Source organism: Pinus tabuliformis, chromosome 2_2 (genome assembly GCF_031772625.1).
Source record: "Pinus tabuliformis cultivar Carrire ecotype Pingquan chromosome 2_2, CPIR1, whole genome shotgun sequence".
NCBI classification, from domain to species: Eukaryota; Viridiplantae; Streptophyta; class Pinopsida; order Pinales; family Pinaceae; genus Pinus; species Pinus tabuliformis.
In genome coordinates, this window is record NC_142300.1 from 1,180,857,081 (window position 1) to 1,180,929,169 (window position 72,089).

A 72,089-nucleotide genomic window follows, 5' to 3' on the forward strand; every position below is an offset into this window, starting at 1 on the left:
TACCATATTGTATATATGAGGTACGCATTTTCAAGTTTTGTATTCTATAACACAAAGATCTTATATGAAGTTTATATGTGGGATATATTAACTTCGTGTCTAGTGTTCCTATTTATGTTTACAGAACTTGGAAGATTTCTCCTTTGGAAGTTTATGGTTGGTCCGTTCTGAAAGGTATTGGTTCTCGAAACTGGCATATAGGTTAGGTTTTTCCGCCTGCATTGTGCACTTATCAGTTTCCTTTACCATTTTGCCTTAGGATCGACCCCACCAAGTTATGGTGCGGAACCTTCTCATTGCTTAGAAGTATCATGACTTGTGTGGTAGAGCCTACCTTATCATGGGTGCCCTAGTTAGTACCTTGTTGTCGCTTGGCACTCATGCTGACTTTTTCATCCCTAGGCTCGGGAGTCCTCTGTAGTCCCGCCATGACTTATGTGTGGAAGACTCATTCCTCTTTGCTTCTTCGCTTCGTTCTGGCCTTATACCCTAGAGGCTCCTTTGTGTTGAGTTGTACTACTGCATTGCATGTTGACCATTTGCACCTTTGGGCCTAGAGCCGGCTTCACTTGGACTCGTGTTTAAGCCAACTTTTGACCTTGACATCTACAAAAAATCAACCTTGCATACCTTTGACTTCTGCAACTTGACACACCTTGACCCATGGAAGGAACATACCTTTGAGTGTCATTGACCAGTTTTCACCTCCCTGCATTGAGCATAGGAACGTTCCTTTCCCAGGAACTAGATCATCTGTTTCACCGACACTCGTTCTTTCCACTGTACTATAGCATTCTTTTATTCTTTTTCTGGCTTATCAGAAAAAGACAAAAAAAATTAAAATATTCCAAAAAGAGCGGGAACAGGGACATTATTTCCATTTATTGTTGGCAGCTAGAGTCAGTCGTGTCGCCCTTGAACAAAGCACTCAAAACAAAGTCTCCTCCGCATGGGTGGGATTTGGTTTGACTTAGGTACGCCATAACCTTGTTATCGAGTCAGTTCTCCCCCGATTGGTTATCTCTTCCAATCATATGGAGGGTTCGTTCATGCCTCCTGCATGACGAACTTATACAGATTCATCATATGCTGCCACATAGTCACATTGAGTCGTGTTTTTGTTCAAGGGAAGTTAGCCTGAGTCGGCCTTTCTGCGGTGTCTCTTGACTCATTTTTCAGTCGGCCATCCCTGGTTGTCAGTGTCATGTCTATCATCACATCAGTTATATTGGTCCTTTACTCATGCCGGTTTGAGAAGGTCCCCATTGACTTCTTGCTGGCGGGTCTTGTCCTTATCGACGACGACACATTGCTCTGAGGACAGGCCTAGAGCCGCACCCTGGCCCTATTTTCATTATTGATAGGTTACCTTGTGCTCAGCATCGATCAGTATCATGGGTCTTTGACTGAGTGGTTTCCCTTGTGTTCGAGATCAGCATACATTATCACACATTGGGATTCGTGCAGTACCTTGGTTTCCATTTGACCCTATTGGTGGATACCTCGCCTCTGTGTCGGCTTTCATTATTGGTTGGTTCAGAGGGTTTCTGCCGTGCGCTAGCCACATCTTGTGTACGCCGGAAACGTACTTCAGTTGGGTTACTACATCTTTCTCGTCCGATTCCTTCCACATGATTGGCCTACGGGTTACACTCGTGCTAGATTGATGAAGGATGCCTTAATGCCTTCCTTCTAGCGGATCTTTCCCTATCGACTCCGACTCATTGCTCTGGGGCAAAGATCTAGAGTCCATTTGGCAGTACCTTGGGGTTTTCAGTCATTAGTGGCAGATTCCTCGCTATCGACAGTGGGAAACCATCATTGTCTCCTGATTGATAGATTCTTACAGGTGTTCGACTTCAGCTCATCTATTCACACTTGTTAGATTGTACTGGGTACCTTGACGCTCATTATCATTATCGGTGAGTAGTCTCGCGTTTGTTAACGGTATACATCAATGACCGGTAATCAAACGATTTCTCACATGGTCGACTTCAGATCATTTATTCCCATGATGTAGAAATGTACCACGGCGGTCGGTGAAGACCTCAGGTTGTATCAGCATTCATTGGTTCACTTGACAGTTGCTCCTGTTGCTGCTAGTTGATACCACTCCACCTTATATGTTGCAGTCAGTCATGGCGACATTCTATATGCTGGCACCTGAGTTTGCAGTGTAGTACCATCCTATTCCATCATGTTCAGTTGGTACTTATGGGATCAGTCTTTGATTTCAGTGATCCGTTGCATCTTTCAGCATCATTGACAGTCTTATATGTGATATTCAGACATGTACTTTCTCATTATGATTAGATGATCCATTATGTATTTTCCAGTCAGTTATACTTGTATACTTAGTGGATCCGCTTGTACTTGATATGCGGACATGCTTTACTTTTCCTGAGCATGGGTATGCCCGCCTCAGACAGTGTTTCTTTCTGATCTCCTTTCGGTGGCTTGGCAGGTTGAATTCTGGTGAAGTCCTCCTCGGTTTTTCGGCAGAGTTCCTTTCCTTGTACTTACTTAATATATTTCGGCCATAATGTTCCCCTTCTGACCTCATACATTAGGGGGCATCTGTTATAGCTCCAAATCTCACTCTTATGGTTTGTGATGCTGCACTCATGGCCTAGGGCAACCCCTCCTTCCAGACCTGGTTCAAAAATTTAAAAAACAGTGTTTTATTCCCTATATGCGACATTGCCCTGAGTTAAACGCGTGTACACGCGGGTCTGTTATACCCAACCCGCGTGTATCTATTAAAACACTTAAAAAATAATAAATTCCTCTTTTTCGGGCGGAGATCGTGGGTTTTACCTCCTGGATCACCTGTTATTGCACGTGGCCCAACTGTTCCCAACTAACTCCTAACTAAAAAACTACTTTGGAGAGGGTATAAAAAGACATCAAAGGGAAGGCCAAGGGGAGAGAGAAGAGAGCAAGATTATTATGCTGAGATTTTTCCCTTAGACCAGGTCTGAAGTCCTTGGTGCTTTCTGCACTTCCCCCATTTTGCATAGGAAACCCTTGTTTCCATGTGTCTTGGTGATCATTCATCCTTGATATCATCATTTGAGTAGGACTTGGAAGGAGCTCTTGTTGGAGGCTTGAGGCTGGAACGAATCCGGGAGGAAGCTTTGCTTGGAGCCTGCTGAAGGTGTTCAGGTGATATCTTTCCGATATATGTACTTTATTTGCCTTTATATATAAAGAAACACGTCTTTGTTCCCGAAACAATCTTTCTTTATGCTTATGAGATTCTTGTCTTGAATTCTTATGCAAGTGGTTACTTAAAGATTTTTATAACTAACTTTATAGCATAAAGATGGTTTATACATAAATATCTGTACATGTACTGTTGTGTTCCTTGATTTGTTTGACTTGCAGATCGAAGGAAGAAGAAGGGAACTCCAAGAAGGGTTTGGACCCTAAAGGCCTTCTCGAACGTAGGACCTTAGGTACGTACCCTAAACATTAGAATTTGCTTAAAAGTAAAAATGATGGCTGTGTGTGTGTTTCTTTGAATAAGGAATTTTCAGTCTGGTAGAGTCTTAGCCCAAAGGACCCTAGGGGTACTTTCCCTTCAACCACAGAGTCACTAGCTGAGTTAGAGCAGGATCTAGAGCGTCTGACGGTGGATATACCTGAGACTACCATAGATGATATTCCTATCAGACTTCAGCGCTATGTAGTCACAGTCCCTGGGCCGTTTAGGAGATTTTTGTGTAAGGTAGCCCATGCAGTGGTGTCGTATACGGAGCACCACCAGTGATTGGCTAGTCACTTTGTAGACACATGTGACATTTTTGACTTTTTGTACTTATCATTTTGCCGATCATAAGGTGTTTTTCAACCTATGATCGAAGACGATGTATATTTTTTGACACACTCCTATCTATATATATATCACTATTACCGGCTTATCTTGTTTAACATATGTGATGAAATGTTTTTAAATTTACTTGCATGATTATCGTAAATGTCTGTCAAACATTCAAGAAGCAATTGCATCTGCTAATGTATTTAAAGACCTTGGAATATGATGATATTCAATGTAATCAAATTCACGTTCCAAGAGACGCACCCTCAAAAATAACCTTAATAACACAGGATTTCTAATGGCATATACTCTATTAAGCTGTAATACAATAAGTTCAGAATCTAACCTCACTATCAAATGTCGAATTCCAAATGAAATAGATTCAGACAATAATTCAACCACTGCACTGTATTCTGCAATGTTGTTCGTTGTTTGACCGAGGCTTACCCCATGCATAGAAACTAACTCGTCAGAGGGCGAATAAATAACCCAAGCTGTGGAAGAGATATTCCATGTACTACGACAAGCACCATCAGCAAATCCAATGTATGTTTGGAGAGGCGTCGACATCTGCAATATCAAGAGTAAAACCAAGATAAGCCAGAATAATGATGAAAAACACACTCTCTAAGCTAAGCACACTAACTGAGCTAACAAACACACTAGCTAGAAAGAAAACCTAACCTGACTAAAAATTCTCCATACCCACCATTTAAGCATAATACCTCTTTAGGTAAAGTCCATTTCTGGGTTTACCCAAAGAGTCCCCATCAAAATATACCAGCTCATAAGCACCTTTTGCTAGCTTTCGCTTTACAATGTAGGGTCCATGCCACATAGGAACGAATTTTCCAGCACCTAGCTTATCGTTAGCTTGATCATATAATAGCACTAGGTCTCCCTCCGAAAAACTTCGAGGGGTCACATTTCTATCATACTGAGCTTTCATTCGTTTCGCGTGAGTCTCGATTGCCAATGTAGCGTCACGTCGAGTCTCATCTAATTTAGCTAAGTATAATAAACGTTTCTCCTCTTCGGAAGTAGCTGGAAGTAATTCGACAGCCATTTGAAGTGATGGGATTTCGCATTCAATGGGTAACACAACTTCCAAGCCATAAACTAGCTGGAAAGGAGTGAACCCTGTTGAAGTTTTTACTGAGGTTCGGTATGCCCATAGCACTGAAAATAACATGTTGTGCCAATTTGACCGATGAATACCAATGGTTCATCGGATTATGATAACCAGAACTTTGTTGATAGACTCAACCAAACCGTTGGCTTGCGGATAATAAGGAGTAGAGCTATCGTGGCACAAACCAAGCTGGCTTGTAAGCTCAGTCATCATGATGTTTCGAAAATGGCTCCCATGGTCAGTAATGATTGCTTGTGGGACACCAAACCTAGTTATAATATGATTGAATATGAAAACTGCAGCTGTTTTGCCGCTTGCGTCGAATGTAGGCATCGCCTCGGCCCATTTAGTAAAATAATCAACCGCGAGGATGATATACGCATGCCCCCCGGCCGAGTGAGGGTTACAAGTAATAAAATTGATACCCCATTTGGCGAATGGACCAACGACAACTATAGGGTGGAGAGGAGCAGGTGGTGCGTGCATCTTGCGATCAAACACTTGACAGTTGTGGCACTTCCAGACTGCAATGATGCAATCTTTAAACATAGACGGCCAGAAATAGCCAGCGCGCAACACCTTCTGAGCTGTGGCATACCCAGACATATGACCGCCACATGCTCCAGAGTGACAATCATTCAAAACCTTCTCAGCCTCTTCGTGAGTTAGACAACGTCGAAAAACTAAGTCTGCCCCCCGGCGATAAAGTGTATCTCTAATAATTTTGTATTGCTGGGATTGAAACCAAATTTTTCGACGTTCCGCCTTTGAAGCTTCAGGCCGAAAGGTTTGAGTTTGGAGATAGATGATTATATCCCCGTACCACGGATCTAAAGTACTGATAAGAAACAAAGATTCGTCCGCAATGGACTCCTCTTCCACAGTCTCTGTGTCAGCACGCGGGAAATCACACATCAATTCCGCAAAAACTAAAGATTTCTTAGACTTGGACTTCTCGAACTCCAAGTCGAACTCTTGCAGGATAACGATCCATTTAGAGTACTTGCCCCCTAGCAGTTGTTTTGTCAAAATATAAATCATAGGGTTGCAATCTGAAATAACTGTAGTTTTACGGAGAAGAATGTAGTGACGAAAACGCTGGACAGCTTGAACGGCTACCAGGGCCAATTTCTCCACATGCGAATATTTTAGCTCAGTGGGATTTAAGGTCCTACTAAGATAATAGATCACATGTTCCACTCCAAATTCATCTTCTTGAACTAACACCATTCCAATGGTGGAATGCGAAGCTGCGAGGTATAAGAAGTAGTCCTGGTTGTAGTTGGGAGGATGCAACAACGGTGCATGGGTCAACGCGTGTTTAAGTGCATCAAAAGATTGTTGGGCAATCTGGTCCCAAAAGAATTGAGCGTTCTGTTTCAACAACCGTGTAAAACCTTTAGTGACCTCGGCATAGTTTGGAATGAATCGGCATAAAAAGTTTGCTTTCCCTTGCAAACTTTGGAGTTGGCGCAAACTCGAAGGAGGAAGCAATTTGATGATAGCTTCGACCTTCGAGGGATCGACGTGAATTCCGGCTTTTGGAACAACAAATCCCAGCAATCGACCCGTCTCTATACATAAAACACACTTGTGGGGATTCAACCGAATTCGATAATGCCTACACCTCATAAAGATTGCTCGTAAGTGGATAAGGTGATCAGCTCAATGTAAAGAATGAGCAGGCAAATCATCGAGGTACGGTTGCACAATGTGCTTGATGTCATGAAATGCATAAGACATCGCCCGTTGAAAAGTGGCCCCGGCATTCTTAAGCCCAAAAGGTAATTTGAAATAAGCAAATGTCCCCCATGGACAAATGAATGTTGTTTTTGGTTGGTCGGCAGGTAGAATATTGATTTGATTATAGCCCGAAAAACCATCCATAAAGGAAAACATTTCACTTCCGGCACAATCATCAATAATTTGATCGATATAAGGCGTAGGATAGTTGTCTTTTGGACAAGCTCGATTTATATCCCTATAGTCGATACAGATTCTTATTGTGCCTTGTTTCTTGTTGACCGGAACAATATTCAATACCCAATCCATTAACGGGATCGGATAAATGAAACCTGCTTTCAACAGCTTTTCGACTTTTGCTTTAATCGCAGCCGCTTTCCGAGGGTGAATCTGACGCAACCGTTGCCGGACGGGTTTAGCATCCAGGTAGGTCTTTATTTCATGAACAACAATGGCAGGGTCGATTCCCGGCATTTCCTCGTAAGACCAGGCAAACACATCGCGAAATTCTTGGAATAGGGCCTTGTAAGTTTGGATTTCATCTTCTGTACATGCGGCACCTATATGAATGTTCTCCTCAATTCCGGGCTTCACTGAAATATCAATGGGAATAGTACGAGAAATATTCCCTAAATTCAACTCTGAATCAGAATGTTTCGTTGGATCCTGAGCGTCTTTGACATATTCAGCGGTAAAGATAGATGAAAAATCATTTTCAAAAGCATCATCCTTAGGTAAAAACGAAGATCTGTGGTGGAGATCTTCCCATGGTAGATCGTCTACACTGAGGATTTCGTGAAGTTGTTCGTCAGATGACACGACTTCAGGAAACGCTATCCGTTCTAAGGTTGAGGTGAAAAGTGATTCTTCACTGACCACATTCATTTGGTCGATTGGGGTTGAACGCAAGTCGGTAAAAGACATGACAGCTTCATAAGCAATTTCATATGGACTCAAAGGCATAGCATCACCGAATGAGTCTATCTCAGATTCAGATGGGACAATCCAAGGATCATCAAAAATAATGTTTTCTGATGTAATCATATGAATTGATGCAAATGAAGGATCTACGTTGATTGGAGGGAGAGGAAAAGTTCCCAGTAAACCGGAATCTTTAACTAAACCTACGCTAACGTCCCTATAAGGGATTGTCGTCTTACCGACATGCTGGATACTCTCTGAACAGGCTGGGTCGGATGAAAAGTATGTCAGTTGATCAATAGTCACGATCTTGTCGTTATATGGAAACTTAATTACTCTGAAGACCGATGACACGACCTCTGTCATAGCATATGACCAACTTCGACCCAAAAGAAGGTTGTAGTCTAGAGGGGCATCAACCACCTCCACATCTAGACTAACGGTTTTTCCTTCTACCCCTATAGGTAATTCCTGTAGAATACCAAACGGACGGAACCCACGGCCATCAAAGGCCTTAAGGATGGTCGGGGATTGGTTCAACGAAGGAGAACCAAGCGATCTCCAACATTGAATCGACATAATACACGTAGAAGCTCCCTCATCAATCACAGTCCGATGAATAGGCCTGTTTTTGACTATCACTGGAATTTGGAAAGCCATTTGATGGGGTAGACGCGGTGTACTATTTTCTAGATCGAAGATTATTAGATTCGGGTCCTGAACATCAACAGCTCCGATAGCCGACAAAAGTAATTTTCGCTGTGCTGGGCATGATTGCAGCACTTCTAACGCCGACATTGCTGAGGGTGAAACAGCTAAGTCCTCAACAATGTTGTAATTCTGGGCTGCTCTCGCATGTGGATTGAAAGCAGACTTCGAAGTACACCCTTGGCGGGCGGTTTAATTACTAAGTCCGGGTTAGGTTTTTCGATATGTAGTGGATCAGAACCAGGAGCTGAGGTTGATGGGTTAGCGTGAGAAGATTCTGCTTCCTTACCATCAACAGGATTCTTACTACCATAATCTTGCGATCGAGTCGCAATCCTCACATGAGACATCATCAAAATGGGTTCTTCACTGGCATTCGAGGAAGAACCTATCATCTTATTCTCCTGCTCTGGAAATGGATTTTTTAACACAGCAGGAGTGGGAGAACCTTTGACTATTTTCACAACCTCGGCCCGATGAGGGCAGTCTCTCGTAAAATGGTCCTCTTCACAAATAAGACAAGGATATCGAGGTTTGTGCTTTTCGTCATTGGTTTCTGACTTTTTCGTTTTCTCCTTCGGAGCCTTGTCTGCTTTAGCCTTCTTCTTTCCTTTCTTCTTTCCCCCGTTTTTTGATTTGGCCGTACATGACTCTACAGTGTGAATATCGGCGGTAAGTTCAGGAGAAGACTCTCCTGTCGCGGAATCAGGAAAAGTGATAATAGGAGTTGTTGAAGCCTTGGAAGACTTCTTCTTGCTCTTTGTATTCACGATACCAATCATACCATCAGCGGCATGAGATCCCGAAGGAGCAGCAGCGATTTGATTTGACTTTGGAAGATCCAGAATCTTCTCGTGTAACGTACCCGACTGAGTGTAAACTAAGTCAAGGTATTGCGCCTGAGCAATGACTTGCTCCTCAGTAACTACTCCGGCCTTAGCTACATCTTCAGTAATCTTCGGTAATAATGATTTAACAAACCATTCAGCTAAGATTTGGTCCGGGATAAAAACTTTCACTAGCCTTCTTCGACGTCTCCATTCATGAATGTGATCAGAAATATACGTGGACGTCGATTGTTTTAGTGAAGTTAATAACTCCGTGCCGTTATCGTATCTGACCGGCAACTGAAAGTGAGTTAGGAACGAAGTAGCTAACTGGCTGAAATTGTAAAAAGAGGCTCGTGGTAACTCAATGTACCACTTGGCCGCGAGACCAACGAGTGTACGTTGGAAAAGACGTAAGCGGATCGAATCATCCGAGATAGAATTTGAAGCACACCAGAGGTGGTAAGTCATCACATCATTGGATGGATCCTCTCCAGACTTACCTTCGAACTTGGGTATATCACTGGGCAACTTATTTGGCATTGGCGGCCAGAACGGAAGATATTGAATTGGATCGTTCGTTAGGCGCGTCAAGTGTAGTAAATCCAAAGTTGCGATAAACGGTAACTGCCGGTTAGGATCTCTAAAACTCTGGGTCACCAGACCAGTCCCAGGAGGAGGATATCCAGGATAACTAGGAACAAGAGCCGCATTTGGGATATTATATCCTCCTGGAAAACCAGGATTAACCAGACCGTACTGGGGTTGTTGAGGTTGTTGATAAGTGTACCCAGGATACGGTTGATACAGGTAAACCGGTTGTTGGACAGCTTGCCCAGGTTGGTACTGTCCCTGGTACGGTTGGTAAACAAATTGAGGTTGAGTAGTGACAACCGTACTTATACCAGGCTGACCTGTAGGCATCTGGACCGTGGTTTGGATCGTAGATCCAGACAACGGTAAAGATGTCTAAGGAGTGGTTACAGAGACAGTAGAAACTAGAGCCATCGATACTCCAGAAGTAAGTATGGTAGATGTGGCGGTAGTTGCAGCAGCCGTTTGAGATGGAGTACTAGGTGCAATTGGCGGCTGAGTAACTACCGAAGTTACAGAAGTTTGAACATTTGATTGGACAGGCTGCGGTTGCTGGGGTGGACCAGAAACTACGGGTTGTCCAGTTGGAGGTGCCAACTGTAAACTTGGCTGCAACACCTGTTGACCTTGTGATGGATCCCACACTAACATTTCGGGGTATTAACCCATAACAGGTTGAGGATACTGAGATCCATAACCGGATTAAGGATAGGATTGATAATTGTAAGGTGCAGTTCCCATACTTGGAACATATGACTGACCTTGAGGTGGTTGATAACTTTGACCCGAGTATTGAGCTTGAGGTTGATAACCTTGAGGCAAATACGGATACTGGGGTTGACCTTCACCTTGAGGTTGATACCCTTGGGGTTGATACCCTTGGGGTTGCCATCCTTGAGGTTGATATTGATACTGAGGTTGACCCTGGGGTACATATTGAGGCTGGGGTTGACCTTGAGGCATGTATTGCACCATGGGTACATACTGACCTTGAGGTTGCCCCCAAGACACGAATGGTGTACCTTGAGGTTGCCCCCCAGGCGTTAACTGAGGCTGCCCCCCAGGCGATAATTGGCCACCTTGAGGTTGGGAAACGGGAACTGAACCTGACATCATGTAAATGTCACCTACACCCAATGGTATATTACCATTGTTTCCAGCTAATAACCCATGATCAATGGGTTGAGGAGATGCCCCCGCAAAGGTACCAGAAAGTGATTGATACCCAGTGGGAACAGAAGGACCGCCATGTAAAAAAGATTCAGGACTTTGAGTAAACACGGATGACTGACCAGACATATTTACAGGAGTATAAATACCTCCAGGTGGAAATGGAGTACGAGGTGTAGAAAAACATACCCCTGAGTTGTCTAACAAATTGGTTAACGAAAGGTACCAAGTAGTACTTCTAGGAGGACTGTAAAAGATAGATTCACGCTCCCTTAGATCAATGGTAAGTTGATATTCAAGGTTAGAGATGCCTATTTCTTCCTCTGGAGCAAGTTCTTCAATAGCAATCAAACCAGTAGGAAGGTTTTCGGTGATAACTAGTTCTACTCTAGGTGAATCTGGAACACTAGAAGTCGGGGTAACAGGTTCAGATATTTCAGGTTCTTCGCATGTATCACTAGCAGACGAAAAACTACCAACAAGCTCAGAAACTGTAACAGCTTCGGGATTATAACCTGTCTCTAAGCCTTGATAATCTGAATGGACTACCAAGGAAGATTCTCCTTCTTCAGCTGAACCTACTCTACTGCCACTAGGAGGGGTTACAAGGACCTTTAAACCTTCTAGATTACCGGGGTCGTCTCGAGGAGGTGATCCCCTAAGTTTACGGGATCGTCTCAACAATTCGGCCACAGAAACAACTTCAGGAGACTGGCCCCGAAGTCTACGGGACTGTCTCGGTAATTCTGCCACAGCTAAAAACTTTTAACTACTACACACGAAAACAAAGTAAAATCTCAAATCAAACCACCTAAAGTCTCTAAAGAACCAAACAAATTTGAATCACACGCCTAAAGAATCTAGGGCGTCAAACCAAGCACAAATAGTAGCCTTCCAGACCGAAAACGCTAGTTGGTGATGAAGCCTAACATCGCCGGATTCAGTACAGAAGTGGCGGGTGGAACAGTTACCCCGACAACCTGCTTGATGAATAGACCGGCACAAGTTCCTCCACTTTAACCGTCTCGAGTGAAGTGAACCCCCCGGAAAATCGAAGTGAGTCTAGCCGACGTCTGCTCCAGGTACAGTGGGATCTTCCCTCCACCGTCACCTCGGTAGAATCCTAAAAATAATGGTCACTAAGGTTACCAACCGCAACAAATGCACCTGGGGGAACAGTCTACACTCCGACAGCATGCAAGGGCAGAGTATCAAGCTCAATCCCCTTGCCGGCTCCTTGACAATAATCCAAGGTTTACCGACAAGTGACCCCTGGCTCCTCGACAATGGTTAATCCGAGGTTTACCGTTTGTAATGCGTGCGTGTCTGGCGTCATTCCCAACGAGGGGGGATTGATCCCCTCACTGGTTCGGACACGAGCTCGTGCTTCTCCTTTAAGAGGAGCTTTCCCAGAGTACAAATGAGACAATTGGATTTATTCTATCACAAGATAAGCTACTTGTTTCGTTTTGCTGTCTTGGAGAGTTAATTATTCTCCTACTCCAAGACACTAGCCTGATCTAAATTGGTGTTTCAGAGCCCTAGTAAATAAAAGTTACTACGTTGTTTTTACTTTAAGCGTTAATTTTATGGTTTTCTTAAAGACAAAAGGTAGCGGAAGTGAAACCAATGGTGTGTAGACTCGACTCAAACCACTACAAAGATGCACCTAAGATGATTTACGCTATTTTTCTCTTTTCAATGAAATTCTTAACTAAGAGAGTTGAGAGATGCAAATTTTATAGAAAACAACTTTCTTAGTAAAGACAATCAAAGAAACAATTCTCTTTTTCTTTTCAAGCATACAAACATGACCACTCCTTACGTGCACGAAAAACTCTTTTTCTTTCAAAGTCTTCAAAGCTACTTGAAACAAAACTTTTCAAAGGAGATGTTTTTGTATTTTCTCTTTTTTAATAAAGCATATAAATCTATCTTAACGAAAATCAATCTCAAAAACTATAAAATCTATGAAAATTTGACTCACAAGCAAATCAAAAAGGAAATTACTCTAAGCAAACCTAACGAGGCAAAAGCCTACAAAGATGATTCTAAGATGTTTTACTTGACCAAAATCAAATCAAGGACCAGCTAATGCAGAATCAAAAGACTAGTCAAAACAAAACTCAAATCTTTTTGTTCTTTTTGTAAAATGGAATTCAAGACTTAATCAACAAGCACTTCGAAATTTTCCCAAGAGACCAATCAAAGGTAAGTTGCTCTCACAGGTAGACTTTATGACAGGTCTGACTTCTAAGAATGCTGACAAAACCAGAGAGATCTAAGGCTTGACAACTTCTACCGCCAAAGTCACTACAAGACCTACTCAAAAATCAAACCCTAGGGGTTAAACTTATATGAAATCCACTAAAACACTCAATGCTATCAAAACAAGTTCAGGTGAAGATCTTTGACAAGAGACTAATGGATCTGGGCAGTAAAAACTGAGAAAAAGCAAAATCTAAGAGAAAAAATGCAAAAAATGGAATTTTCTTAAATTTTAGCAGGGGACGCAGGCAACCAGTTAAACCAGGCACGGGCCCGCTCTATGCACACAGTGACATTGCGTCCAGGGATGCACTGTGCAATACTCAGAGGGTGCGTCCTACTGGAAAATTCAAGAAAAACCAAAATGAAACTAACCCTAAGCTAGCCCACCCAAAAACAAAGTCACAGAGCCAAAAACAAGAGAAATAAACCAATTTTCTCAGAGCAAAGTTCACACAAAGGAAAATACTTTCACATCAATGGAGTCCCCAGTGGAGTCGCCAATTTGTCAGGCGGAAAGAGTCGATTGTGCGGACACAACCAACCTCCCTAGGATCCTAAGACTCTGTAGTGACAAACAAGACAAACGAGAGCAATCCTTCTCTAAACATGCATTTACTATATAAGAAATCAAGTGTTTAGATCCTACCTGCAATCCAACGCTGTTGTAGCAGTCCAGCTCCGCTGATCCGGATGAGATCCTCCTTCACTTTGAAACCTGCATCCACTAACAATCAAACGATTAAATAGCACTTGATAATCTCATAGAATAAAACATATTTAACACATAGACCCAGGAACACATGAAACAACTCATAAATAACAAGTTATTGAGAAGAATGGACTCATTTGCATTAATAGGTAACAAAAGGAACAAATACAACCTGAGCCTTGGTGTTGTGCAAGTCCCTCCCAGGGTCCATCAAGAGTTCTCCTTTACTTTGACAAATCTCACCCACTTCCAAATAAAACAAGCAAAGATGGTAATCTCTCCTCACAAGCTTCTAAATGGGAGTCCTAATTCCTGCAGCATCTACCCTTAGAAATGTATAGCTTCCAACCTCCTCTCCTTCTGGCCCAATGCCTGTATTTATAGTGCTCAAAAGGAAGTTAATCAGGTCCACCATCAATGGGATAATCCCCTCTTTGGATGGGATAGCTCCCTTATTGATGGGACAAGTTCCTCTTTGGTAGGGGTGCATGAACCATCTGGAGGCGCTCAATACACGTCGAACAACCTTCTAGAATGCTCTAGAAATGACCACAAGTAACTTTTTAAAGATGAAACTTACGCATTTTAACCTTTACAGGGGGACGCACCTGTCCCTTTACATACAGAGCGTCCAAAGACGCAGTTTTTGTGAACATTGGGTGCGTACCCGCAGGTAAGGTTGAGAGAACCTGCGTACCCAAAGATAAATACATTTATAAAGACTTTCTCTCTTTTTGGAGTTTGACATGGAGAGTAGAGGCATAAGACTTGCCTAAGAGGATAACATGACTGTTGATAGAGCCATACTAACTGTAAATAGCCATGGTGACATTTTTTAGTGTAACATATGTCTCTGAGTTTTTGAATGATAACGGTTCCTAGCTCTGGAAAACCCTACAAAGCTACCTATGGAAGTTTAGTTATCTAGCACTAAACATAGTCTCTGTAAGTTGGCTGATAGAACTGAGACTCTCTTGGAGTCGATCACGTGACTTGAACTTTGGATCAAACTGCATACAATAAGCATGCCGGTACGTTCTTGGACCAAAATCCATCACTAATTGCCAAGGCCCAAAACTGCACTCCTCTGCATAGGGCTCGTTGTAATTGCCTGTTCCGATGGTAGTTTGACTCGAATGGTAGTTTAGAAAAAAAGGTGAACTATGTTTACCTACAACCGTGATGTGGAGAAGAGAGATACGTGAGGCCAGTAGACAGATATCTTGCTGGGTAGGTCCAAATTCTAAGGTACAACATGAATAAATCTAGTCCTCAATATCCTCCACCAGAATCACTTCCTGTCCATGAAAATTCGATTTATTTGATATTTCATCTGCGATGATCAATGGACTAAATATTAGCATTCGATATTGGGTCTTCTGCCATCAATGGACTGAAGATTTTATATTGGCTTTCGATCTTGGGTCTGATGGTAGTAAAACCATATCATTTTCCTGCATTACAAAAAATTTGTTGGGATATCATTTTCCCGCACTGTGAAAATTTTGTGGTTGGGAGGGATGGACTAAAGATTCAAAATTGGTTTTCAATCTTGGGTTCAATGGTAGGAAAACCATATCATTTTCCCGCATTATGAAAAAATTGTTGGGATATCATTTTGCAGCACTGTGAAAAATTTGTGGTTGGGAAGGATATTGTTAAGAAAATAAAAGTTTAAATTTTTTAAAAGTGTTAAATTTTCCAATGTTCAAAAAATAGATACAATGTTTTATTTACACTTTTACATATTTTAATTGTATTTGAGGATTTTACATGTTTTTGGTTGAGATATTAGGTAGTATTTATTATAATAATACAAATAAAAATAATTTAATTTTAAAGTTATGTTTTTATGTAATGATTTTGTTATTAAAGTTTATAGAGGCAAAATGTGAGATGTTGGAAGGAAACAAGTGCTTTTAACCTAGTTGTATTGAAAACATTTAGGTGTTTTTATATATTAAGTGGGTAAAAATAAAATAGAGTATATAGTAAATGGATTTAATTAAAGTGTTAGTTTATTAACATTCATATGTCAAATTTGGAAGGAGTAGAATACACATATTTCTTTAGGTTAAATATATTCAACTTGTTGTGCTAATGAGGTTGTAAGATCCTATTTTTCATCTTGAAAAAATGGAGTTCTCTCCTAGTCATTCACATAGTTTAGGTTTTTATAAGAAAAGTAGGTGTTTTTCCTTAAGACGTGAATGTTTCATTTTAAGTAGTGTAATAATTTGGTTTCAATGAAGCATTAAAATAGGGAATGAGCATGTACATTCGAGATGCTAGTGACGTTAGATTCCGCTTCAAGTATGAGTGCACGTCTAAGAAGACTCTAACAAAGGTTGAAGAGTTTGAATAGTTAGATATGTTGGAGGGTTGTAGTCTCATTTAAAGGTTTAGAAAAGTAATTTAAGTGCCATGAGAAGTTGTGAAGTAAACTTAAGACATTTGACAAGTGTCACGAAGGAAAGTGGTAGTGGTACTAAGTGAACATTATTTGATAAAAGTTCATACCCTCTCCTTAGCACTACCACTTTGCAAGACAAAGAAGAAATGTGAAATAGATGTGCAACCAACTAAACAAGTTGGCAAGCTTGTTACAACATATATAGGTGGTCATGTCGTGTTGCAAAAGGAAGTGTTGGCCCACTCCCCTTTTCAATATTTTTTCAACTTTTGAATTTGATTCCTTGTGAATGTGATCAAATGATATGACCCTAAAGATTTTAATAAGCTCCATAATTTTAATCATCCTCTGATCCAATAAAGAAGTGTACAAGGAAGTATAACCATTCATCCAATCTAAAACAACCTTTGAATCCCCTATGACTTGTAAGTTTAGATTGTTGAAGTGACAAAAATAAAATGACTAACATAAACGACTAATTCATATTATTGTAGTTTTTGTTAGGTAGTAATATTTTTTTTCTTAGACTAAATTGGTCATTCATGTTAGTCATTTTTAGTACTATTACTTATTAGCTAGTCGTATATTTTAACTCATGATGAAATTAGTCATTTATGTTAGTCGTTTTAGTTGGGTCTCTTAATATTGCTAATTTATGGTAGTATTTCACTCGGAAAAGTTGTGGTGACTAACTTTCTTAGTCACCTAGTCACTAATTTCACCATTTTCTACTAGTAAATAGACTTGGGCTCTTAATTGTCTCAACTTTATTTTGTTGGCAAACCAAACATTCTACCACAAAATTCTAAATATCAGATTTAAGGCCATCCCAAAAAAATTCCTTCTTAACCTTGTGGTAAGATTTTAAAAATCCTGAGTTCCCTCCTAAGGGAGAGGCGTGCAATTCCAGAAAAATCTTTTGTTTGAGTTGAGAATTCTTACAGAGGTATAAGCAATCTTTGTACCATAACAAATCATTTTTCGAGCCAAATATATCAGATGTACTGGGATCTTGTTGCAACTTTTGAATGTATTCACACACTTCTTCGTCATTCTTCCATTCATCCCTTTCTTTTTCTATCCAATATGGTTGGGTAATAGAAATGACACAAAACAATGCTTCCACATCCTCATCCTTTCTTGAGCATGCATCTGCAACAACATTTTTCTTCCCTTCTTTGTAGATGATTTCAAAGTCATAACCCAACATATTTGTGACCCATTTTTGTTGCTCTTCTAAAGATAACCTTTTTTATAAAAAGCATTCAAGATTATCATGATCCGTTTTTACTTTGAAGTGTCTACCCATTAGGTAAGGTAGCCATTTCTTAAGTGCATGTAATATTGCCAACATTTCCTTCTCATAAATTAACTTGTGTAAATACTTTCCTTTGATTGGATGACCTTCAAAAGCAATGGGTCTTCCTTCTTGCATTAAATCAACACCAATTCCATTTCCTTAGCCATCACATTCCACAATAAAGGTTTTTGTGAAATTTGGCAAAGCTAGGACTAGTGCTTTGTACATTGCCTCTTTAATATTTTTAAAGGTCTTCGTTGCTTATGGAGTCCAAGAAAATGCATCCTTCTTCAGTAATGTTGTTAAAGGTGCTGCTATTCTCGCATAATTCTTAACAAACTTGGGATAATACCTTATAAACCTGACAAATCCTCACTTATGCTTTATGGATGTGGGGATTTTCCATTCCTTAATGCCTTTAATTTTGCTTGGGTCTACCTTAATACCTTCATGAGATACAATATGACCCGGATATTCCACCTCTTGTACTCCAAAGAAACATTTGGAGGCTTTTGCATATAATTGTTTCTCTTCCAATAGTTTGAGCACCCTATCAACATGTTGAACATGATCTTTCCAAGACTTACAACAGATTAGTAAATCATAAAAAATACTAACACAAAATTTCTAAGGAAGGGTTTGAGAATTCATCAAACCTTGAAATGTAGAAGGTGCATTGGTAAGGCCAAAAGGCATCACCAAAAATTCATAATGACCCTCGTGAGTTCTAAATGTTGTTTTCAGAATGTCTTCAGTCTTCATTCTGGTTTGATGATATCTTGAATGTACATCCAACTTGGTGAAGTAAATTTCTCCATGTAATTCATCCAATAATTCATCAATGACAGGAATAGGAAATTTATCTTTAATAGTGAGCTTGTTGAGCTCACTATAATCTAGACACATGCGCCATGATCCATCCTTCTTGTGCACCAATACTACTAGAGCATAGAAAGAACTTTGACTATGTTGAATTATACCAGCTTCTAGCATTTTTACAACCATACGTTCCATTTCACTCTTTTGGGCATATCGATATCTATAAGGCCTGATGTTTGGAGGAACACTTCCTGGAGTCAAATGAATAGCATGCTCATGATCACGAATAGGTGGGAAGCCTTTGGGAGTCTCAAATATCTTGGAATGATTTTCCAAAACTTTTTGGAGATCTAGATAAATAGATGATTTCGATGTGGGAACCTCTAGTGAACATAATTGTGCAATTACGCCCCATTGTTATTTCTTTAGAAGATTTGTCCTGATATTAGAGCCTATTATATTTCCTGGTTTTCTTTCAATACCCCTTAATTCAACTTCCTTTCCTTCCCAGAAAAAATTCAAGAAAAGTTCTTGAAAATTAAAATCTATCATACCCAAATTTTGTAGCCATTTGACTCCTATTACAACATCAACATCATCCATTGGAATGGAAAACATTGAACTATTCAATACCTATTCTCCCATAGATAACTTTATGTTAGGGCATTTTCCAAAGAAACTTATGGTTCCTCCATTTGCAACCATCACTTGACACTCTGGTGCTCGATATAGGAAGCAATTCAATTCCTTAGCTATCTTACAATGAATAAAATTATGGGTACTACCCGAATCAACCAATGATATTACCTTTCTCTTCTTGATATGCCCTTCTATCTTGTGGGTTTGAGAGTGGTAATTCCTACTAATGCATTACAAGATATGGCCAGATACACTTCTTCATTCTCTAGGTTCCATTCCTGGTGTATATCCTCTTCTTTTGACATTTCTTGTTCCTTTTCTTACTCCTCTTCAGAATCTATTTAAAATAATTTATTCTCAGCACACTTATGACCTTTAGTGTATTTTCTGTCAAAATTGTAACAAAGCCCTTTTGCTCTTTTTTCTTCCAATTTTTCTGGTCTCAACCTTGTAGGTTGTGAAGGCTAGGGGTAATAACACTTACGTCTTTATAGTTGTGAGTGGTAGGCTTCCTTGTTACCATAAATTTGCTTTTAATTTTTCTTGCCAACTTGAATGCCTTCTCCAATGAATCAGGTTCCCAAAGGCGAACCGCATGTTGGATTTTATCCTCTAATGTCCCTATGAACACATCAATCTTATGCTCCTCTGGAATATATTTTACCCTTATATTCAATTTTTGGAATTCCTCAATGTGTTCCACCATTGAACCCTTTTGTTTGAGATTTATCAATTGGCTAAAGAAGGTGTTTCTTTTTGTATCCTCATAATGTTCTATCATTTCCTCCATAAAAATTGACCAAATGACAATTTGTTTACAAGAGAAAATCCATTGATACCATACAAAATGATGGGTTCCAGATATAAAGTTGCAATGTGTACCTTTTGTGTGTTTTTCACATTATGGAGATCGAAATATTGCACGATCTGTATTATCCATGTTACAAGATGCTTGCCATCAAACTTCCTCATATCGATCTTTGGAACATGGTGAGTCTCCAATCCAAAGTTGATTCTATGAAATCATGATTAACATTACTTTTGATCTCATCATAAGTTTCCTCTACTATTTTTTCACCATTAGGAAGCATTTCATGTAGAAATTTTGTGAAACCTCCTTTCAAACCTTTCATGTCTTTCTTCAAATCTTCAATGTTTTCTTCCAGTTTTTATACAAAACCATCCATCTTAGCTTCCATCTTAGATTCCATATACCCTTCCATGTCATCCATCTTATCTTCCATGCCTTTCTTTAAACCATCCATCTTAGCTTCGGTTACTTTTTTTGAGAGAGAAATTTATTGCACTTGGTATCGTAATTTTGATATATCATGTTGCATTTCTTCCTCATCTTTGTGAGTCACGATAGAGATTTCAGGTTGCTTACTAGGTGTTTCCATTTTCTTTCTTTAGAGCATCAATTAATGATAATTATGCTTCACTATTCCCTTTGGATCACTTCAAACTAATTCTTCAAATCAAACTTACGCAAATTTTAAAAACAAACTACACATCGTTTTTCACTTTTTAGGAACTTGATATTGAATCTGTTGTATCTCTGCAATTTCAGATCTTTAAATTCTGAAATTGTGTCCTATGGTAACCCTCTGAGTCCTCTTCCTAACCTCACCAGTCTGATCAATATTGGATTCTTCAAGAAATCATTATGCCAAATCTCCCACCGTGACCTGACTATAGACTAGTTCCGTAGAGTGGATGTGTAGGACTTGCCACCTGTCATTGTTTCAATCTTCGGACCTGAAAATGATATACAAAAAACTACAATATGTCCTCTTTCTATAATGTCTTACAAAATTTCAATCTGATGCTCAGAGAGAATGTTACGACAATTTTCCCAAGGTCACCTATTTGGGATGTAATTAAAGAGCTTGTAAAACCCTAACTTCCTTGGATCATATCTCTGAAAATATAGCGAGACAAGATTTGAAATTAGGACCTCAGGTTCATCAAGATTTCATCTCAAATGAGTTTTAATTTAAGCTTCTGGAACTTCGTAGAAAAAATTTACAACGAAAATGCCACGATGACCTATTTGGAGCAGTGAAACCCTAGAATCCAAGGCTCTAATACCAAATGATATGCAACGAGCTCACAAAATAGAAGAAAATATAGATCAACAACTTCAAAACTAGCCTCTTCGAGGGGGGAACCTCCTTTACATTACACAAGTGATCAATTCTTGGATGATACAAATGACAATACCTCCTTTCTATATATAGGAGTCTAAGGGGTCACAATATAATTAGAGCTGACATAACAATAATATTCTAGGGGCACAACAATAACATTAGTGGGCTTCTATGGGGCACAATATTAATAATATGGGGACTACATGGGCACAACAATACAATAAGGAGGTTACACTAATAACAATAAGGGGCTACACTAGTAGTATAGGGACCTAACATCTCATAATTCTAGGTGGTTAATATATCAGTCGCCTTGTCACATATCAAGTTAGTTTTCATATCCTCAAATCATAATGCACAATGAAATCATCTCTCATCATCCTTGGTGGTTTTGAGGTGGTCTTATAGAAGTTTTGAAAAAGTCGAAGAGGGGGTAGAGTCTAATAGCCAATTGACATGTACAGTGGGTAGTATGCCACCCTTATCCATTTCAAAAATCCCACCATGTCCATCTTGTAGTGGACATGTTCAAGGGGGTGTCACGGTAAGAATGAATAAGAGTGGTCGATGGATGTGTGTTCCCTTTAACCAAATGTTTATTTAACCTTATTTTGCATAGTTTAAAGTTGATTCTTTACTTTTTTCAAACTTTATTAAAATCAAGGGGTAAAGCCAAATTTCCCAAGGCTATAAAACCCATTAATCACACAAAATTCAAAAAATTTCCTTGTTACATCACAATTAATGGTCATTTTAAGCATCTAAGCAAAAAGCAGAAAATGGAAAATAAATAAGAATGTAACTTGCATAGCATTTGTATGGCCCTACTCATCATTTTTCTTTGTATGTTATAAGGGTCCTTAGTCATAATGTAGTATCAAACTAGATGGTTCCATGAAAAAGGGTCAATTAGGTATCAAAATTGTAAGTTCCATATATAAGATAGTTGGTTTGGTATTAAACTAGTAGTTTTATGTTTTATGTTATTGATTACCTTATGCAAAAGTTTTCCTATGGGTAAAGGGAATATAAAAACAACTAGACAAGTTTAACTAGTTTTGGTCAAATTCTAATAACACTAAACATCATTTTTAATGTATTTAATATCAATAACATCATTATGAGCTCTATTAATATCTCATCAATATCATCATCATTAATTAGTTTTGGTCAAATTCTAATAACACTAAACATCATTTTTAATGTATTTAATATCAATAACATCATTATGAGCTATGTTAATATCTCATCCATATCATCATCATTGATCAAATTCTAATAGCATTAAACATCATTTTTAATGTATTTAACATCAATAACATCATTATGAGCTCTATTAATATCTCATCAATATCATCATCATTATTTATTAAAAATATATTAATATAAATATAAAAATTCATACTAATATAAAAATTATATATAAATATTTTATAAAACTGCAATTATGCTAATTTCATTTAATTTAATTGATTTGAATGGATGTGTATATAACATAATAATAATAATACCATAATAATAATATGACACAATTGCATTCCTGTCTATGCTTAATATGCAAGGTGTTGTCAGCAGCCCACGCCAGCAGCCCACGCCAGCAGCCCATGTGATATTTCTAGAAGTTTAAGTTGCAAGATAAATATTGGGTGAACTGTAAACATCAACGTGAATCCCTACACAGTACTCCAGTTCATTTTTTTACAAGAAGAATCTGTTAGACCTATTACGAGTCACGATTCTTGCGAAAGAATTGAGAAAATGCCACGAATATTCAATGCAGATCTATAAAACCCTTTAACTGAAAGTCAGACCAACTCTTCAAACTTATGCTTACTTGTTGTTGGTTACCCTCAGCTCTACCAAGAACCTTTCCTATATATATATTCCCAGTATTTCCTACTCTACACATGACATTTAGCCATGGATTCCGCTCACAAGTCCTCACCTTTGCATGCTCTGGTGCTTCCGTATCCAACACAGGGTCATATAACTCCCATGAAGCAGTTTGCTAAGAATCTTGCTTCCAGAGGTCTTACTGTTACCTTCGTCACTACTCATCACACCCACGCTCGAATCACTCAAGCTGATTCGGCTGTTAATTCTCCGATTGACCCTAATCAGCAGGAAGCACGTAATCCAAGTATTCATATTCGCTCTGCACAGATCTCCGATGGTTTGCCTCTCGATTTCGATCGGTCTGCCAACTTTCTCGAATTTTTATGCTCTGTGGACAACATGGGAGAAGAATTAGAACAGCTAATTCATAATCTCAACAAGACTGGGCATCCCATATCGTGTGTCATAGCTGATAGCTTACTTTTCTGGTCACTTGATGTAACGAAGAAATTCGGAATTCCATGGATTTCGTTTTGGACACAGCCCACTACTGTTTATTCAATCTACGGTCACGCACATCTGCTGGAGGATCACCATCAGTCCCTTCATGAAGGATCTGGTGAGCTTTGTGCCGTGTATTTTTTTTTGTAAGTTAAGGAGAGAGCTTCTTTTTCTATTATCTTGAATTGAAACCACTCCATAGTCGTGGTGGCCTCAACCAGCCCCGGAGAAACCGGGTTTATTGGCCACCTCAAGTTTTTAATAGCCATCCAAAAATAAAAGGTTCTCATTCTGTCTTTCCATGCTTTATAAGCTACACACTTATAGAAATTATAACGGTTTCTTGTCTGCATTCTAGATTACAAAAAGAGACTACAGTTAACTAGGTGTAATTCAAAAAGTTTTTTATAAAAACCTCTATTTATCATGTCTTCTTCTACTGATCCGCTGTGCCTGCCTGCTGCTCCAGCTGTAATTCAAAAGGTTTTTTATAAAAACCTCTATTTATCATGTCTTCTTCTACTGATCCGCTGTGCCTGCCTGCTGCTCCATCTCCTTCTTGATACCCGAACCACTGGCTTTTAACCTTCTGTATTTCGTCCATCTTCTTGTCCTCCATGAACAAGGTGATTTGAATGTTCCGAAGTTCCATCTTCAGGTTTGGAATACCCTGAGATAATTCTGCCATTTCCATGACTAATTGTTCCATAGTCTTAGCTAGTAGTCTCTTCATTACCCAATAGACATGAAGGATCTGTTTATGTAATGTCATGCCTCCGCGCGTGTGTTGCTCCGGAGGAGATATTCCCTGTCTTCCAATTCTAAGTCTGACTGTCCCTGAATTGCCTCCTCTTCTAACTGCTGAATAATCCTTCTTATGTTTTGATTAGTATTTTCTCAGTAAGCCCTTTCAGCATACTGAACTTTTTTACCTATGGATTTCCTTATCCTCCGAACAGACCCTATTGCGTGATCTTCCCTGTTTCCAGCCATTCCTCTGCCCCCTCTTCTGTCCTGTCAGCGTCTCCCTTCTGCACCTCCCCTTCTCCCGAGCTTTGTGCGTGTATCATTTGCATGTAGTCTCTTCATATAGTTGCTCACTACAGAAATCTAACCCATTTTGATCTAAATTGTAGATTTCATAGATTTGGAGGAAACTAAAACTATGACTTCGTTCTGTCTTGGATCTATTTACAAAACCTGCAATCTAGTTAGTAAGCTCCGGTAAAATAAAACCATTCTTATTTTTATGGTGGATTTTCGAATATTTAGGATGTGACCATTTAGATTTCACTTAACCTACATATGAAATTTATATTGTTTGACTTTTTTTTAATTGTTCATCACATTTTAGAATATTTTAAAAATCTATAATTTATAATACTCCGAGTATTAGATGTCAAACCCATTGTCTTTCCAATTTCAGATTATTCTAAAAATCCACAATCCATCCTAGAGATTATCAGATGTCAATTGTTTGACCTATTTTCAGAATGTTGTAGAAATCCACAATCCAGATAAGTTCAACATCATAATAGAGGTTTTTGATACAACAAAATCTCTATTTCAAAAAATATTGTGGAAATCCACAATCTGGATAAGATCAACATTATAACAGAGATTTTCTAATCTACATTAAAAAAAAATATCTTTTTTCTAATCTACAATGAAAAAATTTTATTTATACAAAAATAAACAATAATTTTTATTTATACATTAAAAGAAGATTTCTTTTTCTAGTAGTGATGAGTATAATGGAATTTACATGCAGGGAGCCAAGACAATATTTTGATTGATTATATTCCTGGCGTCCCAACTTTACATTCCAGAGATCTTCCATCCTTCTTTCGAGAGCGAGACGGGGAATCAGTGTATGCTCTTGATTTGTTGCTTAAGTCGGTTCAGGCATGCCGCGAAGCAGACTGGGTTCTCTGCAACTCTTTTGACGAACTGGAGAGGCCGGCCGTGAACGCCGTGAGTTTAGAGCATCCGATTTTGCTCGTCGGTCCGCAGCTTCCGTCGGGTTATTTCAAGGATAAAAGTACTGATGAGGACATGAGAGTTGGAACCAGCATTTGGACAGAATACGACACTTCGGCATGGCTGGATACAAAGCCAAATGGTTCAGTTATATACGTTTCCTTTGGCAGCATGACTCAGCTCTCTAATGCTCAGCTGGTGGAAATGGCGATGGCGCTTAAGGATAGCGGGCAGCCCTTCCTCTGGGTCCTTCGCCCCACCATAGCATCTTCAACAGTCTCAGACTCCCTGCCCGATGGTTTTCTTGATGAAATGGGAAGCCAGTGTCTGGTTGTTCCGTGGTGCAATCAGCTGCGAGTGTTATCCCATCCCTCTGTTGGCGGATTCATTACTCACTGCGGATGGAACTCAATGCTTGAAAGCATAGCTCTTGGAATTCCAATGATAGGATTACCTTCATGGTCGGAACAATACACTAACTGCAAACTTATGGCCGATGAATGGAAGCTTGGATACAGGTTGAAGGAACCCGGAAGTCACACGGGAGATAAGAAGGTAATAGCAAGAGAAGGCATATGTAGCGCTGTAAGAAAATTGTTTAGCGACCAAGGGAAAGAGATCAAGAAAAATGCGGAGTCGCTGAGAGACAGTGCGAAGACTGCAATGCTGGAAGGAGGATCTTCTCACAACAATATCGAGAGTTTCGTTGTAGGTTTGAAGGCAAGATGTGTTAAATTGTCTCATTGTAATGAATAGTATCCAAAGAGAGTTTTGTGGAATTAAGGAATTCCCTAAATTAAGTGGCCAGTTGAGTTTTGTGGAATTAAGGAATCAAATTCCCTAAATTAAGTGGCCAGTTATTTGGATTTAGCTAGACTAATTGGGAAGAATGATTGCTGGTAATCTTTCTCATCCCTATTCAATTTCTACCAATGATGGGTTGGACTTTTTTTATGGTTAGAAATCTTTTGGTGGGAAGATTTTATATTTTTCTACAAATAATGGATTGGATTTTTTATTAATATATTAATATACTTTTTTCTGGTAAGCTTGTTAGGAATTTCTTATTTTTCATTTTACATGTTCATTATTTACTTCTGAAAATAAGAGAGTAGTACACGATTCAAACTCAAATAAGAGAGTAGTACACGATTCAAACTCAAGATCTTTTGTTAAGTGAGACTTCATTCAAGTCATTCCCACTTGAGCTACCCCATGCTAATAATATAATAATTATTTTTATTCTGAGAAATCTTTTGCTTTTAAAATTTAAAATAAAGAACAATATATTAATGTAATAATTTCTAGTTAAATTATTAATCATATATGAAATAAGTATTATTAAAAAGAAGAAATATGTTATTAATAAATTATATGTTGATTTTTTTTTATAAATATATTATAGCAATGATTTTGAACTTTATTGTTAATGAATTTTGTGATTATAAACTTTAAAAATTAGTTAACCATATTAATGTAAGGGTTTTGATCTTGTTAATCATCTCCAGGAAAAAAATAGATGAAAATAGCATTATAAGAGAAAAATATATCATTATAATGACTTTGATCTTTGAACAATCACCTTGAAATGTTAAATCATCTTTTTTTGTTTGCACATGCATCATGTTTCTTGAAAATAATACTGCCCACGTACTCACCGTAATATGGACGATACTCGCACATGGCTTCCTTGATCACTGAAGCTACTGCCTTGATCACTGAAGCTACTGGTAGATAAATAAATGGCGAATCCTTATGAAGCCGGTATGGACATCCGTCTCTCCATAATCCATGAATTAATATGTTGCAAAAGTCTGTATATCATTTTAGTGATTTTTTTTATATACATAATATGTTTTTAAATATATAATCACGTCCCGATTTAAATTCTTGGAACTCTCAGAATTTAAACTTTTAAAGACCCAGTCGATGATCTCCAGTATTTTTGGGAATTTCTGCTTGTAAAGACCCAGTCCATGATCTCGAGTATTTTTGGTAATTTCATTCATTGATTTATAAGAAGAAAGAAATATAGTACACATTAAATATAGGAAATATTTTTGTTTAAAAATAGATAAATTAATTTAGACACATATTCATTTAGTTGAGAGAATATTTAAATCAAGAAACTAGTCTTAAACACCTGGTAATTATATGTTCTAACAATCTCTTAATGACTCCCTGTCTTAATCTCAATCTGAACAAAGTCTACATCTAGTGCAAAATGGTCTTTACAAATAAGATCATAATGTTGATGTCCATATAGGAAACAACCATCCATGTTCCCAAATGATGCAATTGGTTGTCTACTAAGATGTCCCTTCAAGTACATGGTTCATTCAATGAACAAGTATTTATACATGTACATCTCTCTTTGCCATTATCATCATCTAGATATTTGCAACCATGTCTTTATACATGTACCTTTCCCTTCATCATTATCATCATCTTTATATTTGCAACAATGACTAGGGTTTTCTTGACTAACCCTCAACCATGCTTAGGGTCTTCTCAACTAACCCTCAATCATGCTTAGGGTCTTCTGAGCTAACCCTCCCTCAAGTGGTTTATAGGTAACTACAAACCTACACTACAAATTCATTTATGGGTGTATGACAAGTACAATTACAAACTCCATCAATCCAAGCACTTCGTGAAGTGGTTTATGGGTAACTGCAAACCTACACTACAAAGTCATTTATGGGTGTATGACAAGTACAATTACGAACTCCATCAATTCAAGCATAACTCTGTAGACTTGATTACAAGCATAAATATGACACATGATCATAAGTCTGCTATTATTCAACACAACATTACCTACATTTGTCCACCATCCAATCTCAGCTACTACTCTAACCTATGTTGTTATAGTGCCTCCAACCTATGTTGTTATGGTGCCTCCAAAATAATTGTCATGAGTTGTTCTTATCTTCCCTTGGGATTTCTACACAATGAGCATTCTTCTTTTCTCTCTTGTACTTGCATACAATTGATTATTGATGTCCATATAAAAGCAAATCCATCTACCAAGGTAGGAACAAAGGGATAACATGTCATTAGCACTTTATCATTGAATAAATGGGTAAGGAAGAGTATTATTAAAAAGGAGAAATATGTCATTGATAAAGTGATAAACTGAACTCTTTATTAATATATCACTATAATGGTTTTGAATTTTATTGTAAAATGTGACCATTTAAAATTTGACAAAAATTGAAGTGAACAAATTGTGAGAGTAAGGAATTGTTTTTCTCAATATTATTTATAAGTTAAATAAAATTATATTAAAAACATTAATGATAAATAATTAAAGTGAAACTCTCCTTACACTAGATTAAATGAAACTGAACTAAAACGCTAAAAGGAATAACTTTGAAATGGTGATAATTAATTTTTCCATAATGGTTCTGAATTTTATCATTAACCATATATAAAATAAAAGAGTATTATTTTAACGGAAACATAGAAAACTATATCACTATAATGACTTTGATTTTTTAACGCTACGCTTAAAATATTAAATATCCTAAATATCATTTATATAAATATATATATCATGTTTATTGAAAATAATACTGTCCATGCACTCGCCGTAATATGGACGATGCCCTCACATGGCTTCCTTGATCACTGAAGCTACTGGTATAGAAATAAATAGTAACCATACTATGGACGATACCCGCACATGGCTTCCTTGATCACTGAAGCTACTAGTGGAAAAACTCTGCATATCATTTTATAGGATTGGGTTTATTTATATACAAAACATGTTTTGCTTAAATATATGAGCACGTCCTGATTTAAATCCTTGGATCTCTCAAAATTTTACTTCTAAAATGACCCAGTCCATGATCTCGGGTATTTTTCATTGATAGATTTGTAACAACCCATTGACTTTTTTATCAATTAGATTTATGGAATCCATTTATATTATGTTCAATCTTTTTTCATGAGCCAGAGATATTATAATGTCATCATGTCATGCAGTATTCTTAAACATTTTAACCATTTTAACCGTAAAATATATATTATACCGTAAAATATATATATATATATATATATATATATATATTATAGTGAAATTATTTTAATATATATATATATATATATATATATATATATATATATATTAATTATAGTGAAATTATTTTAATTTTAAATTTATAAAGTGTTAATTATAAAAAAATTAAAATAATAATTATAATTATAATTATAATTAAATTATTTTAAATTCATTTTAATTTTGGATTTATTAAGTATAGAAAGATTAAAGTTTTTTTTATGTATATTTTTTTTTTCAAAATAAAAAGATATTTCATGGTTTTCAATCCTCGTCAAATGAACTAGTAAAAAAATATGTTAATATAGAATGTGTTCTCTCATAATCTATTATCCTAATATAAAGAACAAGTAAAAAACATGTTAATATAGAATGCGTTCTCATAATCTATTATAATTATAGTTTTCAATGAATTATCTGCTTCACAATATTTAAAATTAAAAATTCAATGAAATTACCAGTATGAGTGGTTCACTTTGAAGGGTATTTGTTTGATTGGATTTTAATTAATATTTATATCTTAATAATTTTAAATTATGTACTTTTGATCTTTATTTAATTCTTAAGATCTTTAAATTTATAATTAAAATGAAAATGTATTTTCATTAATTTATATATGACCAAATTACCATAAGAATATGTAAAGTCTTTAAATTGGTAAGTAAATTAGTGTATTCATATAAATTAAATGGCTAGTAAGTCTCAATGGACATCAATCTATGATAAACATTAATGCGCTTACACATCGCTAAGATTACACTTCACTTTACTTACACTTCACACTGGTAAGATTTAAAAAATCACTAACTAACTTCTAACTTTATTTTAAATTGTTATTATTGTTATTGCCTCGTGTGGTGTTTATGGTGCAAAAGGAGGGGGAGCAGGTGGCGGAGACAAGGGTGGTTGTGATCGCCCCACTTGGCCAAGAAACTAGGGGACATGGCAACAAACCCCCATAAAGCATGTAATGATGCTTTGGTCCTCGAGGCCTCCCCACATTGTTATGCAACCAGCTCACAAATAGATAGATCAACGACTTAAAAATTACCCTCTTTGAGGGGGAAACCTCCTTTACATTACACAAATGAACAATTCTTGGATGATTCAAATGAAAAAACCTCATTTCTATATATAAGACTCTAAGAGGTCACAATATAATTAGAGCCTACATAACAATAATAATGTAAGGGCACAATAATGATGATAGTGGGCTTCTATGGGACACAATAATAACAATATGGTCACTACATGCGCACAACAATAACAATAAGGAGGCTACACTAAGAATAAAAATATGGGCTACACTAGCATTATAGGGACCTAACATGCCCCTCTCCTTCAAAAAAGTGTTGTCCTCAACGCTTGAGTAGTTATGAATGCTTCTCTATAAAATTCTCATTCTCCCATGTACAGTCTTCAGTGGGTAAGTTCTTGCACTTGATGAGATACTCTAAAATTGATCGATTTTGTAGTTGTCGAGTTCATGTTTCCATGTCTGCTTCAGGTTCCAATATGATTTTTACTTCCTCGCCAAGTTCTGGTAATATTGTTTGAACTGGGAGGTTCTCACCTATAAACTTATTTAAGCATTAAACATTGAAAACTCGATGCACTCAAGTGTTGAGAAATCTAGGGCATTTAATGTTAGGAGATTTCTCTTCTTGATAATTTCTTGTGATATACTTTTACTTCTTGAATTATGATCTTCTCTTCATTATGTTATTATTGTGTCTGTTTCATCAAGACAATTACCAAATAAATAATATTAGAAGGCAAGTGACACAATACACAGGCTAGTCAGTGAGGGCTAAAACCTCTCACTCTTTGAGAGGAAAACCCAATCATAAATTCTTCTTATATATCTTCAATTGACAAATAGCAAGACTATGACAAATACCCTTGACTCTAGTGTCCTCCAAAGACCAAGTCACTACTCTTTTTTTCAACGATACTTTTCTGCTTGTCATTCTCGGCTTCCTTTCTCTTCTTAATCTCAACTCCTTCCCTTGTTAATCACAACTTCCTTTTATTCTTAGTCTCTTCTTGTAGGATTTCCACCCTACCATAGAAACCCTATAATATCTTTGCTTCCTTTATATTCTCTACAAGAGTGAGACTTCTTGCACCTTGACTCACCTTCTCCTAGCGAGGCTCTATACCCAAAATAAAACACTTTAAAGTTATAGCTGCTCCAATGATTTCTTCTATCTACCTTTCGTTATGTTATCTTCGCATGTGGGAGGACAATCTAACCCAAAAACAATGCTTGACTATATTCATTATCCTTTCTCTTTACTGCACTAACATGGAGGCTCGTTTTGGCGTATACTTCGAAAATCTTTCTTGACTTGATTCATCGAATTTGTTCTACCCAAATGAGGTTGAGTAAGGGTATATATACAAGTTTGTTCACAACCTCTAGGCTAACATGATCTCTTGGAGAGAATCCGACTTCACCTTCTAGATATATCTCTTAGTTGTAGGCCGACATCATTAGGGATAGTGATAAGGTCTTGGAGGATGAATTTACATAGACAAGTGCGACTCTTTATAGCATGGCTTCATTACATGACAATGACTCTCTTATGACTAGATGAAAAAAATCCTAAAGGCTCTCAGTGGGAGCCTTGACTCAAAAATAAAATCTCTTGCTCATGAAACCCATGATGCAAGCATTACACTAATTTTTTTTTCTTCTTCTTTTCATCTCTTTACATAAAAATACAATTACATTTCATTATGATGATCGATCCTAGTTACACCTTTCAACACTCGCCCTTAACTAGGGAGGTATTCATAATAGTACTTGGTCATTCTCAATCTAAAGAATTTCTCATAAGAAGAATACGATTGGTAACCCATTTGTTTAGCATCATATCAACCAGCATTGTCACATAGAAAGGCCTTAACTAATAGTTCTATCTCTCCACAATATCTGAGCTCAATGCTGGCGAGACCAATTATTTATAGACAATCTCATCATTATTTATCTCAGAACATACCCCACCCAAGTTCATAGGGTGTGTTCCATTAGGACTATTCTTATCTTGGATTTCCAGTCCTCAAAGAATATCGGTCCTCCATGAATACTCTTATCTTGGATTCCCTGTCTCATCTTCATAGAGTATCATATGCCAAATGATTACCCAATCCTCTCATTATGTCTTCCTAACTGAATACTAGAATGATGTGTCTATCTCTCCCTCTCAACTAGGGAGGAAATGTCTATTCCAATAAAGGAATTTACTCATTCCTACATAAGGAATGTACCTGAGCTCTCTCTTGGCTTAGGAATTTCCAGGTTTTTTCCAAGTAAGAAACTTTCCAGGCTCTCTCTAAAAACAGGAACCTACAATAGCTTGTCAGGTGGAGATGATGGGACAACCAACTGCCTAAAGAAATCCTTCCTTCGATATCATGAATTTCTTTGTCACAGAGTCTTCAACTTTTTGGACTTCTTCACAGGGAACAGATCATCCATCACTTTCATCCACAAGTCAGTCATGCTATCATTCCTTTCATCAGAAAGTGATTCATCAGTCTACATCTAACCTTGCTTCATGTTATGCTTCCTTCGTCATGCTTTCTTCTTTGGAAGGATCTTACATCCTTCTACATGGTTCCTTTTGGAAGACATCCACAATTATTCCCTTTGAAGGCTCCATAAGCCCATCCAAATACTAGTTCATAAATAATAAATGAACACTTAGATCATAATTACCTTTGTGATGGTATCTCATCATGACATCTTCCTGTAGGCATCATCATCCAATGTACATGTTGACTCATATCCTAAAGATATGTTTTGTCAAGGGTCTCCATCTTTTTTTGAGACTTCCATCAAAGTCTCCATATCTTTTTGGGAGATATCATAGTCAAATATTCTTGGTCTTTGCTGACCATATTTACCATTTTTGCATGATCTTTTCCTTCCTTTCTTCACACATTTCATTGCCATGAGATTCAGAGTTCCTGAGTTGTAATCAACTACCTCATACTCCATATGAGGACATATTATGTTGATTCCATCTAATAAATATGTGACCCATGCATTCTTGCATCCCTTTGAGGGAGGAGATCCTTTTTTTGATCATGCTTGGATAGAGTAGTGATCCATGTTGTGTGCAACCATATGACATGAATTTACTGATATTGAATGTGAGCATACATAGCTCATATTTCCTTTCTTTTATTCATCCAGACTTCCTACAACAACTTTCTTTGAGTGAAGGAATTTCACCCCTTGACTTGCTTCACTGTTATGTTATCATATCATCATCCTATGAATTTGAAATGATTAGAATTCTTTAAAAAACACTTGTTATTCCTCTTGATCGGTGAATCTTACAATAAATATTCCATCAGAGAATCTTGAGGATCTTGTATATCATATCATGCAAATGTTACCTCTTGACAGATGTATGATAACCCTTTTCCTAGATGACTTCTTCCTCTTTCATAAGTATTACTTGAGCTTTTAATGAGGTTTTCCAAGAGCTATATCCTACATAGTTGACTTCCATAGGCTATTTTCCACACATTGATCAAGTGCTCAATATTTAGCTCAAAAATAAAATTTCTCAGATTGGATAAAAAAATGTACGACTGCGTCCGCCTCGTCAAGATGATCGCAACACAATTCATTTCACTGAAAATGGAGTTAGGATGAAGGAGAAAAGGTATGTTGTTCTTTTTCCTAAACAACTAAAAATAATTGCAGAATAGGACAGAATGATGACATGGTAGTCCAGTCAGCAAGGGGAATCTTCTTTAGTTTTCACCCAATGGGGCTATGAGAAATGTCACCTCTGGATTCGACGGTTTGGTTCTATGAAGGTGAAATTGCCTAATTTGCCTCTAAGGTAAAATTTGATTCTTTTATTTATTTAGATATTATTATAGATATTTTATATCTAATTATTATGTTATATTATATAATTTTTTAAGTTATATATTATAATATAATTAATATATATATATATATATATTATATATTTTAAATATATTAATTAAATATTAAATCAAATACTAAATCTAAATACATTTCGATTGACCCAGGGTTTAAACCATATGGTATTTCAAATGGCGCAGTGTTTAAATGATATGGTAAAATGTATATGGGATGAGTGGAGGGCGGGTTTGAACCCATGACCTCCCCATCCCAAATTCCATGGTTTTCGATTAAACCACGACAGGATACATTGAATACATTTCCTATGTTATTTTATTTAAAGTTGCAGTAATTGCCAACAGTGAGAGAAGGAGGGGAGCCATCCTTATGGGCTAGCCCCCTCCCCATGTGACCGCACACCAGAAAACGAAGGGTCGATGGATAGGATAAGTGCTTAACGTGCTAATCACACTTAATTTAATTAATTATTTTTAGCATTTATTTAAACCATTGTTCAAGTTGGTGGAATTTATGGCAGAGTCTCCAAATTCGGAACCGCCACCAAACTTGGCAGACTTGACTGGAGTCTCTCCAGATTTAGTAAGGCTTCCTAGGAAAGAATTGAATGTAGCGTATCTTGAGCAATTTTCAACCAAATTGAGCTCTGAAAGAAGTGTTCTTCGCTAATTTGGATATTCTGATCAACACATTGGTGCAGGTATCAGGAGCCATAGAGCTTTGTAAACAAAAAATTTTACACATTGAGCTAAAACACAAGCCCAAGCCATCGAAGTTGTACCAAGGAGATGTAGCCTAGGAGGGGTGAAATCCTTCATCAAAACATTGTGTTAAGGTGTCTCTTTGATGGCTTGCTGCATTGTACGTGTTTTCTGTTCATTATTAATTTTTGAAGCTATTTTTCTCATGAATGTCTTGTTTAACTTAAGGAAATTTACCTAATTGTAAGCACCAACAACTAAGGAAACCTCAACACGAAAGAAAGAAGAAAGAACATGTTTAAAAATATGTAATTGTTTTTAGCATAACAAAATTAATCATACAAAAACAAATCAAGTTGGTATCAAAGCTCAAGGTTGAATTGCTTAATTGCTGTAGTTTGTGAAATTAGGGTTTCAATGGTTGAAAAATTGTGATGCTTACAAGGTTAAAGTTGTAGAAAGGAGAAGGGAAGCTAATGGTTGCAACTCCTGAGGTAATGCCTAGAAGAAGGAGAGCCACAAGGCCACAATCGCCACCACCCAAAGTTCCAATTCCAACTGCACTTGAAACTCCTCAAGTTTTTCCTTCAATTGAGATTGAAGAGATACAATCAATACAAAATTTTGAGACTGAATCAATAACCATTATGTCCAGAGAAAGAGAGCCTGAAGGTCCCTCTTAAGAAGAGGAAGAATTCAAGAAAGCTTTCTATACTTTGACCGAGGTGGTTAAAGTCCTCTATGAAGAGAGCAACACTAGAATGGTGGGAGAGAGTACCGATGAGCCTCATAAATGGGTAATTATATGGGGTCATTTTACCTCTTAGCCAAGTAAAATCAATGATTCTCTTAGCTTATTGTATGATTTTCTGATTATATTTATGCTTATAGAGTGAGTTGAGTTAGTTATGATGCCATGTGGTCTAACATGTATTTAATGCAGATTATTGATGGATTTCGAGGTCAAAGCTAAGGATCCAGTGGACAAATGGCAGCAATAACTCAAAGTAGATAGAGGAGGGGACTTATAGGATGGAATACCCATCATTTATTACTCCTCACATTGAATTCCCCTTCATTCAACTGGGAGTACAAGCAGTCGAATCATGCACTAGAAGGCAGCTGAGCAAGTGGAAGATAATTGAGAGTTATCTCGAGTTTTGGGAGCCAAGCCTCGCTAATTTTAAGGAACCTGTTGGTAGCTTTAGATGTATAAGTAGGGAGGCCTAGGGCCTCACTAGGGTTGGATTTTTTCTTATGTAAACTCCGCTCAAATTTCGAGCTTATTATTTGGTGAGAGTTTCATGTAAACTTGCTATTTTTTGGTAATGAAGATGGAATCCTTTTCGAGCTAGCACTGAGTTACCTAATAGGGCTGAAGCTCTTGGGTTAGGGCCCAATCCAAGCAGCCAAGCTTCTCTTTACTTGTATTTGTATGCTTTACTTCATTTTGTAGATTAATTTGTTGTTATATGTATTCCTTCCATGGTTAAGAATAGGTTTCTTTTGATGATTTAGTAGTTTGCTTTCATTTGTGCTTTCTATAGCAGGTTAAGGAGTGATTAGAAAAGATTCAAAAGGCTTGCAATAGTTCCTTGGCCTCTCTTCCTCCCCTGGGACCATGATTTGAGGCAAATACCCTCTTGCTGCCCCAAAAACACATATTTTCCTCAGTCATAGGACTTCTAGTGTTTGCAGCTTTTTAATAGGTTAATAGTCCAGTTTTGCTTTGCTTCAGATCTTCCTTGTCATGTTCGTTCTTGATTTGCAATAGTTCTCTTTCATGCTTTCCTTGCTTGCGGAATTTCTTAGAATTTTCTTTCATAGATCATAGTTTAGATCATTTTAATGCAAAACTTCATTTTTCCTAAATGCACTCATTTGATTATTTGCTTGATCTTCTTGGTTAACTGTCAGTTCCTTTGCAGCAGATCTCTTCTAGCAATAGGCCAACTTATCAGCAATCACACCCTCCATCTGATCCATGTGTTATATGTCTCCCAAACCTCACCTCAATTCTGCCTTAGTTTCCTGCATTTTTCTTAGAACTTCTTCCTCTCTCCTTGATCAAACTCAATCATCTTTCTCTCTCCTAGTGGGACATGGCAGACCTTACGCACCCTAACACCTCACTCCAACCTTCTTCCACCTTTTCCACCCACGCTCACACCCTCAGAATAGCGGAAATTTCTCTACACAATGAGCATTCTTCTTTTCTCTCTTGTACTTGCATCCACCTACTCTTTTCCTCCTGTAGTTTCCCTGTGTCCTCCTATAGCTTTTCCTGTAGGCATTCTTTTAAAGGCTGAGTGTGGGAAAAGCTTGCAGAAGGACACCTAAAACCCCCTGGGACCCATCCACACCATATTCCATCCGTCCAAGCTCCAAAATTGCCATTTAACGCCACCTATTCGATGTTACGCTCACGCACAATAAATTAGATGAAAATTCACATAAAAATATACTAATATTAATATATTAATATACTAATTTTTTCTGGTTAAGCTTGTTAGGAATTTCTTATTTTCGATTTTACATGTTCATTATTTACTTCTGAAAATGAGAGAGTAGTACACGATTCAAACTCAAGATCTTTTGTTAAGTGAGACTTCATTCGAGTCATCCCCACTTGAGCTACCCCATACTGATAATATAATAATTATTTTTATTCTGAGAAATCTTTTGGTTTTAAAATTTAAAATAAAGAACAATATATTAATGTAATAGTTTCTAGTTAAATTGTTAATCATATATGAAATGAAATAAGTATTATTAAAAAGAAGAAATATGTTATTAATAAATTATATGTTGATTTTTTTAATAAATATATTATAGCAATGATTTTGAACTTTATTATTAATGAATTTTGTGATTATAAACTTTAAAAATTAGTTAACCATATTAATGTAAGGGTTTTGATCTTGTTAATCATCTACAGGAAAAATAGATGAAAATAGCATTATAAGAGAAAAATATATCATTATAATGACTTTGATCTTTGAACAATCACCTTGAAATGTTAAATCATCTTTTTTTGTTTGCACATGCATCATGTTTCAAATAATACTGGCCAAGTACTCACCGTAACCGTAATATGGACGATACTCGCACATGGCTTCCTTGATCACTGAAGCTACTGGTAGATAAATAAATGGCGAATCCTTATGAAGCCGTTATGGACATCCGTCTCTCCATAATCCATGAATTAATATGCTGCAAAAGTCTGTATATCATTTTATAGGATTAATTTTTTTTATATACATAATATGTTTTTAAATATATAATCACGTCCTGATTTAAATTCTTGGATCTCTCAGAATTTAAACTTTTAAAGACCCAGTCGATGATCTCCAATATTTTTGGGAATTTCTGCTTGTAAAGACCCAGTCCATGATCTCGAGTATTTTTGGGAATTTCATTCATAGATTTATAAGAAGAAAGAAATATAGTACAGAAGGAAATTTTTTGTTTAAAAATAGATAAATTAATTTAGACACATATTCACTTAATTGAGAGAATATTTCAATCAAGCAATTAGTCTTAAACACCTGGTAATTATATGTTTTAACACTCTCTTAATGACTCCCTGTCTTAATCTCAATCTGAACAAAGTCTACATCTAGTGCAAAATGGTCTTTACAAATAAGATCATAATGTTGACGTCCGTATAGGAAACAACCATCCACCAAAATGCATGGGTTCCCAAATGATGCAATTGGTTGTCTACTAAGATGTCCCTTCAAGTACATGGTTCATTCAATGAACATGTATTTATACATGTACATCTCTCTTCGCCATTATCATCACCTCGATATTTGCAACCATGTCTTTATACATGTACCTTTCCCTTCATCATTATCATCATCTTTATATTTGCAACAATGGCTAGGGTTTTCTTGACTAACCCTCAACCATGCTTAGGGTCTTCTCAACTAACCCTCAAGCATGCTTAGGGTCTTCTGAGCTAAACCTACACTACAAATTCATTTATGGGTGTATGACAAGTACAATTACAAACTCCATCAATCCAAGCACTTCGTGAAGTGGTTTATGGGTAACTGCAAACCTACACTACAACGTCATTTATGGGTGTATGACAAGTACAATTACGAACTCCGTCAATTCAAGCATAACTCTGTAGACTTGATTACAAGCATAAATGTGACACTTGATCATAAGTCTGCTATTATTCAGCACAACATTACCTACATTTGTCCACCATCCAATCTTAGCTACTACTCTAACCTATGTTGTTATAGTGCCTCCAACCTATGTTGTTATGGTGCCTCCAAAATAATTGTCATGAGTTGTTCTTATCTTCCCATGGGATTTCTACACAATGAACATTCTTCTTTTCTCTCTTGTACTTGCATACATTTGATTATTGATGTCCATATAAAAGCAAATCCATCTACCAAGGTAGGAACAAAGGGATAACATGTCATTAGCACTTTATCATTGAATAAATGGGTAAGGAAGAGTGTTATTAAAAAGGAGAAATATGTCATTGATAAAGTGATAAGCTGAACTCTATTAATATATCACTATAATGGTTTTGAATTTTATTGTAAAATGTGACCATTTAAAATTTGACGAAAATTGAAGTGAACAAATTGTGAGAGTAGAGAATTGTCTTTCTCAATATTATTTATAAGTTAAATAAGATTATATTGAAATCATTAATGATAAATAAGTGAAACTCTACTTGCACTAGATTAAATGAAACCGGACTAAAACACTAAAAGGAATAACTTTGAAATGGTGATAATTAATTTTTCCATAATGGTTCTGAATTTTATTATTAACCATATATAAAATAAAAGAGTATTATTTTAACGGAAACATAGAAAACTATATCGCTATAATGACTTTGATTTTTTAACGCTACGCTTAAAATATTAAATATTCTAAATATCATTTATATAAATATATATATCATGTTTATTGAAAATAATACTGTCCATGCACTAGCCGTAATATGGACGATGCCCTCACATGGCTTCCTTGATCACTGAAGCTACTGGTATAGATATAAATAGTAACCGTAATATGGACGATACCCGCACATGGCTTCCTTGATCACTAAAGCTACTGGTAGAAAAATAAATGGCCAATCGTTATGTAGCCGTCATTGACAATTAATATCCCACAAAACTCTGCATATCCTTTTATAGGATTGGATTTATTTATATACAAAACATGTTTTGCTTAAATATATGAGCACGTCCTGATTTAAATCCTTGGATCTCTCAAAATTTTAGTTCTAAAATGACCCAGTCCATGATCTAGGGTATTTTTCATTGATAGATTTGTAACAACCCATTGACTTTTTTATCAATTAGATTTATGGAATCCATTTATATTATGTTCAATCTTTTTTCATGAGCCAGAGATATTATAATGTCATCATGTCATGCAGTATTCTTAAACATTTTAACCGGAAAAAAAAAAATATTATAATTATAGTTAAATTATTTTAATTTTATATTTATAAAGTGTTAATTATATAGATTTGGAAGGCAATTAAGATAAGATTGCAAGGCTTCCGTCCGGCGATTTTTCTGAAACGAGGGTTTCGACAACCATGGCCGCCGTTCAAAATCTGTCTGTCGTCGGCGTTGTAAGAGATGGCCAGGCGTTGTCTAGTAACATTGGTTACATGAATTCCAAGTGTGACAGTCTTCTCTCAGACATGGACGCGATTTCTAACTGTGATTTTCTGGAAAGTGCGATGTCTCCTCCGTCGGCCTGCAAGTGGGAGGAGCTGCCATGGCTGAAGGCCAAGAGTTATTACAGCCTCGCTGCTTTTGTGGCCAACAAGCTGGAGCTCTCGTTGAGGCTCTCGGGGTTTCATTCTCACGGCAAGAAACGAAGTTCCAGGATGAACTCTATGGCGATTAGCCATGAAGTGCACAAAAATGGAAGAGATTTCGCAGGGATTGCTTCAATTGTGTTCTGGAGGAAGAAAGCCTGCGTCGATTGGTGGTCTAAGGTGAACGAGACGACCAGAGCTGAAGCATTTAAGCTTGCCGTTGCAAAGGTCGCCAAATCTGAGGAGGATGCGGGGCATATGTTTGACAAAACGCACCTTCGAGATTTTATCCCAATCAGGGGCCTGTGCTCTGTTTCAGCTCAAACGGAATGCGCTGGAAAGGTTTTAAGTCTCCGGCTTAACTCCCAAGACTCAGCAGAGGCATGGCCTAAGCAAAACCTTGCAAATCTATCAACCGTGAGTCTCAGGAGTGCCTCCCTCCCAGACAGATGCGTGCTTACCAGTCTTCCGGGCCATCAGGGTCACAGTAGCCCGCAGAGAACAGAAATTTCAGAACCATTCCAGATTATGATTGTACTCATATCCGGTAAGTCAATGCTGCTTTGGGTGAGATCTTCAGATCTGGTGCAGCACCTCAAGCTACTCCTGGAAAATAAGGCGGGGTTCCCCACAATCTTTCAGCGACTCCTTTATGAAGGTAAACAATTGGAGGATACCTGTCCCCTGTCCTGTTATAATATTCAAAGAAATGCCTCCATTACCCTGTCCATGCGTCTGAGAGGGGGTGTTGTTGGACAGTCCTCTTCAGCTGCAGCCTTTTCCTATAAAGATGCAGTCCATTCTCAGAAGCCCAAGGAAAGAGCTCCTCCTGCTCAAGCTCCCAAACCCTTCTTAGTGGACAAGCTGGACGAGTCCCCCACCATTGAAATATCACATCTCTTGTTGGATCAGCAACACCAGGTGTTTGCAGAGTTGGGCATCATTTGCAGGTTCAATGGTCTTTGGCCTAGTACAGCAGATCTGTACCAATGGATTCATGCAAATTGGACCAACAATTGCAAGGTTATCTTCTGTTCTAAAGGCTTCTTTATAACTCTGTTTGTTGATAGCGATGATTACCAAAAAGTCTTAACTGGAGGCCCTTGGTTTTGGAATTCTGCGGGTCTGTTCCTTACTCCGTGGTTCCCAGAGTTCGATCCCTCTACAGCAGTCATCACCAAACTCTCGATCTAGGTTAGACTCCCTAACCTTCCGGCGCATCTTTGGAACTTTGTTGTATTTGAAGCTATCGGCAATTCCTTAGGTCGCTACCTCGACACAGATCCCTCACGAGGGCTAAAAGGAATTTATACCTTCGCCAGAATCTGCGCAGAAATAGACATAAGTAGAGGACTTCCTGATCAGATCATTCTCAAAATAGGTGATTTCCATTGGACTCAACCTCTGGATTTCGAGAATACAGCATTTCGGTGCCGAAATTGTCATCTCACAGGGCACCTTCAAAGTTCGTGTCCTTCATTGCCTTTCCAAAAAAAGAAAGCTAAATCCAAGCCAAAATCCAAAAGCTGGAAACCTCATGATCCTCCCCCAATGGATGTTTTTTCCAGCTCAGATGAAGAGGACGAGGAGGAAGATGAGGAAGTCATGGACGAAATGCCAGAACAGGTTTCTCCTTCAGCGCGTCATGAGGAAGCAACTGTCCCTCCTGTCTCTCAGAAACGAACTCATGAGTCTTCTCCTTCAGATTCAGACAAGGAGCTTTCGCCTCCAGCCCAACACAGTTTACAAATCATTCTTGACCAACAAGATCCAACTGGTTGGGTCAAAGTCGGCAAAAAGAAAGGGAAAAAAGGTCGACCAAATGATTCCACCCTCGTTGTGTAGAATCTTTGGTTTGGACCGGACTTCCTTCTTCTTCTGGTTCTGTTTGTTCAGCTCTGCTCTAGTCTCTTCTTCTCTTGGGAGCCGAGGTGGATATTTTTCCTTTCCGGCTGCCCTGACAGTCTTGTGGTTCTAAGCCGCCCTGCGTGGTGGGCAGTCTATTCTTTTTAGTTTCCTGAAGCTAGGCCTGCTGTTATAGACATTTTTGTGCCTCGCGTCATGGAGCATGGAATGTCAATAATTACAGGGATCCTCAGTCCCTAAACATGTTGTTCTTACCCCTAAAAGAACAAGGTCATCAAACAACAGCACTTCCAATCAGTTCTCCACCTGAAAACACTTCAAAACAGGCTTATTTTGGATCATGTCAGCTGCTTAACTGAGCTTCTGCGCTGTAATGCAACTGTCCCACTCTGTACCTGCGCTGGAAGTCAAAAGTAATGAAGGCTACCTGCGCTGGGCGAGATTGGCCAAGTGGCACAGTCATCCTGCAAGGTGTCAACTGCCCAGGAAGCTTCCAAACTGACACTTGGTTCATAAGATTCGCCCTGTGATGAGTAAGAGGTACTTGATCACCATGTGTAAGCAAGGATCTCCAAGTGGACACAGGAACTGAAGATTAACTGAAGAGGGAGAGGACACTAGTCAGCTCCATGCCAGCCTCCAGCTGACTCATCCTTTCCTCTTCTCTCCTATATATAGAGCTCTTCTATGAGGTCTAAGGAGGCTGGAATTTTGTGTAAAGCAAGGAGGTGCTGTTGGTTTACAGTTAGAGCTATTGGGTGATTGTTTTACTAGAGGTGAAGAGGAGAGTTCTTGCTGCTGGGGAGGTGCTGCTGGATTGGAGCCATCATTGGTTGTAACCTTCTCAGAACCCTGTTACTTCTATCAATAAAGTTTTGCATGTTCTCCTATATACTTGTATTGCATTGATGTATTGTATTTACATGTATATTTGATTCATCCTAATCCATGCTTCAGTTATGAGTACATGTATCTTGTAGTTTGCTCTCTTGTTTTGTGCAGGATCTGTGTGTAGCTGGACCGGCAAAGAGAGCAAGGAGCTGGGAACAAGAGACAAAGAGAGAGGATCAAGATCGACTAAGCGAAGGACACCAGGTTGGTTAATCATTTCTTCTTTCTCTCTGTACTTTCATAAAGGAAAACATCAAAGCTTTACTTTCAGTTGTTGCTAAAGACTGTCACCTTTAGAGTAGGGATAGGGTCATCCGCATCGGATACTTTTCCCCACAACACCTGCTGTTTAGCGGCCCGTTTTTCTGCAGTTTTGCAGAAGTTTTGTACTATATTTTCCTTTAATACAAACGCTCACTTACACAAAAAAAAAAAAAAAGTGTTAATTATATAAAAATTAAAATAATAATAAAAATAATAATAATAATAATAATTATTATTATTATTATTATTATAATTAAATTATTTTAAATTCATTTTAATTTTGGATTTATTAAGTATAGAGATCAAAGTTTTTTATGTATAATTTTTTTTTAAAATAAAAAGATATTTCATGGTTTCCAATCCTCGCTAAATGAACAAGTAAAAAAACATGTTAATATAGAATGTGTTCTCTCATAATCTATTATCTTAATTTAAAGAACAAGTAAAAAAGCATGTTAATATAGAATGTGTTGTCATAATCTACTATAATTATAGTTTTCAATGAATTACTTGCTTCACAATATTTAAAATTAAAAATTCAATGAAATTACCAGTATAAGTGTTTCATTTTGAAGGATATTTGTTTGATTGGATTTTAATTAATATTTATATATTAATAATTTTAAATTATGTACTTTTGATCTTTATTTAACTCTTAAGATCTTTAAATTTATAATTAAAATGAAAATGTATTTGCATTAATTTATACATGAATAAATTGTTATTAGAATATCTAAAGTCTTTAAATTGGTATGTAAACTAGTATCCATATAAATTAAATGGCTAAATGGCTAGTAAGTCTCAATGGACATCAATCTATGATAAACATTAATGCACTTACACATCACTAAGATTACACTTCACTTTACTTACACTTCACATTGGTAAGATTTTAAAAAATAACTAACTAACTTCTAACTTTATTTTAAATTGTTATTATTGTTATTCACTCATGTGGTGTTTATGGTGCAAAAGGAGGGGGAGCGGGTGGCGGAGACAAGGGGGGTTGTGATCGCCCCACTTGGCCAAGAAACTAGGGGACATGGCAACAGACCGCCATAAAGCATGTTAATGATGCTTTGGTCCTTGAGGCCTCCCCACATTGTTATGCAACCAACTCACAAATAGATAGATCAACGACTTAAAAATTATCCTTTGAGGGGGAAACCTTCTTTACATTACAAATGAACAATTTTTGGATGATTCAAATGAAAAAACCTCATTTCTATATATAAGAGTCTAAAGGGTCACAATATAATTAGAGCCTACATAACAATAATAATGTAAGGGCACAATAATAATAATAGTGGGTTTCTATTGGACACAATAATACCAATATGGTCACTACATGTGCACAACAATAACAATAAGGAGGCTACACTAAGAATAAAAATACGGGCTACAGTAGCATTATAGGGACCTAACATGCCCCTCTCCTTCAAAAAAGTGTTGTCCTCAACGCTTGAGTAGTTATGAATGCTTCTCTATAAAATTCTCATTCTCCCATGTAGAGTCTTCAGTGGGTAAGTTCTTGCACTTGATGAGATACTCTAAAATTGATCGATTTCATAGTTGTTGAGTTCATGTTTCCGTGCCTGCTTCAGGTTCCAATATGATTTTTACTTCCTAGCCAAGTTCTGGCAATATTGTTTGAACTAGGAGCTTCTCACCTATAAACTTCTTTGAGCATTAAACATTGAAAACTCGATGCACTCAAGTGTTGAGAAATCTAGGGCATATAATGTTAGGAGATTTCTCTTCTTGATAATTGCTTGTGATATACTTTTACTTCTTGAATTATGATCTTCTCTTCATTATGTTATTATTGTGTCTGTTTCATCAAGACAATTGCCAAATAAATAATATTAGAGGGCAAGCAACACAATACATAGGCTATTCAGTCAGGGCTGAAACCTCTCACTCTTTGAGAGGAAAACCCAATCATAAATTCTTCTTATATATCTTCAATTGACAAATAGCAAGACTATGACAAATACCCTTGACTCTAGTGTCCTCCAAAGACCAAGTCACTACTCCTTTCTTCAACGATAGTTTTCCTCTTGTCATTCTCGGCTTCCTTTCTCTTCTCGATCTCAGCTCCTTCCCTTGTTAATCACAACTTCCTTTTATTCTTAGTCTCTTCTTGTAGGATTTCCACCCTACCATAGAAACCCTATATTATCTTTGCTTCCTTTATATTCTCTACAAGAGTGAGACTTCTTGCACCTTGACTCACCTTCTCCTAGCAAGGTTCTATACCCAAAATAAAACACCTTAAAGTTACAACTGCTCCAATGATTTCTTCTATCTACCTTTCGTTCTGCTATCTTCGCATGTGGGAGGACAAACTAACCCAAAAACAATGCTTGACTATATTCATTATCCTTTCTCTTTACTGCATTGATATGGATGCTCGTTTTGGTGTATACTTCGCAAATCTTTCTTGACTTTATTCATCCAATTTGTTCTACCTAAATGAGGCTAAGTAAGGGTATATATACAAGTTTATTCACAACCTCTAGGCTGACATGATCTCTTGGAGAGAATCCGACTTCACCTTCTAGATATAGCTCTTAGTTGTAGGCCAACATCATTAGGGATAGTGATAAGGTCTTGGAGGATGAATTTACATAGACAAGTGCGACTCTTTATAGCATGGCTTCATTACATGACAATGACTCTCTTATGACTAGATGAAAAAAATCCTAAAGGCTCTCAGTGGGAGCCTTGACTCAAAAATAAAATCTCTTGCTCATGAAACCCATGATGAAAGCATTACACTAATTTTTTTTCTTCTTCTTTTCATCTCTTTACATAAAAATACAATTACATTTCATTATGACGACCGATCCTAGTTACACCTTTCAACACTCCCCCCTAACTAGCGACGTATTCATAATAGTACTTGGTCATTCTCAATCTAAAGAATTTCTCATAAGAAGAATACGATTGATAACCCATTTGTTTAGCATCATATCAACCAGCATTGTCACATAGAAAGGCCTTAACTAATAATTCTATCTCTCCACAATATCTGAGCTCAATGCTGGCGAGACCAATTATTTATAGACAATCTCATCATTGTTTATCTCAGAACATAACCCACCCGAGTTCATAGGGTTTGTGCCATTAGGACTATTCTTATCTTGGATTTCCAGTCCTCAAAGAATATCAGTCCTCCATGAATACTCTTATCTTCGATTCCCTATCTCATCATCCTAGAGTATCATATTCCAAATGATTACCCAATCCTCTCATTATGTCTTCCTAAATGAATACTAGAATGATGTGTCTATCTCTCCCTCTCAACTAGGGAGGAAATGTCTATTCCAATAAAGCAATTTACTCATTCCTACATAAGGAATGTACCTGAGCTCTCTCTTGGCTTAGGAATTTCCAGGTTTTTTCCAAGTAAGAAACTTTCCAGGCTCTCTCTAAAAATAGGAACCTACAATAGCTTGTTAGGAGGAGATGATTGGACAACCAACTGCCTAAAGAAATCCTTCCTTCGATATCATGAATTTCTTTGTCACAGAGTCTTCAACTTTTCGGACTTCTTCACAGGGAACAGATCATCCATCACTTTCATCCATAAGTCAGTCATGCTATCATTCCTTTCATCAGAAAGTGATTCATCAGTATACATGTAACCTTGCTTCATGTTATGCTTCCTTCATCATGCTTTCTTCTTTGGAAGGATCTTACATCCTTCTACAAGGTTACTTTTGGAATACATCCACAATTCTTCCCTTTGAAGGCTCCATAAGCCCATCTAGATACTAGTTCATAAATAATAAATGAACACTTAAATCATAATTACCTTTGTGATGGTATCTCATCATGACGTCTTCCTGTAGGCATCATCATCCAATGTACATGTTGACTCTTATCCTAAAGATATGCTTTGTCAAGGGTCTCCATCTTTTTTTGAGACTTCCATCAAAGTCTCCATATCTTTTTGGGAGATATCATAGTCAAATATTCTTGGTCTTTGTTGACCATCTTTACCATTTTTGCATGATATTTTCGTTCCTTTCTTCACACATTTCATTGCCATGAGATTCAAAGTTCCTGAGTTGTAGTCAACTACCTCATACTCCATATGAGGACATATTATGTTGATTCCATCTAATAAATATGTGACCCATGCATTCTTGCATCCCTTTGAGGGAGGAGATCCTTTCTTTGATCATGCTTGGATATAGTAGTGATCCATGTTGTGTGCAACCATATGACTTGAATTTACTGATATTGAATGTGAGCATACATAGCTCATCTTTCCTCTTTTTTGTTCATCCAGACTTCTTACAACAACTTTCTTTGAGTGAAGGAATTTCACCCCTTGACCTACTTCACTGTTATGTTATCATATCATCATCCTATGAATTCGAAATGATTAAAATTCTTGAAAAAATACTTGTTATTCCTCTTGATCGCTGAATCTTACAGTAAATATTCCATCAGAGAATCTTGAGGATCTTGTATATCCTATCATGCAAATGTTACCTCTTGACCAATGTATGATAACCCTTTTCCTAGATGACTTCTTCCTCTTTCATAAGTATTACTTGAGCTTTTAATGAGGTTTTCCAAGAGCTATATCCTACATAGTTGACTTCCATAGGCTATTTTCCACACATTGATTAAGTGTTCAGTATTTAGCTCAAAAATAAAATTTCTCAAATTGGATAAAAAAATGTACGACTGCGTCCACCTCATCAAGATGATCGCAACGCAATTCATTTCACTAAAAATGGAGTGAGGATGAAGGAGAAAAGATATGTTGTTCTCTTTCCTAAACAGTTAAAAATAATTGCAGAATAGGACAAAATGATGACATGGTAGTCGAGTCAGCACGGGGAATCTTCTTTAGTTTTCACCCTATGGGGCTATGAGAAATGTCACCTTTGGATTCAACGGTTTGGTTCTATGAAGGTGAAATTACCTAATTTGACTGTAAGGTGGAATTTTATTCTTTTATTTATTTAGATATTATTATATATATTTTATATCTAATTACTATGTTATATTATATAATTTTTTAAATTATATATTATAATATAATTAATATATATATAAATATATATATATATATATATATATATATATATATATATATATATATATATATAATTTTAAATATATTAATTAAATATTAAATCAAATACTAAATATAAATAAATTTCGAATGACCCAGTGTTTAAACCATATGGTATTTCGAATGGCGCAATGTTTAAATGATATGGTAAAATGTATATGGGATGAGTGGAGGGCGGGTTTGAACCCATGACCTCCCCATCCCAAATTCCATGGTTTCCCATTAAACCACGACACGATACATTGAATACATTTCCCATGTTATTTTATTTAAAGTTGCAATAATTTCTGACAGTGGGAGAAGGAGGGGAGCCATCCTTATGGGCTAGCCCCGACCCCATGTGACCACACACCAAAAAACCAAGGGCCGATGGATAGGATAAGCACTTAACGTACTAATCACACTTAATTTAATTAATTATGTTTAGCATTTAATTAAACCATTGTTCAAGTTGGCGGCATTTACGGCAAAGTCACCAAATTCGGAACCGCCACCAAACTTGGTGGACTTGACTGGAGTCTCTCTAGATTTAGAAAGGTTTCCTAGAAAAAATTGAATGCATTGTATCTTAGCAATTTTCAACCAAATTGAGCTCTGAAAGAAGTGTTCTTGGCTAATTTTGATATTCTAATCAACACATTGTTACAGGTATCAGGAGCCATAGAGCTTTGTAAACAACATTTTTTACACATTGAGCTAATACACAGGCCCAAGCCATGGAAGTTGTACCAAGGAGATGTAGCCTAGGAGGGGTGAAATCCTTCATCAAAACACTGTGTTAATGTGTCTCTTTGATGTCTTGCTGCATTGTACGTGTTTTCTGTTCATTATTAATTTCTAAAGTTATTTTTCTCATGAATGTCTTGTTTAACTTAAGGAAACTTACCTGATTGTAAGCACCAACAACTAAGGAAACCTCAACACAAAAAGAAATAAGAAAGAACATGTTTATAAATATGTAATTGTTTTTAGCACAACAAAATTAATCATACAAAAACAAATCAAGTTGGTATCATAGCTCAAGGTTGAATTGTTTGATTACTTCAGTTTGTGCAATTAGGGTTTCAACGGTTGAAAAATTGTGATGCTTAGAAGGTTAAAGTTGTAGAAAGGAGAAGGGAAGCTATTGGTTGCAACTCCTGAGATAATGCCCAGAACAGGAATGCCCAGAAGAAGGAGAGCCATAAGGCCACAATCACCACCACCCAAAGTTCTAATTCCAACTGCACTTGAAACTCCTCAAGTTTTGCCTTCAATTGAGATTGAAGAGGTACAATCAATACAAAATTTTGAGCCTGAATCCATAACCATTATTCCCGGAGAAAGAGAGCCTGAAGGTCCCTCTTAAGAAGAGGAAGAATTCAAGATAGCTTTCTATACTTTGACTGAGATGGTTAAAGTCCTCTATGAAGAGAGCAACACTAGAATGGTGGGAGAGAGTACCGACGAGCCTCGTAAATGGGTAATTATATGGGGTCAGTTTACCTCTTAACCAAGTCAAATCAACCATTCTCTTAGCTTATTGTATGATTTTCTAATTATATTTATGCTTATAGAGTGAGTTGAGTTAGTTATGATGCCATGTGGTCTAACATGTATTTAATAAAGATTATTGATGGATTTCGAGGTCAAAGCTAAGGATCCAGTGGTCAAATGGCAGCAATAACTCGAAGTAGACAGAGGATGGGACTTATGGGAGGGAATACCCCTCATTTATTACTCCTCACATTGAATTCCCCTTCGTTCAACTCGGAGTGCAAGCAGCCGAATCATGCACTAGAATGCAGCTGAGCAAGTGGAGGATAATTGAGAGTTATCTCAAGTTTTGGGAGCCAAGCTTCCCGAATTTTAAGGAACCTATTGGTAGCTTCAGATGTATAAGTAGAGAGGCCTAGGGCATCGCTAGGGTCAGATTTTTTCTTATGTAAACTCCACTAAAATTTCAAGCTTATTATTTGGTGACAGTTTCATGTAAACTTGCTATTTTTTTGGTAATGAAGATGGAATCCTTTTCGAGCTAGCACTGAGTTACCTCACAGGGCTGAAGCTCTTAGGTTAGGGTCCAATCCAAGCAGCCAAGCTTCTCTTTAATTGTATTTGTATGCTTTACTTCATTTTGTATATTAATTTGTTATTAGATGTATTCCTTCCATGGTTAAGAATAGGTTGCTTTTGATGATTTAGTAGTTTTCTTTCATTTGTGCTTTCTATAGCAGGTTAAGCAGTGATCAGAAAAGATTCAAAAGGCTAGCAATAGTGCCTTGGCCTCTCTTCCTCCCCCTGGGACCATGATTTGAGGCAAATACCCTCTTGCTGCCCCAAAAACACAGGTTTTCCTCAGTCATAGGACTTCTAGTGTTTGCAGCTCTTTAATAGGTTAATAGTCCAGTTTTTCTTTGCTTCAGATCTTCCTTGTCATGTTCGCTTCTTGATTTGCAATAGTTCTCTTTCATGCTTTCCTTGCTTGCAACATTTCTTAGAATTTTCTTTCATAGATCATATTTTAGATCATTTTAATGCAAAACTCCATTTTTCCTAAATGCACTCATTTCATTGTGTGCTTGATCTTCTTGGTTAACTGTCAGTTCCTTTGCAGCATATCTCTTCCAGGAGTAGGCCAGCTTATTAGCAATCACACCCTCCATCTCATCCGTGCGATGTAGGTCTCCCAAACCTCACCTCAATTCTACCTTAGTTTCTTGCATTTTTCATAGAACTTCTTCCTCTCTCCTTGATCAAACTCAATCATCTTTCTCTCTCCTAGTGGGTCATGGTAGACCTTAGGCACCCTAACACCTCACTCCAACCTTCTTCCACCTTTTCCACCCACTCTCACACACTCAGAATAGTAGAAATTTCTCTCGGCCTCCTCTTGTAGGCCTCCTGTAGTTTCCATGTTTTCCTCCTGTAGTTTCACTGTGTCCTCCTATAGTTTTTCCTGTAGGCATTCTTTTAAAGGATAAGTGTGGGCAAAGCCTCCAGAAGATCACCTAAAACATCCTAGGACCCATCCAAACCATCTGCAATCCATCCAAGCTGCAAAATTGCCATTTAACGCCACCTGTTCGATGCTATGCTCACACGCAATAAATTAGATGAAAATTCACATAAAAATCCAAAAATATGTTTTTTTGCTCATTTACTTCAAGAAATAGCATGGTTAGATGTCTTCTGCTTTCTTGAGTACGTAATGGCTTTGCTTTCATGGTTTTCATAGTGTTTTTGGAAAAAGTAGAATTAGCTTGTTAATTAGGGTTTACTAGGTCTTTCCTTACATTCTAGTCTTTTTCCTTTCTGCAATTAGAATAGCCTCTGTGGAGTAATCTTTCTTTCTTTCATCACAATAGATCTTCTTCTGAGATCTATAGAAGTTGGTTTGAGCTCCTAGTGATCTTGCTCCGGCTGACCAAGTGACAACCTGCAGTAAGAACTAGTACTTATGCATACAACATTGATGCTTCCAAGTTTGTTACGAACTGCCGGATTGATAAAAGTAAAGTTGGCAACCTAGGAGTTGCAGCATTGTTGCTGCAATACTGGCGCTCAGCACTTTTTGGCGGCATTGCCGGGGATGCATCAGAGTATTCTGTGATTACTGCTTTCTTCGATTTCTTCTTGCAACCTTCTGCTAATAGATTATTTTAGCAAAAGTAGACTAGTCATTCCTTTTCTTTCAGTTTTGCATTTCTTTGATTTCCTTTTCAATTCTGCAAATTTCATTTCGGCAAAAGTAGACTAGTCATTTCTTTTCTTTCAGTTCTTCATTTCCTTTCTTTCCTTTCCAATTCTGCAAATTTCATTTCAACAAAAGTAGACTAGTCATTTCCTTTCTTTCTATTCTGCATTTCCTTGCTTTCTTTTCAATTCTGCAAATTTCCATTCAGCGAGTTCATTTCAGCTTGTTGCAATTTGTTTTGTTCAATTAATTTCAGTTTCTACAGGTACTATCATTGTGGAGAAAAAGAAACAAAAACCAACAAAAAATATTTCCTTTCATGCCTCGTAGGAATAGAGATAACTCAGGAAAATTTTTGCCCAACACCCCCACTGCTTCACACAGCCAACCTTCTCTCTTCTTCGGTGGCTATGATCAAGAAGAACCCTTAGGTGAATAGCTAGACATATTTGAAGAACCTATAGGGAAAGAAGAAGAAGAAAAAATTCCTCTGGAGCCAATGGCTGAAAACAGAAATGCTAGGGGAAATAAAGAAAGAATAGAGGGTACCTTTCCCATTTAGGAGACCAATGGGGACACCAAAATGAAAAATATATGTCCTTCAGCCCTACCTCACTTCAATGGCCTGACTACAAAAGATCCTGACACCTTCTTGTTTGAGTTTGCTGTGATTTGTCGAACTTATGACTATGTAGAAGATGAGCAAAAGTTGAAACTGTTCCCTTCTACTCTCAAGAACGCAACATTGCGCTGGTTCATGGGGTTACCTGGCAATATCATCACAACTTGGGCTCAGATGCAGCAGGCCTCTAACAACAAGTATCGAGACTATTATAGGTCAAAAGATACTAAAGAAGAAATATTCTGAATGACCATGGGAAGTGATGAGTCCCTAGAATACTACGAAGAGAGGTTCTAGCTCAATTACAAAAGTGTCGGGTGTACACTTGACCTTGAGTCTCTGAAGTTGGTCCTGCTTAGGGGAATCCAGGAAGACCTTTTAGACACCCTCCATTTACTGGTCGGGGGAGACATTTACCAATTATCCTATGAGGACATAAAGACTGTTTTTATAAACCATTCTAGAGCAGCCAGAAAGAAAGGTAGGGGGAGTCAACCCATAGCTAGTACCTCTTCTTCCAATTCATCCTAAAATGGGAAATTGGAAGCATGTTGGAATATTTCAAGAGTGAGATGCTGTAGACTCTTGCCATGCAAATGGATACCTTACATATCAAAACAAAGCAAGAGGAAGCAGAGAGGGCTTTAGCTATTTTTGTCCTAGATGCACCAAGAGGCATCCTAAGAATGAATGCCCATTGAACTCTATAGAGGTCTATTAAGTCTGTGAAGAGAATCATTCTAGAGATAAGTTCCCTTCCTTGCCAAGTCTTAAAGTTGTATATCAAAGCACTGAAGGAGCCATTGAACAGATCTATTACATAAACCAAAGGAGGCTGCATGCACCTAGACCATACTAGCAGGGGATGCAAGCGACATCTTAGACATACTACTGTTACAGGGAAAAGTGTCTATATAGAACTGCTCTATCCCACTAAGGTATGACAGCTACCTTAGAAACAAAGAGAGAAAAGCTACTTTCCTTTTTCCTTTATGAATTATAGATAGAGAGGAACAAAAAGACCAACCTTTGTCTTGTGCTAATCTCCTGATTTGATTCCTCTCTTCTTTGATAGCCTTTAGCTACCTGCTCCCTTGCCCGCCTAGCTTCATAAAGTACATGTAAGATCACAGTAGCATAGCACTATACAAAGACATGGATCTATAATCATAAACAATCTAGGATCAGATGTAAATTGACCATACAAATGTAGCAAGCATCAATGACACAAGAGCATGGAGGAAAACTTGAATAGCTTTTATTGATAAACAAGAAAGAGCCAAGAGGAGTTACAACTAGTTGTTCTGACCCAGCATCAACCTCCCAGCTAAAAATCCCCTCTTCACCTCAAACAAAGCTTAGACACCCAACAATTTGATGTTTGTCTCAAGAAACCAACAACAATTCCTTACAATATGCAAAATTCCAGCCTCTGGATCTCTGGGATGAGGGATCCATATATAGATATCTGTAATGGAGATGAGTCAGCTCATGATTTGATTAGTGTCTTCTCTCTGATAGTTCTTGCTTCCACTTGGAGATTGATGATCTCTTACTCATCCTTGGTCGAATTCAGTGAAGCAAGTGTCACAAGAGAAGTTTCTGGAAGCTTCCATTGCCTCTCCACCTCGCGGAATGACACTGCCATTTGTCATTTCTCGCCCATCACACCCCATAGAAGGGATTTTTGAAATGCAACGCACCCACGCAGTGTATTTAGGTGAGATGCAACGCACTTGGCCAGTGGAGTAGCTAAAATGATCCTGTTTTGACCATTTCTGAGCAGTTTTTCATGGAGAACTTCTGGGAGAAGCTGTATTCTATTGACCTTGTTCCTTTAGGGGTTAGAACAACACTTTTAGGGACTTAGGAGACCTTGGTTTATGGAAATTTCATGCTTGGGGTTGTAGGGCCCAAAAATGTCTATAACAGTTGCCCCCTAAAGCATGAGGTCGTTAATCTTTTGATGTCGGGTGAAATGCTTTATTATGAGGATCCGAAGTTCTTTCAAGCTGGGACGAGACCTGTAATAAGATACAATACAATACATTATCTTCATAATATTTTCATGATCTAGCTGAGGCGGGCATTCCCATGCTCAGCTTTGTAAATTCATTTTCATGTACATAGGATAGACAATCGTCTGGGTGTAGACTGATGATTCTGATAGAGCCATCATCCTTTTGATTGGATGATTATCTGTGCGGCAATGATGTACATTTGATGTCTTTATTTTCCTGAATATAGATCGTAGCCCGGATGGATGAAACTAGATCCAGGGTCTTCAATCTTGTTCGATCTTCACTCGAAGTACAAGTCGATCCATGTGAGAAATGTTCTAAAGTCGAACATGGAAAGAAATCGCTTGATTAACAGCCAATGATGTAAACTGTTAACAAGCGCGAGAGGAATCACCGATAATGATAATGACCCTCAAGGTACTGCAGTACAGTTCATGTGGTGTGAATAAAGGACTTGGCGTCGAACACCACGCAAAATCTTTCAGTCGAAGGCCATTGATGTAAACCTGTCACTGGAAGTGAGAAACTTTCCATTGAGGCATGCAAGCTTCAAAGTACTGAAAGGGGTGTTCCTAGATCAACTTCTTGGATAAAGAGTTGATGTCGACAAGAAGTGATCCATCACAGGAGGGCCTTAATGAATCCCACATCAATGACACGGAATGGAGCAAATGATTTTAATGGAGGTGAAAACGATCTGGTGATATAAGGTTCAAGTGGCGGTCATGAAAGAGTGGAGTATAAATGTATGGTATTGGGTGAGACACAGGTGAATTCTCTGAATGACTTCTCTTGAACATATCGGTGACACTGATGTGATGGATTGGTAGAATTAACCCCAAATGTGGATGTAATGATGGGACCATGGTGATGTGACTGGTGAATGAAACAACCGAACCTGACTCAGACACGGAGTGGAAGTGTCATGTTCAAGAGCGACTTGCTACCAACAAAGTTTCTTCAAGTTTTCTTCCCAATTTTCCCCAGTCATTGCTGACAAGTACCTCTTTATTTTTGTCAAGCTTGAGGAGGATAACATATGCTTGTTCTATAATTTTCCCTTTGGGCAAACCCATCGCTATGTTTTAACGAGCCTAGTGATAGTGAAACTCGTTCTCGTCTATAAACAAGTTTGTCGCTATTAAACTTTTAACGAGTTTAACGACAAAGATAACTCGGTCCTTTTCAATTTTAGAGAGTCTGAAAAGGAATGTAAAGGTAACTCCAATATTCCTTTTTCGTCATCTAATCCCTTAATTCCGAAAAAGTATAAAACAATACAAAAGGGATGAATTTTCGATACTTTTAACGAGCTGAACAAAACAAGCGCTCGATATTTTTGTGTAATAATCCCTCAGGTCCAAAAAGATTAAAATTTAGAGGAGGGATAGCACTTCTTGTCCCTTTAACGAGCTGGAGAGGCCAATGGCTCGGCAATCTTTTCATATTTTATGAGTCAATTGAAAAGAGCTCAAAGGAGACTCGTCTTTTGAGGAACGAGTGATAAGATGGATAGCAACTGATTCCAGGTAAGGTTTGGAATTTTCCTGTCACAGCAGTATTACAAGGATGGCTAGTGAAATCACTCTTCACAGCTGCTCCTCAAAATGGGTAAACAATCAAATGGAGGTGAATGATCGGCCAATGCAAAAGTGGAGGTGACGGTGCAAACACGACCAAGGCTTTAATGGCTGAAGTACTACATTCACGATGGTTATTTACCGGGGAATAGTTCATTTTTTAACGAGCTTAAACACGGGGGGAAACATTTGCTCATGGTTTATGTTTATTTTTTAACTTCCTTGAACTATGTGCTAAAACTGCTCGATTAATCCAGTTGTGTGATAAGAATGTCTCAAATAAAATGGCAATTTTTAGAGTTTTGCCCCACATCCTTTCTTCATGCAAGTTAGGAAACGACCAATCCAAAAAATAGATAAATGATCACTCTTTACTTGCACTCCAAAAGGTTTTCATGCCCCCAGATATAAAACAGAGTTTCAAGGTTACCCCTTCTTTCTTCCGTTAAAACATTTGTTTTACCAGGATAGGCCTATCTCTTACAGGTTACCCAAAGATTGTTTTATTCACAGTGCAAATAAAACACTTCTTCGGCAATGTTTATCAAAATAGACAAAGGTGAGTGAAGGAGGCTACTCCACTCACGTAACTTTGACAAGAGAATCTTGTTCTAGAATAACCCCCTCTTCCAATCACGGACGGGAGTACAGACTAGTCGTATTCTCTCGCGGAAACTTACCCTATACCCGAAATTTTCCTGTCGAAGAAGACCAGGGTGCATGCCCCCTGGGTTTCAGTCATGTCCCCCGAAACACTCGTGCTCATCAGGCGGGCGGACTGGAGATTGAGACATTTCTTGCGTGAAAAGACCATTTAGGGATGGTATATGACTATTTTCTATGCATGAACCAGGGAATGAAAGCTGGTCTATGAGCTTGACCACTCTTCCTTCATGCGGAAAACACATTACTCTAAAGAGTGAGGAGACAATTGCTTCCATGCAATAAATATAGTCTCGTCCAAGGAGTAGATTGTAATCCAGGGGTCCTTGAACTACCATCACGTTCATGTGAACAGTTTTCCCTCTCAATGTTATGGGTACATTGGGAAGGATCCCTAACGGCCGACTGGTTCCTTATCAAAGCCTGTTATATTTCTCATCTTAGGCAAAAGCGATGGCGAACCAAGTGCTTTCCAAGCAGCTAAGGAAAGGATACTCACAGAAGCCCCCTCATCTATGATGGTACCAGCCATAGCCATTCTATATATTTGAACAATGATATGGAATGGTATACTAGCTGGTAAACGGGGTCTGCCTAGTTGATTCTAGTCGAAGGAGACAACTAGGTTGCTTGGAGGTGGGACCAAATAGATGGTCGGGTACGACTCTGACGAACTTCCTTCCTGCGGTAAAGGAATGGGTAAATTGCCCCCATGTTCGTTGGAGTCTGTGCTTATGAAAAGAATTTGGACGGTGTCATCCTTGTTCTCTTTGGTGATTGGATCATCTGAAGATGGAACCTCTGAAGGCAAGACCAGGTCAACTACCGCCTCGACCTTTTGACTTTCGTCTAGTATGGGTTCAGATGGTTTGTCTTCAATGATAGATGCTTCAGCCGACCACCTAAGCGGGCCAGCCGGATTTTCAACTAATGACGGACTCGGCAAGAGTTTTTTATATCCAGGAGGAAGTCATAACGGTGAAACCGGACGATCGTCCAAAAATATTTTTGCTTCATCTAAGAAGGGACAACGGTGGACGACATGATCGCCTTCACACAGTTTACAAGGAAATCTGTATTTTCCTTTTTGTCCAGGGGCTTCACTTTCACTAGTTGACGGTGTGTTTTCAACATGATCATGAGAGGTTGACGACACCGGATTGTGCAAATGAGGAGACCAGTCCCTTAAGATCCGAGGGATGCAAGGACAATCTCCGTGATAATGGTCTCCTTTGCAAATGACACATGGTGATTTAGGCCTGGTCGGTGCAGTGTGTGGATTTTCGCTAGACGATGCTCGTTTGCCCCCATTCGCTTTTGGCTCCTTCTTCTTCTCTTTCTTTTTCTTTTCCTTCTTCTTCTCGGGTACTTGACTTTTGGCTTTTCTAGCCCCATCAAGCGAATAGGAAGGAGGAGAGGAAGAATTAGAGGAATTAGAAGGTTGGTGGGTTACTTTGGACTCGTCTAGTTGCTGGTTCGATTGTTCAGGAATTGCGGTGTTCTGAACGACAAAGGTTGAGAAGAGCCATACATGCAAGCCAATTGTCAGTCTTGGAAGCGACAATGTGGCCATATGGGGTGCACCAACATCTCCCCAAGAGGAGAAGGGACTACGATTTCTTCCAAGGGGAATTCCTTGGTTGGTGGAGTTGCCATTTTGTTACAGGGAAAAGTGTATATAGAACTGCTCTATCCCACTAAGGTGTGATAGCTGCCTTAGAAACAAACAGAGAAAAGCTACTTTCGTTTTTCCTTTATGAATTATAGATAGAGAGGAACAGAAAGACCAACCTCTGTCTTGCGTTAATCTCCTGATTTGATTCCTCTCTTCTTTGATAGTCTTTGGCTACTTTCTCCCTTGCACGCCCAGCTTCACAAAGTACCTATAAGATCACAGTATCATAGCACTATACAAAGACATGGATCTATAATCATAAACAATCTAGGATCAGATGTAAATTGACCATACAAATGTAGTAAGCATCAATGACACAAGAGCATGGAGGAAAACTTGAATAGCTTCTATTGATAAACAAGAAAGAGCCAAAAGGAGTTACAACTAGTTGTTCTGACCCAGCATCAACCTCCCAGCTAAAAAGCCCCTCTTCACCTCAAACAAATCTTAGATCACCCAACAATCTGATGTTTGTCTCAAGAAACCAACAACAATTCCTTACAATATGCAAAATTCCAGCCTCTGGATCTCTGGGATGAGGGATCCATATCTAGATATCTGTAATGGAGATGAGTTAGCTCATGATTTGATTAGTGTCTTCTCTCTGATAGTTCTTGCTTCCACTTGGAGATTGATGATCTCTTACTCATCCTTGGTCGAATTCAGTGAGGCAAGTGTCACAGGAGAAGTTTCTGGAAGCTTCCATTGCCTCTCCACCTCGCGGAATGACACTGCCATTTGTCATTTCTCGCCCATCGCACCCCATAGAAGGGATTTTTGAAATGCAATGCACCCACACAGCGTATTTTGGTGAGATTCAATGCACTTGGCTAGTGGAGCAGCTGAAATGATCCTGTTTTGACCATTTTTGAGCAGTATTTCATGGAGAACTTCTGGGAGAAGCTGTAATTTGTTGACCTTGTTCCTTTAGGGGTTAGAACAACACTTTTAGGGTCTTAGGAGCCCTTGGTTTATGGACATTTCATGCTTGGCATTGTAGGGCCCAAAAATGTCTATAACAATGACCACCCTAGCCAAGTCACACCTTCTTGGGGATCCCCTGCTCATCCTTCCTAGTCCACACCTCCTCCTTGGTCCTTCACATCTCAATATCATGCCTAACTAGCCACCCATTCATTTCAACCCTATGCTCAAATGCAACCTCAATGGAATGCATCTCATAAGGAGTGGAGGCCCCAATAGAACTCTCCTCTCACTCTTCTGCCTCCACCACCTACCCAACCCCAACCGTTACCTTCTGCTCCACCAAGAAAACCCCAAATGCCTGCCCAGCAAAATCCGAACCTGAACAACAGACCGGCTCAACAAGTGTATAGTGGGGAACCATCATGCCCAACTTATGCTATGGAGATTCAAGAAATCAACTTGCGATTTGGGAAAGTTCTCCCAGATAGCCAGCCTCCACCAAGGGAGGTTGAGGAAGATACAAAGGAAAGCGAACCTAAAGCAAATCCGCCCTTTCTTGAGAGACTATCCATGACAATCCAGCCTACCCCAGAAGAGACTGAACTCTTGGGAGAGTTGATACATTTATGTGTAAAGATACCACTTCTCCAAGCCATAAAAGATGTGCCTATCTACAATAGTTTGATCAAATCGAAGTTATTTAGGCATCCAGGAAGGCACAAGAGAGATGCTCCAACCATCAATGTCATAAGACAACTGTCCGACCTAATGTTGGCGCAGATAATCTATCCAAAATAACTGGATCCTGGAAGCCCAGTAGTTGATGTCCACATCAATGGCACAATGGTCCCACATACCTTGATTGATTTGGGAGCTGCCATTAATGTGATGACAAAGGACACAATGCTCAAACTTAACCTCTAGGGATCCATAGGAAGACCACGATAATGCTGCAACTAGCAGATTGCTCCGCCGTGACCCCTGAGGGGATTGTGGAAGATGTGATGGTCTCCATTGATTCATGGGAGTACCCTACTGATTTCTTAGTTCTCCAGCCAAAGTAAAATCTCACTGGGTATCCTCTCATTCTGGGAAGACCCTGGTTGGCTACAGCCGATGCCTACATCAGCTGCCAAGCTAGGAACATGACCATAAAGAACAAGCATATGTCCAAGTAGTTAACCTTATATCCTGCTGCCTAAACCTTGCTAGAACATGACCTACCTCTCTAGTTGGAGGAGGAGGATGAGGATGAAGTTTATTCTAGACCGCTTTGTGCATTGGAAATCGCCATGGGAGGAAAACCACAAGATGAGGATGATATGATTGAAATTTTGATTCAGAATCCACCTCCCAATGTATCACCATTAGAAGACATAGTAAGAGAAACCCAAAACAGCCCCTCAATTGATCTGTTTGTGGCCGACCCTACTCCTTTCCGTGTCAAAAATATATAGTTCAACACAGAAAGAAGATTGAAAACCAATCCATCCCTATCTCCTTCCTAGGAAAAGGAGCTATGCAGCCTACTGAGAAAACATCTAGATGCCTTCTCTTGGAGTTATAAGAAGATGAAGGGAGTACACCCTTCAATATGTACTCATCATATATACATCAAGGAATATTGCAAGCCAGTCAGGCAACCTCAAATGAGAATGAACCCGTCACTTAAAGATATTGTTAAGGAAGAACTGCAGAAATTGCTTGATGCAGGATTCATCTATCCCATTTTTTACAGTGAATGGATGTCTCCTTTGGTGCTAGTGCCAAATAAAAATGGTAATTAGAGAATCTAGGTTGACTATCGGGAATTAAACAAAGCCACTAAAAGGGACCACATTCCTTTACCTTTCATAGATCAAGTGTTAGACGATCTGGCAGGGAAAAGGTTTTTCTCTTTCCTAGATGGGTTTAGCAGGTACAATCATATTCAAATCAGCCCAGAAGACGAAGATAATACCACTTTCACTTGTCCTTGGGGTATCTTTGCATACCGAGTCCTTCCTTTTGGTTTGTGAAATTCTCCAGCCACTTTCCAAAGAGCGGTATTGAGTATATTTTCTGAACTAGTTCATGATGCAATAGAAATATACATGGATGATTTTACTCCTTATGGTTCTGACTTTCAGGAAGCTTTATCTAACCTAAGAAAAGTTTTAGATAAGTGTATTGAGATGAACTTGTTCCTCAGTTCGGAAAATAATGAATTTTTGATGACTGAAGGGACTGTGCTAGGTCATGCAATATCTCAATAAGGACTGCAAGTGGACCCCAACAAAATTGCCATCATCCAAAGGGTCCCACCTCCTCAAAAGGTGAGAGATGTCAGAATTTTCCTAGGTTTAGTCGGATATTGCAAGAGATTCATTAAATACTTCAGCAAGATAGCCTCTCCTTTGTTTGGCCTCTTAGGGAAAAATGTTGAGTTCATATGGTCAAAAAACTGTCAAGAAGCTCTAGATACCTTGGAAAGCAAGCTAGTGATTTCCCCAATTCTCAGAGGCCCAAACTGGGTCCTACCCTCTGACATTGACGCAGATGCCTCGAACAAAGCAATATGAGAAGCCTTAGGACAAATTGGTGAAAAGTTACCTTAAGCCATATACTTTATAAGCAAAAACTTGTCAAAGGCAGAGTTCAACTATACAATAACTGAGAAGGAACTCCTAGCTGTCGTGCATTCCTTAAACAAATACAAACATTATATCACAGGCTATCAAACCTTTGTGCACACTAATCATGCTACAATTAGATATTTAATGAGCAAACCAAATGTAAATGCTCACATTATTAGATGGTTGCTTTTACTGCAACAGTTTGATTTGACAATTATTGATAAGCCTGGTAAAGAGAATGTTGTTGCTAACTTTTGGCCTAGAGTGAATTTGCATGCAGGTGAAGAAGGAATGTTGGATGACCAAATGCCAGATGAACACCTATTTTCAATATCAATACTCTCTCCATGGTTTGTTGATATAGCAAACTACTTGGTTTCAGCACAGTTCCCACCACACCTGTCCTCAAAAGACAAAAGCAAGATAGTAAGGAAAAGCACCCCTTTCACTTGGATTGGGGGCAATCTCTTCAAACTTGGCCTAGATCAGATCTTAAGAAGATGTGTCAGGGAGGAGGAAGTCTTTTACATCCTCCTGACCTGTCATGATGGGCCTTGTGGAGGTAATTTTGCAGCAAAAAGAACCGCCTTCAAGATATTGCAAGTAGGCTACTACTGGCCCACTGTTCATCAGGATGTGAGGAGATACATGAGCCAGTGTGATCGATGTCAGAGGATGGGGAAACCCACTCCAAAGGATGAAATGCCCATGCAAACTCAGGTGACCTTTGAGCCATTTGAGAAGTGGGGCATGGACTTTGTGGGACCTATCAACCCCCCTTCCAAGTAGAAGCAATACATCATTGTGTGCACCGACTACCTAACCAAGTGGGTAGTGACAAAAGAAATCAAAGTAGCAAAGAAAGAAAAAGTAGCTGAGTTTTTGAGATAAAACATATTCTACAAGTTTGGGTATCTGAGAGAGTTGGTCACAGACCAAGGCAGTCAGTTCACTTCCAGCCTGATTGAAGACCTGCGCACACATCATAAGATCAAGCACAGGACTTCCACCCCTTACCATCCACAAGCCAATGGGTAAGTGGAGGTCACTAACAAAGCATTGGAAGGGATCCTAACCAAGGTAGTGAGTAGCAGCATAAAAGATTAGGCGGACAGATTAGTTTAGACCGCTTGGGCCTACAACACAACATGGAAGACCACCACCGGGTTCACACACTATGAACCGGTCTATGGGAAGAAGGCTTTGCTACCAATAGAGTTTGAATTCAATACCCTAAGGATGGCGGCTCAGCTGGACCTAGACCTCAGCCATGCACAAAAGGAGAGATTACTTCAGCTCAATGGATTGGATGAATACAGATTGCAAGCCCTTCTCCATATAGAGGTAGTTCAGCTTCAGAGGAAGATATGGCATGACAAAAATATCAAGGAGAAGCAATTCCAAGAGGGAGATTGGGCACTACTCTATGATTCAAGATACAAATATTTCAAAGGCAAGTTGAGGACAAGATGGTTAGGACCCTACACTGTGGAGAAATGCAATGACAATGGTTCAATTCTGATCAGAACCATTGATGATGAAGCCATCTCCATGCTTGTCAATGGACATCGGTTGGAAGTCTACAAGTGATGGTAGTGGAGCATATTTTAGCTTCCACTTCACCGAGTCACTGAAGAAAATAAAAAAATAAAAAATCAGGACTCAAGTGAAAACCTCCATGAGGCGCTTGACTCCCATCATTGGGTTGAAGACCTCTTCCGAGGTAGCCCAGTGATGAAAAGAAAATGAGGTAGAGAAGGTAGAGAAAGGGGAAGAATCCCCTAAGACTTTGGAAAGAGAGGTAGCAGCTGCCCTCGCTGCCCTCAACACACCAATCAATATGAAACAGAAGAGGAAAAGACAGATCTCCATGTATTTCAGGGCAAGGAAGAGCACAAGGATTAAAACAAGCAAACCTCAACCCTCTTCAAAAGTTCCCATTACCATTGAATATTCACCATCTACCAAGGTGAAAGAGTCTCCCTCCAAGACACCTGTTGCATATGAAAGGGGGACTCCAAGATCTTCTACATGGAAGGGAAAGGCAGTACTACAAGACCAAAACCCAGACCTATAGGAGGTTGAGACAGTCCTACAGGAGACACTGTCTAAACTACAGGAGACCCAAAAGGTTGAGGAAAGGATAGAAGGACAGCCAAAGGTGAAGGAGGAAGAAAAAGAGCTACATGAACCTGACCCCTAGCCTAGTCATGCCTCCTATTACAATCTACTTGAGGGAGGTAGAATAATCCCACAGAAATTTGCAATTCCACTATTTTTTGAATTAGAGAAAGAATGACTGAGAACACATAGGTGGATGCAGATAGCCAAATCCAAAGGGGTTGAGGAGGTTGGCCATATGGAAAACAAACTCAGGGAAATGGGCAGAAAATTGAGTGGTCTCAGAGACAGAGAAGCAAGCATAAGAAGCCACCTAGAAAATGAGAATTAAATCCTAACGAGGCAGTTGCAAGAGAAAGAGACTCAGCTGGCATACATGGCCAACTTATCCATCGAGCCATTACAATGCAGAACACCAGCCAAATCTTATGGCCTCTATCTAAAGGACCAATGGCTTCAGTTCCAAATAAAGACTTTGGCACAAAGAGGCACAATACATTTCCAAGACTACAGGCAGTTCATGGACCTGTGTGACCAAAGCACCTCGGAGGACAAAGCGAAAATGGTAGAGCTCTACCTACACAACATGGCCCTCAAAGAAATGAATGTGTGGGACCCTAATGCCAAGCTAGGATACCTGCAACTAATGGCCATGGCCTCATGGATGAACCATGAAGAATTGAGTGCAACAGAAATTAAAAAATTAATGATAAAAGAGCAGAATGAGCCATTAATGATAAGTGTTGAGCCATCAGATCTTATGGCACTCATTAGAACACACAACCTGCTTGTAAATGACCCTCAAATTTCCCCCAAGTATCTAACCAATCAGGCACAAGCCATGACACACTTTGAAGATATGTAAATGCTACTTGGGGATGATTGTGTGCATGCATTCATGAGGAGATGGAACACCTTACCTCACAGTTTGCATATCAGGGAATAACATTCCCCCATGAGGCTGAAGGAGGCATTGAAAAGAGTGCCAACATACAAGCACTCCATGCAAAAGCTGAAGGTCAATTAGATAGGCCTCAAGCTGAGTCCCCCAGTCCTATTAGGCATGCTGGAAGGCAAGAGAAGAATAAGAGGAGGAGCAGTGGAAGGAAAAACTAAGAAAGGTAGGGTTTTATGGCCAACATGAGCAGACCACATCAAAAGCTTAGGATGCTAGGGATGCCACCAGGGTCATAAAAGATGAGGAGATTGACTAAGTTGCTCAGAGGATGAGAAACACCTTCAGTAGGGGGTGATGATGAGCCTCATAAATGGGTAATTATACGGGCTTATTTTAACTCCTAGCCAAGTCAAATCAACCATTCTCTTAGCTTATTGTATGATTTTCTAATTATATTTATGCTTATAGAATGAGTTGAGTTAGTTATGATGCCATGTGGTCTAACATGTATTTACTGCAGATTATTGATGGATTTCAAGGTCAAAGCCAAGGATCCAATGGTCAAATGGCAGCAATAACTCTAAGTGGAGAGAGGAGAGGACTTATAGGTATGAATCCCCCTCATTTATTTCTCCTCACTTCGAATTCCCCTTCATTCAGCTCGGAGTACAAGCAGCCGAATCATGCACTAGAAGGTAGTCGAGCAAGTGGAGGATGATTGAGAGTTATCTCGAGTTTTGGGAGCCAAGCCTCCCTAATTTTATGGAAGTTTTTGGTAGCTTCAAATGTATAAGTAGAGAGGCCTAGGACCTCACTAGGGTCATATTTTTTCTTATGTAAACTCTGCTCAAATTTTGGGCTTATTATTTGGTGATAGTTTCATGTAAACTTGCTGTTTTTTGGTAATGAAGATGGAATCCTCTTCGAGCTAGCACTGAGTTACCTCATAGGGCTAAAGCTCCTAGGTTAGGAGCCAATCCAAGAAGCCAAGCTTCTCTTTACTTGTATTTTTATGCTTTACTTTAGTTTGTAGATTAATTTACTGTTAGATGTATTCCTTCTATGGTTAAGAATAGGTTTCTTTTGACGATTTTGTAGTTTTCTTTCATTTGTGCTTTCTGTAGCAGGTTAAGTAGTGATCAGAAAAGATTCAAAAGGCTAGCAATAGTGCCTTGGCCTCTCTTCCTCCCTCTGGAACAATGATTTGAGGCAAAGACCCTCTTGCTGCCCCAAAAACACAGATTTTCCTCAGTCATAGGACTTCTAGTGTTTGCAGCGTTTTAATAAGTTAGTAGTCCAGTTTTGTTTTGCTTCATATCTTCCTTGTCATGTTCACTTCTTGATTGCAATAGTCCTCTTTTATGCTTTCCTTGATTGCAGCATTTCTCAGCATTTCCTTTCATAGATCATAGTTTAGATCATTTTAATGCAAAACTCTATTTTTCCTAAATGCACTCATTTCATTGTTTGCTTGATCTTCTTGGTTAACTGTCAGTTCTTTTACAACATATCTCTTCCACTAGTAGGCCATCTTATCAGCAATCACACCCTCCATATGATCCATGTGCTACAGGTCTCCCAAGCCTCACCTCAATTCTCCCTTAGTTTCCTACATTTTTCATAGAACTTCTTCCTCTCTCCTTGAGCAAACCCAATCATCTTTCTCTCTTGTGGTGGGTCATCGTAGACCTTAGGTGCCCTAACACCTCACTTCAACCTTCTTCCACATTTTCCACCCACTCTCACACCCTCAGAATAGCGGAAATTTCTCTTGTCCTCCTCCTGTAGGCCTCTTGTAGTTTCCCTATTTTCCTCCTGTAGTTTCCCTGTGTCCTCCTATAGTTTTTCCTGTAGGCATTCTTTTGAAGGCTGAGTGTGGGAAAAGCATCTAGAAGGCCACCTAAGACCTCCTGGAACCCATCCACACCATCTTCCATCTGTCCAATCTCCATAACCACCCTTTAATGCCACCTGTTCGATGCTACACTCACACACAATAAATTAGATGATTGTCAAATTCACATAAAATTACATAAAAATCCAAAAATAATTTTTTTGCTCATTTACTTCCAGAAATATCACGGTTAGATGTTGTTTGCTTTCTTGAGTAGGTAATGGCATTGATTTCATGGTTTCCATAGTGTTTTTGGCAAAAGTAGAATTAGCTTGTTAATTAGGGTTTACTAGGTCTTGCCTTACATTCTAGTTTTTTTTCCTTTCTGCAATTAGAATAGCCTCTGTAGAGTAATTTTTCTGTCTTTCATCACACATAGAGCTTCTTTTGAGATCTATAGAATTTGGCTTGAGCTCCTAGTGATCTTGTTCCGGCTGACCAAGTGACAACCTGCAGTAAGAACTAGTACTTGTGTATATAGCACCGACACTTCCAAGTTTGTTACGAACTACTAGGTTGATAAAAGTAAAGTTGGAAAACCAAGAGTTGCAAAATTCTTGCTGCAATACTGGCTCTCACCAAGTACTAAAGCTCCACATGGAGAAGGAATCTCAGGGGACAAAAAAAATGAGAAAATGTATTCCAAAGGGAATGGTGGAAATCCACCTCCATCTCCAACATCCTTGTTACACTAAAAAATGTCACCTTGACTACTTACAGTTAGTATGGCTCAAATAAACAGTCATGCTACCCTCTTAGGCAAGTCTCATGCCTCTGTTATCCATCTCAAACCCAAAGAAGAGAGAAAGTCTTGTAAAAACTATGTTTATCTCTGGGGTCGCAGGTTCTCTCTAGCCTTACCTGCGGGGACGCTGACCTTGTTCACAAAATCTGCGTCCATGGACGCTCTGTATGTTAAGGGACAGGTGCGTCCCTCTGTAAAAGGCAAAATGCGCGAGTTTTATCTTGAAAAAGTTACTTGTGGTTACTTCTAGAACATTCTAGAGGTCGGTTTGATGAAATGGATGCGCCTCCAGTTGGTTCATGTATCTCTATTAAGGGGGAACTTATCCCATCAATAAGGGAGCTATCCCACCCAAAGAGGGGGATGATCCCATTGATAGTGGACCTGAATAACCTCTTTACAGCACTATAAATAAAGGCATTGAGCGAGAAGGAGAGGAGGTTGGAGCTATACATTTTCTTTGGGTAAATGCTGCAGGATTTAGGTCTTCCATTAGAGCCTTTGTGAGGAGAGATTGTCTTCACTTGATTCTACTTGGGAGAGGGTGAGCTTTGTCAAAGTAGAGGAAAACCCTTGATGGACCCTGGGAGGAACTTGCACAACACCAAGGCCAGGTTGTAAGAGTTTCTTTGTTTCGTTATTAATACAAACTGGTTTATTTTTCTCAATAGCTTGTGTTAATGAGTTATTTCATGTGTTCCTTGGTCTGCATGTTGAATATATGTTTTATTATATGAAATGCAAGTGCTTGGTAATTGTTTGATTGTTTGTGGTTGCAGGAATTGACTTGAAGGAGGAGCTCATCTGGATCGTCAAGAACGGACTTCAACAACAGCGTTTTGGAATAAGGTAAGCCTAAACACTTGTAGTTTTCATGTTGTAAAAGGTGTATTTAGAGAAAGATCACTCCATTTTGTCTTGTTTGTCATTAGAACGTCTTAGACTTCTAGGAAGGTCAGTCGTGTCCGCACCCTTGACAGATTCCGTGTGACAAATTGGCGACTCCACTGGGGAATCCATTAATGAGAGAGTCTTTTCCTTTATATGAACTTTGCTTTGAGAAAATCATTTTTATTTTCTGGTTTTTGACTGTGAGAATTAGTATTTGGGTGGCTTAGCTTTAGATTTAGTTAGATTTGGTTTTTCTTCATTTTCCCAGAAGGACGCACCCTTTGAGTACTGCACAGTGCGTCTTTGGACGCGCTGTTGCCGTCTGCACAGAGCGGGGCCGCACCTGTGACAACGGGTTGCCTGCGTCTTCCTGTAAAACTTAAGAAAATTCCATTTTTGCTTTAAATTGCTTTTAGATTTTGTTTTTCCTTAGTGTTTTCTGCCCAGATCCTTTAGTACCCTGTCAAGAATTTTCACCTAAACTTGTTTTGTGAGCTTTGAGTGTTTTAGTGGTTTTCAACGAAGTTTGGGCCTAGGGTTTGATTTTTGCATAGGTTTTGTAGTGACTTTGATAGTAGAAAGTTGTCCAGCCTTAGATCTCTCTGGTTAGTCAACCTTCTTAGAAGTCGGGCCTGTCGTAAAGTCTCCTTATGTGAGCAACTTGCCATTTGAGTTGTTTTGGGTCAAATTTCGATTTGCTTGTTTATAAAGTATTGATTTCCATTTTACAAAAAGAACAAAAAGATTAGAGTTTTGTTTTGACTAGTTTTTGGTTCTGCAATAAGCTAGTCCTTGATTTGATTGTGATCAAGTAAAACACCTTAGAAATAATCATTGTTAGTTTTGGCCTCGTTAAGATTGCTTAGAGTAAATTTGCCTTTAGTTTGCTTATGAGTGCATTTTCATAGATTTTAAGAGTTGTTAAGATTGATTTTTGGTTATATTAGATTTACTTGCTTTATTAAAAGAAAAATACAAAAACATCTTCTTAAAAAGTCTTGTTTCAAGTAGCTTTTTGTTTTTGAAAGAAGAAAAGAGTTTTTTCGTGCATGTAAAGAGAAGTTATGTTTTTATGCTTGGAAAAGAAAAACGAATTGTTTCTTTGATTGTCTTCAATTAAGAAGTTGCTTTTATAAAGATTGCATTCTCTCAACTTTTTAGTTAAGCAATTCATCGAAAAAGTAAAGTAGTGGATAAATCATTCTAGGTGCATTTTGTAGTGGTTTCGAGTCGAGTCAACACACCACTGATTTCACTTCCATCACCTTTTGACTTAAGAAACAACCTTAAAAGTAACGCTTAAATTAAAATCAATCTAGTAATCTTTATTTTTCTAGGGCTCTGAAGCACCAACATAGCTTAGGCTAGGGTCTTGGAGTAGGTGAGTACTTAACTCTCCAAGACTACAAAACCAAACAGATAGTCTATCTTGAGTAGAACAAATCCAATTGTTTCAGTTACATTCTGGGAAAGCTCCTCTTAAAGGAGAAGCACGAGCTCGTGTCCGAACCAGTGAGGGGATCATTCCTCCCTCGTTGGGAACGACGCCAGGCAGTACGTATTACAAACGGTAAACCTCGGATTAACCATTGTCGAGGAGCCAGGGGTCACTTATCGGTAAACCTTGGATTGTTGTCAAGGAGCCGGTAAGGGGATTGGAGCTTGCTACTCTGCCCTTGCGTGCTGTCGGAGTTTAGACTGTTCCCCCAGGTGTAATTGTTGTGATTGGTAACCTTAGTGGCCATAATATCTAGGATTCTACCCAAGGTGACGGTGGAGGGAAGGTCCCACTGTACCTGGAGCAGACGTCGGTTATACTCACTTGGATTTTCTGGGGGGTTCGCTTCACTTCGAGACGGTTAAAGTGGAGGAACTTGGTCCAGTCTATTCATTAAGCAGGTTGCCGGGGTAACTGTTCCACCCACTATTTCTGTACTGAATCCTGCGAGGTTGGGCCTAATCACCAACTAGCGCTTTTGGTCCGGAAGACTACTGTTTGTGTGTGGTTTGACGCTCTAGATTATTTAGGCGTGTGCTTCAAATTTGTTTGGTTCTTTAGAAGACTTTAGGTGGTTTGATTTGAAATTTTTTACTTTGTTTTCGTGTGTTGTAGTTAAAATCTTTAATTGTGGCGGAATTACCGAGACAGTCCCGTAGACTTCGGGCAAGTCTCCTGAGATTGTTACCGGAATAGATTTGTTAAGAAAACTTCGTAAATCGTGGGGTGAATCTCCTGAAGACATTCCGTGTCATTTAGAAGGGTTAAAGGTCCTTGTAACTCCTCCTAGTGGCAGTAGAGTAGGATCACCTGAAGAAGGAGAATCTTCCTTGGTAGTCCATCCAGATTACCAAAGTTTAGAAACAGGTTACAATCCCGAAGCTGTTACAGTTTCCGAGCTTGCTGGTAGTTTTTCATCTGCCAGTGAAACAGGCGAAGAACCTGAAATTTCCGAACCTGTTACTCCAACTCCTAGTGTTCCTGATTCACCAAGAATAGAAAGAATTATCACCGAAAATCTTCCTGTTGGATTAATTGCTATAGAAGAACTTGTTCCAGAGGAAGAAATAGGCGTTTCTGATTCTGAAGATCTAATTACCCTTGATCTAAGGGAGCGTGAATC

At 38.4% G+C, this 72,089-nt stretch overlaps 1 protein-coding gene across 1 annotated transcript; it reads left to right on the forward strand.

Moving 5' to 3' along the window:
• The first annotated feature begins 23,101 nt into the window (after nucleotides 1-23,101).
• On the forward strand, nucleotides 23,102-26,530 carry LOC149197688 (UDP-glycosyltransferase 86A2-like). The gene is made up of 2 exons (XM_089403969.1): nucleotides 23,102-23,671; nucleotides 25,325-26,530. The coding sequence occupies exons 1-2, from the start codon at nucleotides 23,137-23,139 to the stop codon at nucleotides 26,287-26,289; spliced, it is 1,500 nt and encodes a 499-aa protein (XP_089260095.1). The 5' UTR covers nucleotides 23,102-23,136; the 3' UTR covers nucleotides 26,290-26,530.
• Nucleotides 26,531-72,089: the final 45,559 nt, after the last annotated feature.

Excerpts from the sequence above, each read along its gene's own strand:
- LOC149197688 (XM_089403969.1), top strand. The coding sequence starts at position 23,137 with ATGGATTCCGCTCACAAGTCCTCACCTTTGCATGCTCTGGTGCTTCCG. Across the intron at positions 23,672-25,324 it reads GTCCCTTCATGAAGGATCTG|GGAGCCAAGACAATATTTTG; the intron begins GTGAGCTTTGTG and ends ATTTACATGCAG.